We start from the raw sequence: 60,948 nt of genomic DNA, 5'->3' as shown, positions 1-60,948 counted from the left end.
CCCGGCAGCCTCCCGCCGCCCCGATGCCACCAACTTCTCCTCAGCCGCCACTCCCGCTCTCTCTGCCCCCCCGCAGGCCTCAGGCCGCCGGGCTCCGGACCGAACCAGCCGGGAGGCGGCCGAGGAGTGTCCGGCGCGGGAGGGACGGCCCGGCCGCTCTTTCCCCGCCGCCCCCCCCCGGCGCGGTGAGGAACGATGACGCGGTTCGAGCGGGGCGTTAGGACCGAGCCTCCAGCCCCGCCCCGCCCAACCGTTAACGCCCCTGACGCGCGCCGCCTCCCCTCAGCACCCCCGCGCCGGTGGGGCCGCCGCTCCGCCCTTCCCACGTTTTTGTCCCCAGGCGGGCGCCGTAGCGCGTGCGGCGGCAGCGCGGGGCCCCTCCTCTCTGCGGCTCGCGCCGCCGCGCGATTGTGCGGGTGAGCAAGGGCTGAGGGGAGGGAGGAGCGCGGTCGCGCGCACGGGCCGCGCGCACGCCCCCGCCGCCGTTGCCGCCGCCGCGCGCGCCCGGCCCCGCTCAGCGACTCGCAGGCGCCATGGCGGCCGCTCGCAGCGACATGGCGGAGCCGGAGGGGCTGCTCCCCGGCGAGGAGGAGGCGGGGGGGGCCGCCGCGGCCGAGGAGGAAGAGGCCGGGGCTGGATCCTCGTCGTCGCCTTCGTCCTCGGCGGCCGCGGCGGAGACAGAGTCGCTGCTGCTGCTGAACGGCGAGGCAGAGAGCATGTCGGAGCCGAGCCCGGAGAGCGCCAGCCAGGCCGGGGACGGGGAGGACGAGGAGGAGGAAGAGGAGGAGGAGGAGGAGGAGGAGGGCGGCGAGGAGGAGGAGAGCAGCCTGGTGGGCAGCAGCAGCACGAGCAGCGGCTGCTGCAGCGACGAGACCCGCTCGCTCAGCCCCGGCGGCAGCAGCGAGGCCGACGCCAAGGAGGAGCCCAAGGGCCCCCGGGGCAGCCAGGAGGACGGGCTGGGCCGCGGAGGCGGCGGCGGCGGGGGGAGCAGCTCCAGCAGCGTGTCCAGCGGTGGCGACGAGGGCTACGGCACCGGCGGAGGCGGCGGCGGCGGCAGCAGCGCCACGTCGGGGGGCCGGCGGGGCAGCCTGGAGATGTCCTCGGACGGGGAGCCCCTCAGCCGCATGGATTCGGAGGACAGGTCAGTGCGCGCCCCGTCCCCCCCCGCCGCCGGCCGCCGCCTGAGCCCTGCCCCACCCCGGGGAGCGGGGGGTCCCCTCGGGTCCCCGGGCGCCATGTCCGGCCCCTTCCCCGCCTCGCAGCGCCGGGGGGGGGGGGGGGGGGCCGCCGCGGCGGGGAAGGGGCCGCTCTCCCGCGGCGGGGGCTGTCGGGGTGGGGGGCAGCCACAGGTTTCTCCGGCCAACTTGTGCCGGGCGGGGCGGCGGCCTGCGGGCCCTCCGCCCCGGCCTCCGCTCCTCCCGGCCCCCCGCCTTCGGAGCAGCCTGCCCGCTGCTTCGGGGAGGGGGGGCTCGGCAACGGAGCCGCAGCCCCTCCCCCCCCAACCCCCGTTAGGCGCTTCATGGAGAGCCCCGGTGCCGTCTGAGCACGGGGCGCTGGCTGTTTGGTTGCCGCTGTCCTCGGAACCCCCTGGGTTGTCCTTTTTTTTTTTATGTTGTATTTTTCAGATGGTGCTTTTGGGATTCTTTGGGGTTGTATCTTGCGCTGGTACGCTAGGTGGGGTGCACCGAAGGTTCGGGGTGGGGAAATCGTCCGTGGGTGTGCTTTTACCTGCGCCTGCATCGGGGTCTCCACGCTAGAAGCCGAAAGCTGAGCGATTCCTCTTAAAGCATAAGGGGAAACGAATAGTCTAGCTCACTAAAATAAAAAGGAGACCAGCGTTTCCCGGTTGGCTATGCACAAGTAATAAGCATGCACGGTATTAAACGAGGCTCCAGTAATTTGTGTCTCGGAGTCATCTTCAGATGAGTTCTGTAGCAGTAAACGTAGCAATTGTTTCTTTGGTTTTTGTATGTTAAAGATACACATCTCATTTTACGGAGGCTTCAGCTTGATCCTTGTGGAAAAGGCACAGCCGATTTCTCACACATGGTTGAATTCTACCTTTTGGGTCTGGTTTAGCCTACAAAGTCAAACACTTCAAAGAACACGGCTTATGTAGTAGCTTTCTCGGATGTTGTCTGCAATGGTTTAATTGACAAACTGAAAATAAGATGAAAAACGGACACAAAATAATGTAGATCCCTTTGTAATTAGTCCTTTCAAATAGTTTAAGAAACTTGTGCTGGTTTTTTGATTTCAGTTTAGCACTAAAAAGTATCAGACTTCCCTGTTGAGAGTTACAGTTCAGTAACAATTACAGTTGTGTTTGTACTTTCTTAAGATAGTTTTGTTGTTAAGTATGAAGAATTATGTGGTTTGATCCAGAAATTTACTTTGAATACATATTTGATCAAACTCTGTGTAACTATACAAATACCCATATTTCAGAAGTGGGGCATCGCTAGATCTAACCTCAAGTGTTAAAAGCAAACAAACAAAACCCCGATGAGTCAGTTCCCTAAAACCTTGTTAATTGGCCAAAAAGTCTTAAGAGGAAAAAAATTCAGTTCCTTGGTTTCCATCTGACTTTTGAGACTCATAGGAGTCATGTTTTCTTTCTTCCAAACTTGTGCAAGATGAAAAGTGGGGATGGGTGTTGGGGTTTTGTTTGTTTCGTTTGCTTTGGTTTTTCAAAAGCTGAGATTTCATGTGAAATCGCAGAAGTATGGGAGTGGACTTTTGGAAGAATAACAGGTACAGAATGGAGTTTTAAGATGATAGTTTATTGTTTTTTCATTGAGCTAAAATCTAAATCTAATCCTGATCTTGTCTGAGTGCATGTCAGTTTGTGGGTTGAGGAAATAACAGAAATAATTTTCAGGGGTTTTCTGGAAGTACAGCATCATTATGTCTTGCTTGCGCACTCCAAGGCTAGTGTGCTACTTTCTTTGTCACTGTTCTCACAGTTCTCTTGCTATAGTCACACAGTTAAATCTGTGTGTGTACTCATCGTAGCTCCTTTCCAGTACTGTTGGTACAGACTCAGTTGCAGGAGTGGGACTCTGCATTTAGTGGTTTAAATAAGGACTGCGCCGTGTTTTTAATCGTTGCAAAGTTTTGTCTTGAACTGCTAGGGTGAAAACTTTGGATGCTGAGAGGGAATTTTGAGCTGTAATTTCGAAGCCTGCTTGTGGAGTTGAGTAGGGAAAGAGCAATGCTAGCAAGAGTGCCATTTGTTATTCGTGGAGGTCGAAAATTTCATTTTGTGTGAGCTCCTTGCTGCAGCATGGTAGAATGCTTAATTATTTTTGCTACATGTAGTCCAGCAAGTCACTTGCTTGACTTGGTGATCTAAATGATTGCTGCTGCTTGGAAGCCAGCCACAGCATAAACTTGTGCCTTTTAGATGATCAGACAGAGAAGCAGAGTGTTGCCAAAGGTAGGGGATGTGCCGAAGTGCTTTTAAAGAGTATGTGAGGTGGGATGGTGAAATACCAGGGAAGAGTTTAGGTTTACAGGTGGAGGTACAGGTTTATGATAATGTATTAAAACCCTTAAAGACTTAACCATTCATTGTTTTGGTCACCTCTGCATTAAAATGCAAGTTCTGTAACTATTAGCGAATGGTGTTCTATCTACTAAGTGATGTTTTATATGTAATAGCATATTGTACAGTACTTCATGACCTTTGACTGCCTGTGTCTCTGAAGTTCTAAGGAACTTGGTGTCTCGTCTCACAGTGTGTTGTAGAGTAAGATTACCTGGGGGAGGGAAGAGAGGGAAAAAGTAAGAGAGAGGTTGAACTAACAGGCTTGAATTTACAGTCCCTGGGTTGAGTGAGAGGAAGCCGGTAGAAGGATATACTTGGTAAAGATTATTCTACTGTAGGCAGGTTTGGTAACATTCAGATCATGCCCCTAGGCTTGGGATTTTTTTTTCTTGTTTCCTCTTTAGAAAATTTGAATAAGTAAGAGGGTGTGGTGAGAGGGCCTGAATTCCATGAGTGATCAAATTCCGGTTTCACTGTGTACTGTCTTTATCATTCTCCACAATTATCAATGTACTATCTTTTGGATTTTTGACTTAGTGATATCAAAGATAAAATAAGCTATAAATATAACAGCTGAACAGGAAAATCTTGCATATGATCAAAATAGAACCACTGTTCAGCAGCTTCTATTGCTAACATTTTGAGTGTATTTTGAGAATATCTGCTAACAGAATAAATAATTTGGGGTGTTACTGTAGGAAATATGTTAGTATGTATAACAACACGAGAAACAAATACAATGTTGAATATTCTCTGAAACTTAAGGTGACTTTTAAACAGTTGTTGCTATGCATGTGGATAGATTTTGTGCTTTGTTAAAACAGATTTGTCTTCCCCCACAAAAAAAAACCCAGAAACCGAAAAGCAAAACCTAAATTGATACCTGGGATAACAAGGTGGCATTTTCAACTCGGTGGTATTAGTAATGGGAGTTGGCTGCAATAACTCTGGGACTGGTAGGTGTCTCAATCTGTAATCATTCCAGGTTTTTCGTGGGAATTGTGCTAAGTTCCCACCACTGCGCTGAAGTTTATCTATGACTTTTGAGCGAGCTTGGATCAGCTGGCTCAATAATAATAGGCTGCATTCAAGTCTAGTTATCCTCTAGATTTACAGTTAGAACAAAGACTATTGTCAGCATGTGAATGCTGGTAATTTTCTCGTGCCTTTCCCAAATTTCAGACATGTGCTGAAATGATGGATGTGTTTCTCCAGAGTTCTCTGGAGCAGTCAGTCTTGTTGCAGTGCTGAGAAACATTGATATGACTTTAAGAGAAAAAATAATGGCTCAGTTAACTATAAACACAGTAAACGAGTTTTAGTGTCGGGCCATAGGTACTGCAGCTAGACCTAAGCAGATGCGTGGATTTGGGTATAAATCAGCTGATCTGAATGCAGTGAGGATGCCTCTGCAGCTCACTGATCTATTATTGTTAAACAACAATATTTACATACAAATGCTTAGTGTTAGATTACTGAAATAATTTAAATATTGTTTACTGGAAAGTTTATTATGGAAGTATATTTAAATCTGAAATAGTTTAATTATCAGATTTTGTTTGGTTTATAGAGCAGTGGTAGATCTTGCAATTGTAACAAGATGTTTAGCAGAAATATAAGTAGTAAAGCTAAGTGAAAGACTGATTTTTTTACCCTGGTGAATTTGTCTTGTGTCTTTGTACTCTCACCTAGAAGTTACCCCCTAGTCTTCTGTTCTTACATCATCTTTACTCATCTTTACCAGTGTGTCCTTTGCTCCCTCGTCTTACTGACTGGGCAAGAAGCACTGAAAAAAATATGTTTTAGCTGGAGGTATCAGCGGTTTTGCTGACTGGTGTAGAAGTGCTGACTGACTAGCTCGTAGGCCAAATGTAACAGGTTGTTGTTGGACCTATGTAGTGGTCTTTCCCTCAGGCACAGCACTAATTAATGTCCATCTTTTTCAACAGAGCGGGCAATTTTCATGTAACATCTAAGGCTTTTTTTTTTTTTTTGGAGCCCTTTCACGTTTACTGTTATTCACCAACAGAATTGGTTGTTAGGAGGGACTGACTCAAGGAATACTCAGTAATATGCAAGGCTTAGCTATCTTAACTGTGTTAGACTTGTAGAATATTTCTAGAAATGTTCTTCTGTTCCTGTGTAATAGGCGAGCAGTTTTGAAAACAGGCATTTCAGAAAAGTTTTTCAATAATAAACCTTTTTGTGCTTCATATTGTTAAGTTTGTTAGTTTTATGAAGTGAAATGAGGCAGTGTGAAACTAAAAGGTTGAAAGATCAAAGATTTAGACATGAAAAATCCAGGATCTAGGCTGAGTTTTTTTAATCTCATTTAAAGTGAAGGCCTTCTAAACCATTAACATATATGCTGATTTTAAAATGTTAGTTATTTAAAGGGTTAAATACAGTCTTTATCTAGTTTTTAAACTCTTAGAAGTGAAGAATTTTCAAGACTGACTAGGCAGTGACATGTGAATTATACGAGTCATGTTTATGAAGGCAGAATAGTAAATTTTAAATATAATCAGGAAGGCATATGGTACTAATAGGTATGCTTCACGTATCCATGTGATCAGATTAAAAAGTGCTTCAGGCCTCTCTCTGCAGCATAGTCTCACTTGTTCCTATCCAGGAAATGAAGAATCATTCATTAGCACTTAAGGCAAGGTGGTTAAGTCGTTAAATTTTTTTTAGTGTGTGTGTAATATTGATGTGTCAGAGTGGGCTATATAGAACATTACCTGAGTTTCCGAAATTCTGCTGAAAATTATATTTTCAGAGTTTGACTGCATTTATTATTGCTGCTGTTTGCTTTCAAGTTGCAAAATAAAACCCTTGTTTCTATAATGGTTATGTTCAGGCCTTTCTGGTGCTGAAGAAAATAGCTTTCGATGGGAAGACAAAACAGCCCAGGTATTTTTTATGGCGAGTATGTTCATTACTAAAGCTGTTGGTTGGTATAATAGAGTGGTTAACATGAGGTCTTTTTGTGAACTAGATGAAAGAGCTTGTTATAATAAGCTGTTGTAGTAAGATGTAAATATACTTCACAGAATTTGAGAAAAACATTTTCCTATTCAGTGCAAGAGATAAGTGGTGTTGGTTTTATGTTGGATTTGTAAATCCACACAAGTCTATGTGTGTTTTGTTTAAGTTTGTGATGCCTTTAAGTCTGGTAACTTCTGAATATGAGGTTTGTTTGGTGAGTTGTTTCAGGGAATTTCCTAGGCAGTAGCGGAAAGAACTGTCTTAGTCTTTTTTTTTTTTTTTCTTTCCCACTTTCCAGTTAAGTTAAACTGGGTGTTACATGCAGCCTGAACATCCATTTGGCAGAGTTACAACACTTCTGGAGTTGGTCACAGATAAAACTAACTTTTTTGGATGATGCAGTAAAAATGTTATACCATAGCTAGTCTTACTCAGATCTGCACAGTTTTTCAATAGCTTTAATATATTTACATATTTTTTGGAAAACATTATCCAGTTAGGGAGTAATGCTGGGAGAATGAGCAGTATGCAGAGCTAGCACAGAAGACAGCAATATGGAAGTACACCTAGAACCCATTGCATTGGGGTAGTTGTAGAACAATCTATTACTGGGTAGAAAAGTGGGGACATGGCGTAGAAGGGAGCAGATGGAGCATTTGAGATGGGAATAGTGGTTTTCTGGCAAGGGAGAGATGCGGGATACACACAGAAAACTTTTGGTATGGTAGGGAATGAGATATGTCCAATAGCCTGAGGAAAGAGCGAGATCTTAACCCAAAGGAAGCGAAAAATTGGTCTCTGCTGTAAAGGAGCCAAGTAATTGGAGTGAATCCTTGAAACAGGTGGGAATGTAATCTGCAGTTAACTTGTGCAGGAGAAGGCAACAGAAGAGAGTAAGGAATTCCTTTGTGTGAACAGTGAGTTTTACCCACTCTCCCAGTTGCCATTAAAAAAATACAGTAGCATGACTTGCAAAAAACCAAAAGTGGTAGTTTTGGAAGATTCTTTGAGGTAGAGATTTCTTTGTTTTGTTATCTATTTTATGTTATATGGTTCCTTTTTATAACTTTATATGCATTCTGTCTGGAGTTGTTTGTGTTTAGGATATGAATGTGTTCAAATAAACTTGTTTTAGAAAATTAAATAGAACTATTCCATGTTGTGCCTGCTATTTATCATTGGCTTTGCGATGTGCTAAGATAGTGTTTACAGTTCTCAGATTGTGATCTTGCAAAGCTAATAAACAACAGATAATTGGGGAGAAAATTTGAAGCATCTCACTTAAAATACTGGTGTACTTTTTTCCCTTCTTAGTGGTAAAATGCAAAAAAAAAAAAAAAGGTGTGGGATTTCTTTTCCCATATCTAATTTTCTTCTCAATACTGGAATTTAAGATCTTAAATATGTTTTGCTAAACATTAGTTGCTAACGTTTAATGGATACTTTCTTTAATAGGGGGTTACTTAAGGTATATGCAAATATATTTGATAATGGTAGAAAAGCAACAGATTTATTATGATCTTGAAAGTGCTGTTGTCATCCTGATGCACCACAGAAGAGTGCTGCAATTCAGATAGCGGGTGTGGTGTCAGAGGGAGTGAAACGAACCGAAATTGTTTGAGTGGAGAGACTTGTAAAAGAAGATTATCGGCACACACAGTGGTAGTATTATTTATTAAAAATACTGAAATAAGAATATAGTGTAAAGAAGCTCCACATATTATTATTCTTGATGTTGTTCCATGCAGCACCTTGTACAAATTAGGAGTTCCCCTGTAAAATTGCAGTAAAGTCCTTATTTTGATCATTGTAGTTTATTGTGCTGTAGTCATCTTAGATTCCAAATATAAAGAAATCTTAAAGGTGCAAAGAAAATATTTTCATTAGATACCCAGTAAATAGAGGAAACAAACTTTTTTTTTTTCATTTGAAATAAAACTCGTTTTGGCAGGTCTTTAAGTAGAGTTCCTTACACTAACTTCATGCCAAGTTGTAGATTAGACACTTTGTACAAGTAGTGGTTGATTCAGTGTCCAGCAGAACAGGAATGAGACCTTAATTTATGGCCTTTCTATTATTAATTGAGTCTATTAGTGGAGTTTGCTGGTTTCTCTGCTTTTGGAGCCTGCTTAATACTTGAAGTAGCAACCATTTACTGAGGTATTCTCTATGAAATTGAACGTAATGTGGCAGTAGCTGAAACTGGAGGGATTTTTTTAGGTCTCTACTAGGAGTTTTGCATCTTTCTGTGGTCATTTTGTCTTCTGCTAGTTTGAGTTTTGTGTACTGGGGATGGGGGTGAGAGAAAGTATCTTGAGGATGGGAGAATGGGAGGGTAATAGTTACAGTGGGTGCAGTTTCTTTGACACCATGTCTGAAGGCTGTTAACTCCCAGTGCCGATTAGGCTACTTTATGTTGATTATGGTTCTTGGGATGGAAAGCACAGTTCAAAAATAAATAAAATTAATTCTGGCTGTTCTTTAATGACTGAATGTGTTTCTTCTGTGCTTCTCTTAGGCCGTGCTAGTAAACATACTGTTTTATCAGTAAAGATTGAAGATTATGAACCACTTGTTGCTGTTCCCTGACTTTCCAGGGAGATTATCAAGCTGAAGTTAATGTGGTTCCCAGAAATTAAAGTCAGTTTTATTTGTGTCTTCAAGGCAGAACCACTTACAGTTTCTTGATTTGTGTAATCCTTTTGCATATGTGGTCTGTGTGCTGTCATATCGCAAAGCATACATGTTGAACCTACGCTGCTCTCTCACTGCTTTTTTGATATTTTTGCATTCCAAGTTTTTTTAGTGTTACCTTTTCCTCTATGCTATAAATTGGGTGATAACCTGGGTTTGTCTTATGTAAATATGATGAGCCCAAATATTCTAGGGCTAACAATCTAAATAATCAAAGTGAATGATCCAGGAGAGTGGAAACAGCTCTAGAGAGGTGTTGATTCATAACACACTTTCTCAGTCTTGTTTTGTTTCCTGTGCATGTTTATTATTTTAAGTTCCTTCAATTTCTCTATCTTGAAGAGTTTTCTGTCTTCCCCTGTTTTTTTTATTATCAGTCTGAAGTATTTGCCATGTTGCTCCCTTTTCTAGGTGTTTATACCTAATCTAGATATAGCTTTACTCTGAAATTAGCTGCACTTCAAAAAGAATTTCAAAACAAGTTTTTTAATGTTATCACTTGTCACACTGTATAAAGCTCTCTCCCTTGACTGTTTTATTTTCCACTGCATTGATTTCTTAGTCATATAACTACATAGCTATTCAATAGTTCTGCAGACTTGTTTTTAAGATTGATTTAAGAATACTTTTTGAGTCTTGTTCACTTTGAGAAGATTTAGTTGGAGTAACTTAATCTGTGTAAGGCATAGGTTTGATTAAAAAAAAAAAGCATAAGTGTTTCAGAAGGACAAGTGCTTCCACGTGGGTGGGTGCTCTCTTAAATCATGCAGTCCTGGAATTCATGGTCTTTTTGCTTTATCTAGAAGTTGCCTTAATGTTGCTTTCACTTATTTAAAGGTATCGAGAACCTGAAGGTGCTTCTGGAAAGCAAACACTATTTCTTTTGCTATCCCTCTTAACTTTTTAGTATTATATTTATGACTTTCACAAAGTAACTTTGCTGACATACACAGTTTTTGCCTATCCTATTTTTCCTCCCTTGCCTCTGAAGAGCTATGGAGTCAGTTGTGTTGTCTGGTAGCAGGTGTCTTTGTGGATAGGAGCTCAAAGAGCAGCTGTGAACAGAAGGTACTTCCTTTAAAATACAGTGGTGGACTTGCACTTCATGAAGTTCTGGCTTACTGTTTTGATCCAGGTATTCTAATTTCTTGTTGCCATTGAATTATCTTTCTCTTTGGCAGCCATTTGGTGTTGTTCAATCTGTTCTTGTTCTGTTTTTGTTTTGATAGTGGTTTGTCCATATACGCTATTTTTTTTTCTTATTGATGGTAGATTTTCCTGAATTCAGTAACTGATCATTGTCAGTCATGAAATTATTTTGGATACTTTCTATTTAAATGAAATGGTTTGCTTGGGACAATAGTCAAAAAAACGTCTTAGAAAGGCAGGTAGGTGAAGTTATTTTCTGTCGACTTTGAAGGTACTATCTGGGTTACTTGCTGGGTAGATGAAAAGAAACTGTAGAAGCTCTAAAGAGTTATGACATTTCTATGCCACAGTCAAACTACATCCATTTAAATAAGGCAAACTGTTTTGTTTGTGCAACATAAATGTTTGATTTGGGGAACTAAATTGATAAATCATGGAAATCTAGTGGTAGGAGTATATGTGTTACCAGTGGATACCTCGTGAAACACTAAATTCACCAAAAGTGGGGAGAGGAGCAAAAAAGATCAGGCAAACTTTTCTGCTGTGTTGCTGGCTCATAGTGATTGCTCATGTTTTGTGAACTCTTCATTTTTCTTAGGATCTGTTTTAATCTCACTTTTAAATTGTCATGACCATTTGGAGAGCAGAAAGCAAAAAAATTAATTTAAATCTGCTTGGACACCTGTGTATAGTTGCCTTGAGTACTGCATTTTACTGCATGCTGGTACCCTGATGCAGATGTTTTGATAGTAATTTCATAAAGAGGTTGTCATTAAAGTTTGCTTAATATTCATGGGAGATCAGCAAAAGTTAAATCTTAGTACAAAAACGTACAATTTTATTCTTCCTCTGTGTTCATTTAGGAGCCAGTGTAGCAATTTCTGTTAATAATCAGTTGTATCAAGTTCACTTGTACCATTGAAGTTGTTAGCTCTTAGAAACGATGTTTGTCCTACTTCATTTTTTTTTTTTTAACAGCCTTGATCTGCGGTTCATATCGCTGAGTGGAATGTAAAAAAGTAACAGTTAATCATGTAATGCTTCTTGGAGGAGATACAGTAGCTCTCATGTTTGGAAGTGATGGAGATTTTATAAACAAGAAATAAAATTCATATGACAGATGGAGGAGCTTTCTATCACTGATGGGAGCTCAGGGTTGATGATATGATTATTTTCAAGCTCTGTGAGGATTTATCTTCACTTGACCATTGATTGCCTTTGGAAGTATTGAGTGTAAATCACTTTGAATTTGGTGGCCACAAAAAAAAATTAAAACTGTTGGGTGGTCTGTTGTTTTTATGGAACTAGTCCATTGGCCAGAGCTGTACACGTTTTCCACTCACTTGTCTTACAAGATAATACAGTAATGGGGAAACTGGTGGAGTTTTTGTTTTCGCTCTGGACTTCCCCTAGTGAGATGAAAATAATGAGATGCTGGGGTGTGTCACTAGGCATGTCACTTTTTTGTTTTTCTTTCAATTTTTGTTCTGTTTTGACTTGGCATTTGTAGTTGAATGACTGTGATGCTGTTTGTTTTCTTTTGGGATTAGTACCTACTTGTGATTTAGTATTCCATGTGGTCAAAGCTTTTCTGTTGGATTCTAGGTTTTAACCCTTGAGGTTGCTGTAAGAAATGGCTGTCATTCAGTGTTTCCATTAATCAAAGTTTGTTTTATCTGGGTGTTACAGTTCATTTTTCTTTCTTAGGCTTATTTCATATGGATTGGAACAATGTAGCTGAAGCTCCATGGGGAAATGATAGTATTTCACTGACTAGTAAAAGCTTAAAGAAACTACCAGGGTGGGTTTTTTTTTTCTGTATCTTTAAAATGTTCACCTACTTCCAGTGAGGTTTGTAGTATTTGGATTTTTGGATGTTAGTTATGCTTTTCATCTAGTTGGAGGCAATCTTCTGTGGATTTGGTGCTTTGACTGGATTATCGCTGTGTACTTTAGAAGAAACTGTTTCTGAAGATTCCTTACTTTAATTAGTGTAGTGTGCAGCTTGATGGCTGCTCAGTAGTGCTGGTTTTAGCAGCCCTGCAATGTGTATTCACTGAAATCTCTGCTCATTTTTAATGTGATGCTTTACAAGTTGAGGTTATTTATTATAGGATCTGTCACAGTTGTTTCCCTTGGTGTTAGCTGAAATCAGCTGGGTCTTTTGCTTACCTACTGAACATCTGGGGACTGGAAGCTAAGCATTCTCGATGGAGGTACTGTAACTCTGAAATGAGCTCCTGTTGATCAGACTGAAGTAGAGCTTGTTGACCCTCAAGGGCATGGTATAAGGCCCATCTGTTAGGTCTGAATTTTGCCTGAGGGAGGGTTACTTCAGTTAAGGTCTAGAGGGAGTATGGTTAGCAGACATTAAAAGTATAATAGCAAATTGATTGGGCTTTAGTGCTAGTGTTTGGTGCCTAGCTCTAATATTACTTCAAGTGGATAGTTGCTAATGGAGGTTCATGGAAAGAAAGAAATTATGCTGTTGTTCTTTTGTTTTTGTTGATACTCCTTCTAGACTCCTACTGTCTGTTGTTCTGAAAGACTAACAGGAAAAAAAGGAAAGAAAAAATTTTGGGCATTCCATTCATTGAATTCAATGGAAGGGATTACTTGCAGTAGTGAGGAAATTGATCTCCTTGGAGAGCCAAGCGTGTGTTAGGAATGATGTACAATGTACCATTTTCTTTAATGTGTTAAATCACTGGCTCGTTATATTTTCATTCACATTTAATTGTACATAACAATTAGTGTCCAAATGTGCATGTGGTAAAATAAGTGGTTTGAAATTTGTCCATTTTAAGTTGGGAATAATTTGGAAATATTTTTTCCCTTATAGAAAATATTTGTATTTACGTGACTCCCAACAATGGCTTCGTTTTGCTCTGATCCTTAAAGGAAAAGAATAATCCAGGATTTAAAATGCTTGAAGAACTCTTTTTGTTCTCTATAAAATTAAAATGACTTGAAACTTCATATAATTCTTTTAGCTATATTTTTTTTTGTTTGTTTCAGTTTCAGGATTGTTTTTAAATACAGTTTGGACTGGATTTAATCAGCTGGACACATTTGGTTCACATGCGCATACAAATTGTGTACATACTAACCTTTTAACATCAAAGTGATGCTAAAAAAATCTTAATAATCTTGATTATGAAGATACATTATTTCTAGCTACAGTAGAGTAGATACAGGTAAAAATAAGTACTAAACAGTGGCTTTGAGGTAATGATTCCCCTATTTAAGCTTGCGTTAATGTTGCTTGATGAGCACACTGTAAATGTCAGTATCATTTCAAAGGTGTTAATCTCTTGGTAGAAGGCAAATTGCTGGAGGAGGGAGAAAGGTCTGGCTCTTCTGAGAAGATTCTGTGTTTTCAGTTGTACCTTCCTGCGTTTGGAAGGCACTGTTTGCCAGTATTTGCAGGCTTGGTGAAATGAGATGTGGGTTTAGTAAGGTATTTTAGAAAGGCATTCGGTTCTTGCCTATAGAGCTGTGATTTTTACTTCAAATTAATTCTGGTACTGGGATTAGGATGCAAGTAGGGATAACACAGGCTCGAAGACTGTGTTGTGCTTGCTGTAACAGTTTTAAATTTTAGTAATTAGTCAGTCTTTTGAATGGTGCTTCTTAAAAACAGCTATTGTATATGCAGGCTCTCTCCAGCAGTGACTGTTTTTGATGCTCTATTGTTTGGGATGACCCCTGAGTTGAACTCTCTGAAACTCAAATGTCTAATGTTCTTCATCAGGCTATGGTCTATAGATCCGTTACAATGGAGCTGGAGCCTGCTTACAGCTTGGGAGCAAACCCAGACCTGTCTGTCACTAGCAATAGGGGAATGCCACAAGCGCTTAAGTTCTACTTGTGTCATTCTGCTTTGATAGTGGCAGTCAGGATTTAAACAGATCTCCCAGCTGGGGAAAAAGGGGTTAGAAAAAGGCAGAAAAAATTGCTTTAACTTATTTAGCTAAAAACTTATTTCAAGATCTTTTGTTTTGTTACCAGGAGTTTGCCAGAATGTCTGTTTTCCTTACTGTGTTCTGTTTTCTCCTCTTTGATACACATTATTACTTTCCCACTTAGCGGGCTTGTGGATTTCAGATGACAAAGCAGAAGGATGTAATTTCCATTACTACCTTCCCTTTGTTAAGGAGCTTTTCGCTCTCTTGGATCATCCCAAGCAGATACTGAAAGTCAAACTGGAGTGAAAATCCCCATTCATAGATTGAAAGATACACAGACACTATTTTAGTAGTCCAGCCCAGTTTGGGCTGAATTGATGTGCTTCCACTCTTTTGGTCAGGAAAAGACTTGAGTGGGCTGAATAAGATAAGATAGAGGAGCGTGTGCATGCGTCTTACCTATGTATGTCCTGCCATCACATCCTTTCTGAAATCCCAAGAAACAAAAATGTGGGTGAATCGGCAGATCTAACAAACAGTGCTGCAGTTAAGCCTTTGCAGACTTGGTAGCAGCCACAGCTCTGGCTATGAAACTTGCCACTGTCTTGCTGCTTCGTCTTGAAATAGCTGGTCAAGGGCAAGAGACCTCCCAAGCCCATGTCTTCTCTGATGCTATATATATTACAAACTTTTCTCTGAAAAGCTCCCTGACATTTTCTCAGTGTATGGAAGACTTAGAGAAAACACACCCGTGCTTGAGCTGTACAGGGCACTATGTGACAGAGAGGAAGGATGTTGCTGGTCTTTCACAGATTTGCTTAGCAGCCTTTAGCTCTTTCCTGGGTGACCCAGAACTTGCGAATTGAGAAAGACAGAAACAAATTCTAGGCTCTCAGTACTGTGAGGTGCCTGATCACCTAAAATGTGTTGGTTCTGGAGGCACATAAAAATGTAAAATGCATTTTTTTGTTGTTTTCTCTTATTTAATGGGTTATTTCTAGAGAAGGACTGTGTCAGGGCAGCGAGTTTCTTGCATTTTGGCCGAGCCAATCGAGAGAACCGTAAGAAAACAGTCATCTCTTGTTGTGTGACTTCCAGCCATTTGATTTTGTAAGCAGTTTAGCTCTTTCTCTAGTAGGTCTTTTACAGCAATATTTGTCTGTACTCTTTAATGTCTTACACAAAGTTCTTCAAGCTAGAAGAAAGGAAGGTGTTCCTTCTTAAAATACTGATCAGTTATCACTCAACTGGATGTGAATCACTTTTTTTTTTCCCCGTTTTTATACTACTATGTCTTGAATACATTATAGAATCAGAGTCCAATGTAGCACTTTGTCCCCAATTTCTGAGAAATTCTATATGCTACTACTGAAAATCTATGGGCAACAGTTTTTTATTCCAGTTCCTCTGATACTACATTTTGATATTGTGTATGCAACTCTGATCTGTTAGCCCTTAGCAAACACTTAGGAAACTAAACCAAGCAAACATTTAAACTATTATAACTAAATCAGCTTTCTAAGAGTTACTGGTTTCTCATGTCATTAATAACCCTACTTATCACAATATCTTCTGCTCGATCAGTATTCCTAGTTGACTTTTACATATTTTCCTCCAAAACCAAGAGTAATTTTCTACAGGTAGCTTAGCATATTTAAAAAAAAAAAGAATGTAAGTATTAGCATTCCTTGGGCTGTAAAATTAGAGACCTGTGATTTTGTATCATAAGGTGGTCAAGTTATGTTGCATTTGCACTATAAAATACTCTCATGCTACAGGTTCATCAGTTTGAGGCTTTTTCATCTCTGCGTAGAGAAATTAACCAGATTGTATGCCTGTGAACCGGAGAAACCACACACCTGCATAAATGCGCACTTCTTTCTTCCTCCCTACGCCTTATTTTGCAGAACTTGTTCTGGGTTACGTTTTCTCATTGCCTTCCCACTTAAGACCAGGCTGTAAAAACAGGGAACCCTTGAGAGAACTATGCTAAATACCCGGTCATAGCCTGTCCTTGTGGTCACCAGCACCGTATGTCATCTTAGTCAGAAGTTTGCTTATGCCTGTTTGGGGTTTTTGAGAATGGCACTAGTGCTGTCAGTGGATGTAGAAACTCAGACTGACTGTAAACAACTTAGAAGTTTGAGCTCCTACTTAAAGTATTTATAAAGTACTGTACTTTGGTACCTTTCAACTGTGAGGAAGTTAGAGTTACCTATCCACACGAAATTGTTTGAGGCAGCCGTTGCCCGAGTGCTGTGTCTGCAGTGCTTTGCCATCCTTGGTTAAACAGCTTCCTGTTGGAACCGCTGGTCTGTGTAACGTTACTGTATGCGACAGAAGTGGGCAGGTGATGTGCCGTCTTGTATGCATTCAGACCTACTTCTCGGTACTGATTTTGAGAAAACTGTATTTGGATAACTCAGGTGTGTGGAGGTCACATTTTATTATATAGTCAGTTTTCCTATCATCCTGTTTGTAAACTCTGCTTTCATAACACACTTCTGCAGATTTTACTTTTGGGGATAATTTTTGGCTTAGGCATCAGCTGAGGAAGGAAGGGATGTCAGTCCCTTAGTTGCATCTGTTGTGGGCCTGGCATGGTGGAAAAATTGGGATTGCTTATAACATATTTGGCACTTAAAGCTTCTGACATTTTTCTAGAGATCCTAAACTGCTATTACCAGTAGCTGTAGTTAGTGGCTGTTAATGCTGCTGAGACTGGTAGCTTCAGCTCAGTGCTAGTTGCGTGGGTTTTTTTTGAAGTTTCTCGTGAATATAAAACAAGTTTTCTGGGAACGGCAGCAATATGGAACAGAATTAAAACCGTATCTCTAGGCTTCTATTGGCCACCTTTTCTCTGTTTCCTGGTTGCAGACTGTGAGCATGTATATTGTGAAAGGAACCAAGAGTACTTGGACTGGGAGGTGGGGAGGGGTCATGGAAAGCTGTATGTATTCAGGGTATAGAAAAGGGAAGAAAATAAAAATAGTGGGCACATGGAGAAATGCTGTGTAGCAGCCAAGAGCCGGTATGATTTTGATGGATAGGAGTCATGCCTTGTAAATTGTTAGATCTTTTTCTGAAATTGGGAAGAAAAAAAAGGCGTGTGGTATTTGTACAGCATTTAGGAAGTATATATTTGATATACTTTTATTAAAGCAAAAAAACTGTTGAAAAGGTTTCTTGGACTTTCTTTTTAGCTTGGAAAACAAAGGCCTAAGAATAATTTGTCAGTTTTAATAATAGGAGGAGACTAATGGGTTGGAAGAAGATTTTTAAAGGATCTGTGCTTGGGATGTGGTAGCCAACATTTTCATAAATGCTACCTTGCTGGTATCTCTTAGATCAGAGTTTGCTCATGAAACCGTATTACTCTGGGTAGTTAAAACTAAAGCTTAACTGGAAAGCATTGCTAAAGGGAATCTGTTATTTTCACTAAGGCAAGACATTTTTTATTGATAAATGCAGGGGAATCCACATGGTGGGTGGGTGGGGGAAATCTGAACAAGGCAAATATCTATGATGATTTCAGAATCTACTGTGCTAGCGGTTTTTTCCTGTGACAGTGATTAAGAAAGGTATAGATAATGTGACAAATTGCTAGTAAAAGATTTTAGAGCAAAAGAGCAAACATGCTAATGATACCTTCAGATTTTGAATAATCGTGTAGTTTTTGTTTCATCCATCTCAAAACGTGTAATAGGATAATAATGGATATGTAAACAGTGATGGTCGAAAATATGGAACAGCACCTATACCTTTAAAAGCAGAATGCTTTAACATAGAAATTATGCGCAAGAGGTGTGGGAGAGAGAAAAGGGATATGAGAAGTTTTAAAATTATAAATATTATGTAGAGCTGAACAGGAAATTATCATTTTCTTTCTTTAAAGTAATGTAATTGGATTTTTTTTTTTCCTTGCACTCTGCTCAGAAGAATATGTAAAGACACCTGTGTAAAAATCACTCCTGCATACTGGGCTGTATTAGCAAAAGTGTATCTATGTGGTCAATAGAAGTGATTCTTCACCTCTACTTCACACAGTTAAGGCTATGTCTGGATTACTGTGTGCAGTTTGGGACTCATCCCAGATGCATACTGGAAAGGATCTGGTGGAGGGTCTCCAAGACAGGTAGAAGGCTGAAGCAAATGCTGTACATATGGAGAGGCTGAAAGACTGGGTTTCTTCAGTTTTAGGATAAGAAGAGCAGGGTTATTGCGGTTTCCAGTGACCTGATAGGGAGGTTTAGCAAAGAAGGAGCTAGAGTCACCTCAACTGTACAGTTGTCAAGGATGAGAGGCAACAGACAGAAGTTGCAACACTGGAAATTCTGATGAGATGTTGGGAAATTTTCCCCCTCCTCACGAGATTAATCAGATATTGGGACAGTTGTTCAGAAAGGCGGCAGAAGCTCCAGCCTTTGAAAATACCCATCAGCAACTGGACTGTACAAGACTACAAGCAGTCTCATCTCACATGCTGCTGTTTGAGCAGGAGATTTGACCACCTGACCTTCTGAGGCCTTTTCAAAGAGGATCTGTTCTGTAACGCTGTATCTTTGTAGAAGACAAAAACATAGAGGTCCTAAAAGGCAGTGAACAGGTTCACAAGGTAAAAAAAGGTATATCAGTAGCTATTTAATGTTTATCCAGGATGAACACCTATCTGTCTCATACTTTTTGCTTATAGATGGAAAGAGCACACTCTGCAATTTTTTTCTGGTCCAGTTTGATTCTTGACTCTGTATCTGCCAAGAAGCAGACCAGAACTGCTGATGAAAATAACCCGATGGCCATGTGTTCTCACTGCTGCTGCCAGCTTCGCTGGAAAGTTTTAAAAAAACAGAACCAAAAGCATTAGCTTAGACCATGCATGTGATGGACACTGTGCTGGGGCAAGTGTTGTAATACCTTAAACCTACTGTAGAACTGCAACAACTTCCGTGCTGTATTCTTTTTAAGGACCTAGTGTTAGCGGTCGTTGCTGGGCTAGCTACATCTCCAGACCCAGCAGACCTTTTTTTTTTTTTCCTTTTTCCTTTTATTCTTTCCTGGGAAATGAAAACTAACAAATGGCTGTTTAATGTAGCTAAAAAATGACTTTGTTAATCACATGAGAGTTAATTTTCTGACAAGTCAGTGAATGGGAGAATTTTCCAAACCTCCATGTTGTTGTCAGTGTCAAGAAGTTATACTGTCGAGTAATAGTAGCTATTTCCTGACTGTACGTTTGTTATAGTTAGTGATGAACCACAACAAATAGTAAGCGTGTAAGATTTTCTTTTCAACCTGTCTAAATATATCTGAAAGAAAACGCTAAAGAGCTACGATTTTTACTTGCTCTGTTAACATGCAACCAATACGGAGTTTCTCTTTTTCTTTTTTTTTGTCTTAACAGCATAAGCAGCACTATTATGGACATAGACAGCACAATTTCCAGTGGGCGTTCCACTCCGGTTATGATGAATGGACAAGGAGTTCCTGCCTCCTCTGCAAAAAGCATTGCTTATAACTGTTGTTGGGACCACTGCCATGCTTGCTTCAGCTCCAGCCCAGATTTGGCAGATCACATTCGCTCCATACATGTGGATGGTCAACGAGGAGGGGTTAGTGTTACTTTTTGTTTTCTTCCTCTTTCTTTCTTTATTAGTTGTCAGTATTTTATTCTTAAAAACAGAAAATTTGCTACTGTCATTAAAGTATCAGTTCTGTAAGTAGTGGCAACTAAGGTTGGGCCTGCAGCAGTCTGGTATTAGGCATTCAGCTGTTGCGTAGTTCACTTTATTTCGTGTTCTGTGTTTTTTAATTGAATGCCTAACTTTAAGAATGTAGTAAGTTCTTTTTAATAAATGATTTGAGGATATCAGGTTTGTGATAGATGTGCTAACTTCTCAACATCCTGAAGCTGTTGGTATATCTTTAAGTGCTTATACTTGGAATTCATTTGCTTAAAACTATTAGTGTACGTGTTACTGCAGGTGAACTCAGGTGAAGTCATATCTTGATTATGAATAGAGTCTCACTAGAAGTAAAATATGTGCAGAATGTAGAATAGCGAAGATGTAAGACTTACTGACTTAAGAGTACAAAGGCTTACCAAAACAGCTGTCTGTAGTACTGACAGCAGGTATACCTTCAATATAATTGCAGCTAGTGTTTTGTTTTTGGTTTTTTTTTTAATTGAGGTGCATAAGTAATCATGTGTATTTCAGTCTAATCCCTGGTCAAATGATGCAATTTCTGTTGTTCTCACAATTTTAATGTTTCAAAACATTTTCCAGCAGAGTAATTTCGACTCTGTACTTAACTACCTGTCCCTCCCCAACCTCCTAAATTACCTTTAATATCTGGAATATGTCATGTGAACTACCTTTACATCAAACACAAGCAACCTGCCTGCTTTCGGTGCTGTGTGTTGCAATTCTTTAATTTCTTGGAGAGCTGATATCAAACCTTAACCTAGATTAATCACTATATTTTGACTTTTTGTCCTGTCACGTCTCCAGAATTAAAATGTTAGGCATTTACACTTTCTCTTGAGTGAATGAGAGACTTAAATAAAATGCTAATTTGCATTACTTTATTATGTAATAGTGTCACTACGACAGCCGTGGCTCTGGTTGTATTTAGCTAATGTTTTTTTGTATGACTGAACTTTCAGCTTGATATTTGGTGACTTTTTTTCAGTCCAACCTCTAAGTATAATCGTGAGTCGGCTTTTTAGCCACCCATGAGGCGATCTCTGTAGTTCTATTCATAGGTTTATAAAAGTGTTACATGATCCTGGATAAAACAGTGAAATGGATGAGATGTATCGCTATCCTGTGGGCTTTCACATAACTGCATCTTTGGGGATCTTTATTATCCCGTCCATGATCTATTTTAGTTTCTTAAAAAGGGACTGGAAGATTTTTCAGGGTTTGTTTGGAGTTTTTGTTGTTACTTTTTATTTTACTTCTGTTCATTTACATTGCACGTGACATGATTTGTGGGTACTTTTATTTGGAAAATATTAGACTGTATTTGTCTTTCTGAAAGAGGAGGTTGTGGGAAGCACCAAGTGTCTCATAACTATTGCATTCAATGCACACTTTTTATCCCCCTGCTGGAGGTGGTTTATTTTTTGAAAAGTTCTTCAACTTGATGCTATGGAAGGGGACCGATGCTGGCTGTTTTGTTTCAAGGATTTGTCTGCCACCTGCTGGTGAGGTGTTTAAGTGGTGTTAGAAATTCTATTCTTGTAGGTCTGACTGGATTTCAGGTACTACTTAACTAGAATGACTATAGATTTGAAGAAAAGTGGGGGTAGTAACTGCTTATTGAAAATTTAAAAGCAATGTGACAAGCATCCTTGAATTGTAAAATGTATGTTTTCAAGCTAATACTGAGATAATGGCTCCAAACTAAACCAGGTAGGTCGATGAAGAGCCTGGGAAACTCTTTGACAAAATAGTTGTACTGCCCAAAAATTTGTTTTCAGAAATATTTTAAGTTCAGCCTTTTGACAGGGGTTCCCGAGAATCCTTGCGTGGACATGTGGTGGATTGTTATAAAACCAAGTGCTTTTGTCCCTGGAGGGATTGCATGTCCACAATCTGTAACTCTGTAGTAATACTCCTTTCCTGAGTGCCATGCAGTCTGCAGATGCTGAGGGAAATATTGGGACAGTTACGGAGCTGTTGCACAGCCAGTCCACTCGGAAATTCCAATTCTGTGGCTTCAGGGGGATCTCAGAACTGAGGAGCAGCAGATACCAAAGGTTTAGGGGTTGGACCTCATGTGTCAAGAGGTCTGGATAAGTCATACAGACGTGCGGGGTTTTCCAGCTTTGTATTAGTAAGGAGGGTTATCTAAGTAGATATACAGTGGGTACATACCACTCCTGTGGCGGCTCTTTTGTTTTGAAAATACAATCTTTTGAAGATTGAGGTTTTTTAATCTCCGAAAGAGAACAAGAAACTCAAATCCAATTAGTTTGCTGTGGTTCTGAAAACCTGTATTATGGACAGTGCTATTCCTGGAGACTGTATCTTGCTGCTACAAGTTAGGGCTATACCTACCTTCACACGCCGACCTGTTGAGGAAATTCTAATGAAAAGCAAGTTCATCAAGCTTTTCTGTTCTCTCAGTTATAGATAGACATAATTGAGAGAAGAGAAAGAAGCATGAGTAAGTTCTAGTCCCCTTAATGTACTGTTGTGCACATGACTATCTGTACACTGGAATCGCAAAACACCCATAGATTTTGAATCCTGTGAGAAATTGTAACTTTCTTTATTAGGATTTGAGTACAAGGCCCTAACTAGAGGTATCCAGTATTCCGTAATATAAGCTCCGGTATTTAAACAACTGTATTGTAATTGAGTTTTTACTTTTTGTATTCTCAGAAAATAAAAGTATGAATTGCTTTTGAGTGTAAATGATTTTCTTTCTGTATCTGCTATCCAGAAAATGTAAATTTGTCTTGTATAAATGCTGTGTTTCAGTACATGGTGGATACAGATATTGAAACAATATCAAACACAAACTCTTTACAGTGGATGCTGTGGCTCTCAATTGTGTTTATCTGCAGAGGCATCTGGTTTTTTTGAGATTTTATTCCAGTGACCTGCTTTTTTGAATGCTTGTGGTTGTAATTATTTTTTCCATGGTGAGATATGAGAAGTGCGTTGCAAAATTAGTGGTTATTGTTCAAAATTTTTTGATGTACTTTGTATTGTGAAAACAGGCCTCTTTGCTAATATGGGTGTTTGGTTTTTTTTTTTTGTACTGTTTGACTTCTGTAAACTTACCGCATTTTTACTCTATTAGGTGTTTGTTTGCTTGTGGAAAGGTTGCAAAGTATATAATACACCTTCAACAAGTCAAAGTTGGTTGCAGAGGCATATGCTGACACACAGTGGGGACAAACCTTTCAAGGTAAGGTTCACTGTAAGATACATCATCCCTTATTTTATGAGTGATCCTATTTATTTTTCCTGATACAATATATTAATTGAAAAATGTTATCACAGGAGGATTTCTTAAAATGTATCCAGTGAGCTGAGCCTTCGTCTTTGCAATAATAGTGCCCAAAGGTCCTGTTCTGTTCTGAAAACAGGTGAAGATACTGTTATTGCTTCTCTATCCCTGTTTCTTTTAATCTATAAATGATAGGGGAGTGTTAAACTAAATAGTACTGAAGTTTGGGTTTTTCGTGAATTTTCCAGTTGAGCTGCTTACATTGTAACAGTGAGATATTTTGCCTCATGCTTTACACTTCCACATTAAACTTTGGATCATGCCTGATGGTGCATATTCTGTGCTTGAAAGAGCTGGTTTTGTTAACAAAATTCAGTTGAAGCACAGTCAGTGACTATTTATGGTTAACCTCTCTGAGAATAATAAGGAAGTCAGGAATGCAGGACCGTTGAGCTGACTGTGTTTCCTGCGTAGTATTTTCTAACTTTCTCTTTCTTTCTCCCCCTAATCTGTACCTGCAATTCTAGGTATAGTAGTGTTTATCATTCCCATATCCACCAATCCGTTATTAATGAGTTGCTTCATCCTCTTATGGATACACTTGGGGCAGTTCATAGCTGTCAGTCCTGGATCACTTGATGGTAAGTCCCACCCACGCTACTTCAGACTGAAGTTCTCCTTCCATTTAGGATATGAAAATTAATTAGGGTTTTTTTAAGTTTAGGTAGCATTTTTATGCCTTCTTCTCCCACAACCCCACCAGTTTTAGTCACTGTTTCTCCACTTCCTTCTCTTTCTTCTCAGGTAAAATCTTCTGTGTTTTTTTTTTAAGGCAACTTTATTACTAAAAAATACTTTTCTGGTACAGTGATGTCTTCTAGAAGTTACTACTTCTGCATAGCTTATAACAGTAGTTATGACAGAAAACAAAACTAAACTCAAAACCTAGAGAGTAAAAATAGTGCATTGCATGTGAAAAAGTTTTTTAATAAGGGTTAGACTTTTTTCCCCTATAGAGCTGTGTAGTTTAGTCTGCAAACTTCTGACTGAAAGAGTGAATAACAACAGGAAACTTGCTCTTGAGCTTATCCTACCCTTTTGTTCAAATGAATAAGGTTGGCATGTTTTTGGAAGTATAGCATAAGGTTCATAGATATCCCTCAAAGTTGACAGATGTGATTGTTCCAGCAACTGATCTAATCTTCAGTGCTAATGCCTGAGTAAAAGAAAAAAAACACCAGTCATCAGAGGAAACTTGTACCTTAGGTCTTCTCATTTTGGAATTAAATATTTTGTATTCCTTAAATTATAATGGCAAGCTTTGGTCTTAAAGGAAAGCCTTTCAGTAGGGTAATTTCTATATTTACTTGGTCTAGATCAAAGAAACTCAATTTTAGATACATTGCGTTTCAGAGGTGGGCATGGCTCTGAAATACCAGTAGTACTTTTGAGTCTGTCAGAATTACCTAGCTAAGTCAGTAAAAGTTGGTATCCCAGGTTTTTTCCTAGGCTGGTTACAGCTAGAGCCCTAAAATTTAAAACAATTGGTTCTGATGATAATCATCGTGTGTTAAATACGTGTCATTTCACCAGCTGATTTTCTGTACTTTTTGGTCATACTAAGGGAATGAACAAAACCCAGTCTAGGATGGCAGTAGTTAATCATCATGGCTGAATGCGTGTCACTTCAACATTTTTTCCTGCTGTTGTCTTTAGTCCCTCTGTTTGTTTTTTATCTCTGTATTTCTCAGTCTCTTCCTAGGGGCTATGAATGGAGGATAATTTTGGTAACATCTTTTGTTCCCCTGTCGTTTATGCTGAATATAGGCTTCAGGGCTCACAAGAGGTAGCAAAGTATGTAAGTGTCTGTGATAGTAACCTATTAATTAACTAGTCCTTTCCTTGCTTGCTTCTTTTCTTTTACAAGCTTTTGAAATCTACCGTCTGACACAAAAACACTTGCAGTGTTGGATGTTAGTCTTGATCAGTCCAAGAAGAGCCATTGCTAATTGTTTTACAGCAGTCATTCAGAAATAGAGCAAAGTTTTTCGTTTGGTGTGTCTAGCTGTTCTTACAAATCTTAATTGCTCACCTTTTGGGAAAAGTCAGATTTTTTTCAAGTCAGAGTTAGATTAAGGACCTCTTGTACTTGATGATTGATGCAGACCAAATATCTCCCAAAACCTAAACTACAAATGAAATTTCTGTTGCCTCATGATAATATACTTGAGTTCTAGCATAAAAGGAAGGAATCTGTCATTTCAGAGAACTTGCTGAAAATACCTAGTCATTCAGTGTTTTATTTAAAAAATAAATTAATGTCAGGATTTTTGAGTAAAGCTGTAAAAGGCAGTAATGGGAATAGTATAGCTGTATGATGTTGTGTGAAGAACTGCTGTTCAGGATGTTTTTAAGAAAAGCAAAGAATGTTAGCTAGGAAAGTGACAATTAGAAGCATGGAAAATTTACTTTTGTAAAGGTAAAAGAACACTATAATCGTGTGATGACCAGAGGAGATTAATAAACATACGACAGGTTGCTATAGTCTTATATTTCTAGTCAAAAAAAGAGACAAAAGTATTTTCTTAAGTTGAAAGGCAGTTGGGGACTGTCTCACGCATAAAGCTGTCCTTTGCATTAGAACTGTTCTGTTGAATGATATGTCCCTGTCCTGTCACCCTTTTGCTTGCAAGTGGGCTCATTTTGTGTAGTTGCCCATTTTGGGTTTAATTATCTATTTTTGTGATACTCATGGTGTTCTCCTTTGAGTAAAAGCTGTATCCAGCTGTAAATGAGCTGTTGTGCTTTCATGGTAAAAGATACTTGTGGGTTTACTTGCCTTTTCTGTGCATTCATATAAAGTGTGTGACTGTATAGTTCATTTGTCACAGAAATGAACCCACTTCTAAATTACAAAGGCAAAATGTTTCATATTTTCATAAGTTTCTGCTGGTTTTTTTTGTTTGTATGGTTTAGTGTGTCCCGCTCAGCATTAATATTGCAGTACCTGTGTCACAGAAAAGGGAAATTTCCTTATGAATACATGTTTTTGAGACCGTTGTTATGCTAGCTCCATTTTTGTATGGGGCAGTTTCTGGGTAGTGTATGTCAAGCTCATAACGAGGAGACATTTTATGTCTTGAGTCATCTGCTGAACGAAGGAAAAAAAGAGATACCCTAGATCTTTGGACAGAATTTAGGACCTCAGTTCCCCTTTAGTCATCATATTGCTTTTCTGTTTTTTCCCTCCCCCCCCCCTTTTTTTTTTCCCTAAGTGTTTTTAACTCTGATGACCTTGGGTTTCATGTGGGACACATGGATGGATTTTTTGCTTGGTTTTTTTTTGATGTCATCATCACTAAGTTTTGTTACTGATAAAGTGTCTTTTCCTATGGAATCCACCAATCCCTCCACCAAAGAAAAAGTGTCCATTAAATGAGTCATAGTTAGCATTGCATGTTTCTGATTAAGAATTTACTGGCCTTCTTTGGCCCACTGTTAAATATTTTTGAAGTTATGCTGCTCCTCTGATACCTGAAGTTCATTGCTCTTGTGCTGCTGGAAGTTTTCTCTTTGCTTATTGCAGTCTGATTCTAGCCATCCTTTCATCTTTTTTTCTTTTTATTTTGGTCATTATAGACATTCATTTAGTATAGGTATTCTCAGAGCATGTAATTGTTTCTCTGAAGATGTTTAGTACCTTCATGTTTGTGTATAATTTTTACATTCAGAGTTGAGAGAGAAAAACTGAAACATTATTCTTTTTTAGTTCTGTTATTACATAATTTTTTACAGCTTTTTAGAAACTGTTGGAATGTTGTGGAGTGTCATCAACATGTAGTGGTGATCCTGTTGAGGACTGAGCAACTGAAAAACTTTCAGGCTTTCAGAACATGTAGACAGGTGGACCTAAAGGAATCATCTGCTGAGTTAGAAAACTGATGCTTGTAACTGTCTTTGGCAAGCTGAGAAAAAGTGAATGAAGAAATTCTATCTTACTTGTGCTAAACCTGGCTGTTACAGATAATAAGTGTTTGAATAGTTAATGTGCTGTAACAACCTGCATTTTTAAAAAAGTTGAGCAAAGTACTATTTGCCATGCCTTGTTGCTGTACGAGGCATTGAAAGTTAAAGACCTATAAAATGAACTCTTAAAATCTAGTCTAGGTGACCAAATACAAGATGTTAGGCACAATGAAAGGACAAATGGTAGAGTGAGCACAAAACAGTGAGAGATTTTATGCAAAAGAACTGCATATAGCAGTCTTCAGTAAGTATAAGACTACATGTGGGTATGCTACCAGCTGCTTTCCCATACTGATTCCAGTGGGTATGCTCTTAATGGTTAAGATCAGTCATGCAAGGTTTGCTTGTGTGGGGTAGATGCTTTCAATAACAAGTGACAGAACACAGGTTCATTGGAGGCTTTCATCCTGTGTTTAAAAGGGAGGAAGAAAGTAATAACGAAATTTGGTGCTCATTCTACCACCTGTGACTTCCAGAATTCATTAAGGGGTGACTGCATTTGGTAAGACTCTGAGTAGAGTAACACTTCTTGACATCTAGAAAATGCAGCCAAGTGGCTTCAGTCCTCATTTGGAATTCATGTCTGTTATGCTTTTGGCAGAATATCTTCTATCCATTAGAGCATTGCAGATGGGGATAGAAAATATAAAGGCATTCTGCCCAGACACTTAGGTGTTGAGACAATAACAAGGTTTATCCAGATGTCTAAAAGATTACTATTAGATTTATTGGAAAAATTACACATTGAATGTTCTAAAAAGGAGGTTTGGTTATTTTGAATTTAGAACCCCCCCCCGTATTGCTAGATATGTTCATATCCTGTTTATTAAAGTCACTGGTCATTACTGCCCATTAATAATGGTGGGTATGGGTACACTGGAGAAATTAAACTTCTTACATGTTGACTTATTTTCTCTTGAAGTAACATATCCACCAATCCGGACCCAATCTATCGTATTTAAAATTGAATGCAAAATTTTAAGATTTAGGTTTTAGGGGAAAAATGAAGAGGTTGGTTTAAAGTTGTGCATAATAGTTGAGTTTGATTTATTAGAAGCCCTCTAGATCTGTATAATTATCTGGTGGGAAGCTGATTTGGTGTGACTTACCGTCCAGAGATCCTGAAGTGACAGCCTGAACTGCTCCTTTATCTTTGGAGAGAAGAGACTTTACCCATTAGTAACGGATTGCTGGATATATTATTTTAGAGAAAAAAAAAAAGAAAAAAACAGGTAAGATTTTTCTCCTCTTCTACTATTTTCTGTCTACTACAGAGGCATTCTCTGTCATCTTTGATATATCACCTGTTGATTATTTGATGACATGGTCAGGTAGTCTCAAACTACAAAATACCTGAATGTAATGATTTCTGCAAATATTTCATACTGTGGCTCAATAGTATAAATAGGCTTTCTGGAAAAAGATAATTGCTACTTGCAAGTTGCATATGTTGAGGTTTTAAGGATGCTGGTTTGGGGCTTTTGGAAGTAGCACTTGGGTAAAACAAGAGAAGTAAGTAGTAGCCTCTGCGGATAATCTGTATAGAGTATCAGTGATTTGTTTTCTTTGTACATGACTAGACAAAAGTCAGGTTATAACATTATGAGTCAAACTGCAGTTTGTAATAAAACAGTGTTTCCCATCTGACAGACACAAATAAATCTTATGAACTTGTGTTTTAAAAAGTTTTAGAAATGCGACTGACACAAAGTTTGTGTTATTTTCAGAAAATACTGCCTTTTGATATTATACTTTAATAAACTTGGAATATGGTAATGCATGCACTGTACCAAGACTTTAGGTTATTTTTGACCCCTAGCAGGTTGTCGGCAAGACTGAAATTTTAATTTCTCGATGTGAATGAAATCAGAGTATGGGTGTGTTTTTTGGTTGTGTGTTGTTTTTTTTTTTTTGTTCTTTTTTTTTCAGTCTTTTTTTTTTCCTGCCAGTGTTTGTAGGGACAAGGAGCTATAAGCTGAAGTCAGGAGCACCTTAATGAGTTAGTTTAGTTTTTTAGCTTAGTTTCATGAAACTGCTTTTTTGGGCAAGACAGCAGTTTCAGGGTCTTAAAAACCAGAGAATAAAAATTTATTTGCACTACTGCACACATGTATTTTACCTGTATCTGTTGATTGTGAGTCTGATCATCTTTAATACAACTAAATGGGTCAGGTTCAAGGTCAGGTTGAGCAACCTTATCTAGCAGATGATGTCTCTACCCATGGTAGTGGGATTAGAGCTGGATCATTGTAAAGGTCCGTTCCAACCCAAACCATCCTGTGATTCCATAAGTGTGAATTTTAATCATCAGTATTAATTGGAAGTAATAAATACTTCATTGAGGTTACCGTAGCGTAAATGAGATCAGAATCTGTAGTGTTTTGAATTTCATAGATGTGCTGGGATGTCTTGCATTGTAAGTCACTACAATATAAGTATACCATATTGCCATTGTTGGAACATGGGGAATTATAGGGCAAGGTAAAAAGGTGTAGGTGGGTTTTTGGTAAAAATCTTCACAATTCCTAAGATACTTATTAGTGGGGGAGACGGGGAGGAACAAATACAGTGTGAAGGATCCTGATCTTTTTGTCAGGGAATTGTATGTTTGTAGGTAGCTCAGTACTTAGAAAACTTTACTTAACTTCCTCTAAGGATTTTTTTTTTCCCCCCTTAAAAAGAAAACGCAAATAAATATGTGAAAAATGTTACCCTATTATTTCTTTTGTCTGTTACTGTCTTGAAATATATACATATTTTAGTCCTATAGCAAGTTTTAAGTCCTTGGGGATAACACAGGTTTTTCTCTTCATGGATATGTTATGTTTTTATGATGATCATTTGCTAGGTCTGAGGCAGAAATAGACTTTTCAATTCTGCAGCCACAGTTGGAAAACGACACAGTTGGATTTTAGGGACAAAACATGCTGAGTGATGTTCTACTGCTGTTTTCTTGTCTTTCAATCAAATTTGCCAGCTTGGGGGAGGTTACTGTAAGAGCTTTCAAATTCACCCTTAGTCTTCAGAGAAAACTTACCACTATGTACATGGTTGCAGCGTGACTTCTGTTCTTACTTCTGAACTCCTGTTGGAGCTGCCTCATCAGTTTGTTGGGGAGGGAAGTGCTAGAGCAGAGAGGTACACGTGAAGGAGCTGGGAAGGAGGGGGAGGAGCAAGGCAGATGTGGAAGGAGAACTTTCCAGTGGTTTAGAGTGGTGATGGGTCTTTTGCTACTTGCCCTACCGCTGTTACCTGGATCAGAAGAAAAATTGAGCATGTGAATACACAGTTCATTGTAGCCAGTGATGGAATGCATATCTTAAAATCACTTTTCTATTACCCTTGTAAGTTCAGAGCACAAGAGGAAAGGTTTGTGCCTCCTTCCCCAGCAGTATCATTTAAATACTCATTTTGCAGATGAAATAATTGTAAATATAAATAAAATACTTATAAAAATACCAATAATTATTGTAGCCAATACTAGCTTATTTGCATGCATCTTGCAATTTCTGTGTTTCTGCTTAATTATTGTTGGATCTTCTCTCATCTTTCTGTTTGAGAAAGAGAGGCCATTTTCTTTAAATAAGAACATTCTTAAATATTTCTGAAGTAATAGTAGCATCCCAAAATAAATGTGTAGATAATTGTTAATGCAACTTTCAAGTTACTGAAGTTCAAGTTTTAGACAGGACTGTATGGTAACTGCTTATTGACTTTATATAGCATTTACAAAAAGTCTTCAGCTGTTTCAAATTCAGTGTGGATAAGGATGTATTTTTTTTATTTCTGCCTTGGAAGAAAAGAGGATGTTGGAGAACGTTACTGTTATCGAATGCAGAAGATTGGAGAGCTGTTGAGAAATACAGAATAACAGTGCAGTATTTTGAAAGACAGTGGGCTTGTTGGTCTGTGAAAGGGAAGTTCTTCAGAAGCATTTATCTTCTGTGGGAAGATTTTGTCAGTGCGTTGTTAGAGATTGGTTTTATGCTATACAATATTATAGAATATAATGTAGTATAGAAAAAATTTAGTTTACCATGGACTAATTATTGAGGGTTGCAAAGTTCAGATAGAAATTTATTTTAGGTGACGTTTCTGTTTTTAAGAATTGCATGGTCTCTAAGAATTTGTCTTCCTTTTAGTGTGTTGGAGGTTGAGCCAGAAAAGTCAAACTGAGAGATCTGTCAAACTCCTGTGAGTGCAATATAGCATGCTGACATAGGTGTTGTTTTTTTTGTCATTAGTGTGTAGTTGGTGGGTGCAATGCCAGCTTTGCATCTCAAGGAGGACTTGCCCGTCATGTGCCCACACACTTCAGCCAGCAGAACTCTTCAAAAGTTGCCAGCCAGCCAAAGGCCAAAGAGGAATCTCCATCTAAAGCTGGAATGAATAAAAGAAGAAAGTTAAAGAACAAGAGACGACGATCATTACGTAAGTGTTTCTAGAAGTAGAAGTTCTTGAAAGTTCTGTCTTAGATAGGAAGTTCCCCTTCAGTGTGGTGGTTTCTTTGCAGAAGTGGGTCTGGTAGGGTTGGTGATCTTTAGCATTACAGTGTTGGCATCCCTTGTGATGGGAGAAAAACAGTTCCAGGATCTGTCTGTGTTTCTTTTTAGACTAAAGCATGTATGTGTTCAGTAGAAAAGATCAGTTTTCTGTGAGCAACAGTTTGAGTTTGCAACTTAAAGATGCCTTTCATTTTAGAGTTGCTTTCTAACTATGTAACTGTTGGAAAATGTTCTGTTTTGTGATGATGAAATCTGAAGTTCCATACGGCAGATACAGATTGCAGATTAATATAAATTGGAGATAAATGCATATTATGTAAGCTCTCTTCTGATCACAACATTTTATTAGCTTAATAGGAGTTTTACGCATATGACCAAAGTCTAATTTTGGGCAGATTTGACTTGCTATGTTTTTTTAATCTTTCTCCACTCAGTTGCTGTTTGTTAAGTTTATATGAACCAATGTGCTGAGAAGTGTGATTTTTTTTCATTTAAACTGAGAATTCTTTCCTCTAGCAAGTAATAATCACTTACCCAGTACCTTTTCTAGTCCCTTTTGATCCATTTGTTTGATTCCTGAGTTGTCCTAACATCAGACTAATAAACATGTCAAATTTATTTAGAGATTCTAATGTGCAGAAATGGTTAGGAAAGTCTAGGCAATTGTTAAAAAATTTGTTTTATAATTGCTTTGGATGCAACTCTCCAGTACTGAACTGATTATTTATTATTTTAAAACTGTTACTGTGATAGTTGCATTTTAGAATAGAGACAAGTAAAACCCATTTAGATTTTTTCCTGCTGGTATGTCAACAGCTGAAGAAAAGAATTCCATTAATTTTTACCTGTGGTGTAAAGTCAACCTTACAGTATTGGAGAGAAGCACAAGGTACCTTTTTAGTGAACCGCTGGACCTGTTATACTGTCCACAGAAATGGAGCTCTGTTCATAAGCAGGCAATTATTTCAGTCCTGTCTCCTGGATGGTGGTAGGATTTTAGTGATGGTGTGCCCGAGAACTTATGTTATTTTGCTGGGTCAGAAATGACAGTCTTATTTAACTCTGCTGTGGCAGAACACTTCGCTGTATTGATCTTTCTGTTCCTGTGAAGAAATACAGTTACCAGTTATTCAAATAGTACTGCAACAGTGGATGCACATACTAGTAGTCTTAAGTGATTACTCTGTATCACATGATTGTGATTATTCTTATCTTAATACCTTATCTGTGTTTTAAGCAACTGAAGTCCATGAAGCAGTGGTCATTTTTCTGCCTTGAATGCAAAGAAACCTGTCCTGGAAAGTTACAGTATCACCTAGAATTCTGAAGTTTATTTCCTGTGTCTGTCTTCTACACTGTGTGACAACGATGCAGTTTGATGCTCGAAGAGCCACTGTAACTGTAGCTGTGGTGATTTTTCTTCTTTTGGCTTTTTCTTTTTTTTGGGGGGAGGGAAATGTTTGGGTGTTCTTAAAATATATGTGAACAAATTATATCATTAAACACATCTTGAAAGTGTAAACTTCCAAGAATTCCTCTAATTTTGACACTGATTCAACATTCAAAGAAGGAAGAAAGCTATTTCTGTTCAGAATTTGACTTTCGAAGAGCTTTCCCTTTTACTCTAGCTAATCTATGTACATGGGAAGGTTCAAGAAGGGAAGGCTGATCAGTGAACAGTTATGTGGTCGCTTTGCAGTATCCTTGTAGTTTATCTTAGATGTAATGAAAGAGAGACTTACTTGAAATAGTTGCAGGTTCCTAAAGGATTATCTTGGTTTGTTGACTGTGTTACTAAGACTGGTCACTTCAAAATTTTCACTTTCAGAGATTCCTGAGTTGCGTCTGAGCTTGCTTCTCCATATTGATCTTGTTAGGTGGCTGATTTAATACATCTCTATTCAATTTCCACCCCCCACTCCCCGCCCCCCCCCCCCGTATATGCAGAAGTAGTTTTTCAGGTTGACATTTTATTAGTGATTGATGAATATTATTGACTTAGAAGTTTCAAATCAGAGCTTCATAGATAAAACTTCAATGTTCTAGTCATAATAAGAATTTACTGCAGAATTCTTGAATTAATCTATGGCAAAAAAATATAATTACCAAATATTATGGGAATGTTAAAGACCAGACTGTCGTACTTGAATGGTCTGCTGTCTTGATCGTTGTGCAGGAAGAAAAATGACAGCTGCTTGAGCAATTTTTTGTCGTGTTGCCTCTTGAGACAAATGCGGTGCTGGCTGTAGAGTTTTGCCTAAAGGCAAAACTCATCTCTGAGTTGGGAACTGACTACTGTAATGTATTTCTCCAGAGGGTATGTGACCCAGAAATGTATCCAAAGTTGATGGCATTTTCTGAAAATGCTAAGTATTGGTAGCTTTTCTTTAAAACTTTTGTGTGGATTATTGTTGATTAGGTGAACTTGACAAAGGGCTGATATAATTTTGCTTGTCTTTCTGTTTCTTAGCTTAGTTTTGCTTTTAGTTAAAGAATGAAGTGTTCAAGTTCTTATATCTTGTCTTCACAAGAATTACAGAATAGTTTGGGTTCGAAAGGGACCTTTAAAGGTTATCTAGTACAACCCCCCAAAAAGAATGGAGGAGGGCAAGGGCCCATAACTAAGAAGCCAAAATAACAGCATTAAGTATTTTCAGTCAGAGTATATAAAGCTAGGAACATAGATTTATATTTAGATATTTTAAAAGTGTGCAAAAGGAGAGGTGCTGGAACATATGTACCAGGTTCTTTGCAAGTTCGGTTACGAGAAGTTACGACAAATGGGTGTAAAGCAAGATGCTGTTTGATAGTGTACAGTCTGTTTGAATCACAAGTAATCATTTGACAAAAAATTAGTTTTGCATCACACAATAATTTTTCTCCTGAAAAAATATTGTCAACATGTTCTTTCTACCTCCTCATGGTTTGATTAGACCTGGGCTTTTTTTGCAAGGAGTTGAGTAGCTTATTAAATTTTTATTGGCGATTGATCGAAGCATCCTTGTGTATAAATTCTTAGCAGTTTAAATACAGCAGATTAATAAATTTGGTTCCTCTGTGTTTTATATCTGAAGGTTAACACCCTTCTGAGACATTAATGGATAAATTAAAAAAGGATGCTTTACTGTGGCTTTATATGAGATGAGAACATGATCTTGTAACTTGAACTATGAACAGAATTCTTACTGTTACTTGAATTCTTTCAAAACATCTTGCCATTCTTTTGCATTTCTTTTTTCCTGTCTGTAAACAGTGTGTGTTCTTTTAAGTTTGGAAATTAGTACTTTTATGATGAAAGCATGTTTTAGTATGGACACTTATAGCTGGTTACATGAGTGGTGCTATAGAGACCATCTGATTTGTCCTATAAATTTTGACGTTGCAGAATAATTCGGAATTACAGTCGGTAACTTGCTTTCTCTTCTGGATAGCCTTATACACATTCACTGCTCCATGTAGTTTGCCATTTAGAGGTACAGAGCCAAATATATTGAAAGTGTGTATCTCCAAAATAGGTGATAATATTGCTGTTCTGAAACTACCTCAAATAATTTTGCAGAACCTGAGGTTATATTTGCAATATTGTCACTTGCTTTTCCAATATAAAAAATGATGTGATAGTTATTATCAAGCATGATAATTGAGTTCGCTGGAGAAATGTAAGCAAGATAAGGAAACTTTCTGTTCACAGAGTTTATAGTAAGACTATGTTAGTTACGTAAGACTTGGAATTTCATTTAGTAGGCTACTGGCATGAAGATTTTATTTGACTTAAGTAATTCATGTGTACTTAGAACTTGTATTAAGCAGGAAGGGAGATCCCTTACTCTGAAAATAAATTTGAGGGAATCGATTTAAGATACATGGAAGATACAACATTGACACTTAATAAGGAGTAGATATAACTATTTACATGCCTTTGACAAACTGTATCCTTTCTTCTGCATCTGTTGAATGTTATCTGATGGTAAATCCTGAAGAAATTTGCTGTATGAAACCAAAAGCAAAAATTTGGGGTTGTCTTTTCCATTCCACCCTTCCTCCTTCATATTTATTTATCAAATATTTATACGCTTGCATCACTGACCACCTGCAGCATGAGCTGCGGTTCTGTTGCCACTTAGAGTGAAAAAACATTTCAGTGAGATGATTGCCTAATTGGCGGTATCCAACTGAGATAGACTGAGGACAGAACATAATGTACAGATGAATGCTTAACAACAGTTAGTCCCAGGAGTGTAGGAAATAGTAGCTTTAACTGGAATTTGTAGTTTGTTTTGAAGCAATGGATAGATAATCTTGGTGAAAAGGAATATACAAGTTGATTTAAATGAAGACAACAGAACTTTGACTTGCTGTTTTTGTAGTTTACAGGATGATGTGTAGTTGATAATGTAATGTCAACTCCTATACTTAGTTTCATTGTAGTGTGTTATCTGGAGAATTACTGTTCTCAAATAAGGGTTAAAAAATCTGAATACTTTCATTCATACTTTTATTTACTCCTGCAATTTTACTACTGTATTACATACCATATTTGTAAAAATTTGTGAAGCATTTCTAACAGTATGCAGTTATATATCCCTAGTAGCAGTTATTTTTCAAATAAGGTACTTTTAGTGTAGAATTGATCGACCTTCTTTACACTTCAAATCAGAATTCAATAATTTCTGTATTGTTCAAGAAACACTTACCTATAAAAGTCCTTTTCTAAAAGGGAAAATGTTGTATTAGTGCCTACTGGTTTTTACTTGTAAAATATCAGGTGAATGTTAATTGCACTTGTTATAAATTGAAGTGTAGTGTGTGATGCAGTTGGTGCTTCTTGGCTAGAAAATATTCTTTTTACTAATAATCAAAGAACATGGAATGACAACTTGTACATAGAAAGAAAAATGTCTAGCAGTGTGGAGTTTTCCCCATGACTATTCAGCATTATTACTCCTTGGAGATAAAAAATTTCTTGACAAGCTAGTATTTTCTGTATGTTCATGATAATTCTTAATGAATCCTTTGCTTTGTGTTCCACTGCAGTACCAAGCTGTTTTGTTTTCAGTGCCGTTGTTGATCTCTGTGACATCGTAGTATTTGCTGAATATATCTGTTTTTTTCAGTGATTATAAATTAGAGCAGGTTGTTTTTACTAAAAGTTAAGAATTAAGGTATAATTCTGCTTTTAAGATGTTGGTTGTTTGCACTGTCATGTTTTGAAGTAATTTAATGCTATTCTTTTAAAAAGTCACAGCTAATATTGGAACTGTTGACTCTGCTGTAAGGGTGACTTGGCCATTTAGTTTCCCATAAACGTCACAAACTAACTGAGCTGGATTTGCATTAAATCAGAACTTATACTTACTAAAGAGTTTTGGGGTTAGTTTCTTTGTGCTGAGATTTCTTATTTTTTTTTTTTCCCCAAGAGATTATAACAATGGACATTGCCAGAGGTACTCAGCAAAATTCATGAATTCTTAATTTTGAAGATTAAGAAAGAATAGAATTCACTTGAAACTTAAAAAAAGAATGAGTATAATTCTGTCAAAATAGCTGTTTCATCTACAACAACTGTTTTGACGAGACTTAAATGAATTGTTCCCCTCTTGGAGTAATTTCTTCCTCTCGGTTAAATTAATGCTTGCAATTCTTTGACAGGGTAGTGCTATTGTTGTAATGATAAATGATTTACTAATGACACTTCAGACTTATTTATGTGCTTGAATGTGTTTGAATGCTTTCAATGTGTTGAACACTAAGGATCATTTTTCCTTTTTCGCTAGCAAGACCTCATGACTTCTTTGATGCACAAACACTGGATGCTATAAGACATCGAGCCATCTGCTTTAACCTCTCGGCACATATAGAAAGTTTAGGAAAAGGCCACAGCGTTGTATTTCATAGTACCGTAAGTATATATATTATGCATTCTGTTTGTTTAGCTATGTGTCTGAAAAATCTAATGCTTCAGAAAGATTTCTGTTTTCCTCTAACTGCTGTAGGCATTTAATCAGAAATAAGTAATAGTGGGTATTTCACATTGTTGATTTGTCCATTTCTATTAGTTTATTGACTTTAAAAGTGGTGTTAGTAGTTGTTCTAGCTCACAAATTTAATAGCTTGCAACATTTCCTGCCTGATATTCTTGGGGAACTATCTAACAGCAAGTATGTGTTGCAGAAAAATTTGGTTAAATATTCTAAATAAGAATGCAATTTAGATGGCATTTCCATAGTCTGAAATTGGTGGGGTTTTTTTTTTGGTTTAAAATATATAATCCTGAATAAGTGTATTTGTCCCCCTTTTTTCTTTTTCTTTTAATAAACTTGCTACCAAAATGTCGGTGAATCGCTAGGCGGAGACAAGTACCAGGTGGGGAACTGGCCTTTAGTCCTGTTTCCATAGCCTATTTTGTTAATTTCACTTGTGTTTGGGTAGGATAGACATCAGTATTAATTTAGAAAAGTTCAAAACAGGGGAAAAAAAGTACTGTATTAGGGTATAGGGATCAGAAGTTCAATAAGCTATATAACCTCACATTTTCTTAACCAAATTGGGAGATACGGGCATGTAAAAGGTAGAGATTCAGCTGATGAAAACAATTAAGAGATGGGACAAAAAGAGGGAGGTGTACTTTGTAAATTGGCAGACTAGTGCAAGATGAACTGCAGTCCAAGGAAGGAATGTCGACTGCTGTGTCTTCAGCTATGGCTTAGTTGTAACGCATGATTCCAACTATTGAACTGTCAGTCTCTTTTCATAAATAAAAGATGGTTTTATATGCATGAAACTTATTTTGCCCAGTTGAAGACTGAGGATTGTTATAAATATCTGTGGCTTGTATTAGAAATTTTTCCCAAGTGATTACTCCTGAACTTTTCTGTGCATTGAGCACCAGCTGCAGAGCGAGATTTGCAGGTGGCTTAGCTGTTTCTGTATGTAAATCTCATTCTAGTTTTCTTGGCCAACATGGATTTTACAGTGCTGTGAGAAAAGCAGATTCTCGTCTAATTCACAGCTTGCTTTAATCTGAAAGGTTATCCAGACAGACTACTAGGTTGTGGAAGCTCACCTCTGGCTGGTGGAATAATTCATAAGGAGATGGAATTAGAGGGGGAAATGTGCTCTAAAACTGCTGCGAATTAACTTGGGGGAAGTGATGAAAATCCTTTTAGCTTATCCATGCGTGCATCATTTCAGATGGTAGGGGGCTGATTAGATGTGAAATTGCTTAGACCTCAGTTGTGGGAGAGGTGGTACCAGTGGGAGAACTCTTCTAAGACTTCAGCCCTATGCTGCACTTTGCTACCCGGCTTCAGTGTGCTTGCTACAGTTGTGTGGGTTTGTGCTGGTCATCAGCTATATTGATGAGACAGCCTAAAATCTGCTTTAAAAAGAACAGGTAGAATAGAAGGAGACTTGAGGATGTACGCTGTTATATTGAGCTAATGGTCACCTTGGATGCAAACACATTTTGCATAATTTACAAGCATTAGGACCTTGAATTTTAATGGTGATTGGGTAAATAGTGTAATACGGTTTATGATATCCACCTTCAGATGAAGAAAAAATGTGTAATTATCGGGGCATTAATTTGAAATGTGAAAAATATGAAGATATAATTGATCTGCTGTCTGAAAACTGAGGTAAATGATGTAGGCTTGGGGTTTTTTTGCAGCATAAGCATAATGTCAGCACAATACCGTATTTTCCAGGATGGATGTTCTAGTGAAAAATTATTAATGTGAAGAAATTCTAAGTAGTCACTGTAGATACCTATGAAAAGGCACTCTTTATTTTTTTTATATATATATATTTAAACCCATTCTGTTCTTTATAGATATGGAAAGCTGTAGAATGCAGTCATCAGTAAAGACTTTCTGAAGAAATCTTTTTGCTCTCCAAAGTTCACCTTTGACTTCATTATGAGTTTTTTCTACTTATTTTTTTTTTTATTGGAGTCAAATTCTTGGTACTTTGATTCTCTGAATTTTTCAGATGGAAGAAGTTAAACGTTTCCATTTAACCTAAAGAACAGATATGACACTGATTAAAAAATGCATCTTACAGGTTACCCTGTCCTCCCCACCTCCAGCTTTTTGAAATGGCTAGAATTAATCCTCCAAAATATTTGAATACTCAACTGTTCTTCACTGGTTTTAGCTTTCTTAGATATTTCAGTTCAGCAATCACGTGTATTGATATTGGCTACATGTGTTTTGAAATCTTAAAACTTTGAAACATAGTAAGTGAATGAAAGTAAGATGCATGCCCATTTATAGGGTGAATTTTTTTTCTTTTTCCAGAAGAGGTCAGCAGAACTCCATTTCTGATTTGAGACAGCTTTTGATGCACGTTACCTTCACAGAGATAAATTCAAGTTGAATATACCTCTTGTTTCCAGGACAGTGCGTGAAATTTAGAGAATATAGTAAGAGTTTTTTCATGTAAAGCTGTACTGAGCATGCATCTACTGGCTGAATTATATTTTTAAATTAAAAATTTAAATGGTCTTTAGTCTTTTACAGAAGTATTTTAAGCCTTCAGAGCATCAATACTGCAGACATGCTAGATTTCTTCTGTTTCAAATGTAACTTTTGCAGGCTTGACCATAATATTCTGATCATTAGTGTCAAAATAGCAAATAATTTTTTCAGTTGCTATTTTGAAAAATTTTTGCAGTTTTGCATTTGTCTGCATCACAGCTGTGTTTCTGACTCTAGCCTGCCTAGGATATGCTAAAATTTTCATTGCACTAATAATGATAAAAGGGGATAGTTTTTATACCTTTTATAAAAACTTTAAATTTGACAATTTCAAAATACAGGTAGGAAAAAATAATGGCACCTATAGATGCAACATTTCTGTTGTCTCCTAACAGAAAGCTAACATACTACTTTAATATTAAACAAAAAAAGGCTTGTTGTGTGTATCAAGAGAGGATCTGTTATCTCAGTCGAAACCAAGTAAATTACTCAGATTTTGCATATTGATTGTGTGATAGGGACAAGATAATGATAATGGGGAAAAAGTCTGCAAGTTCACATTGGATACAAGTATATTTCTCTGTGCAAAAGCATCCTAGCTATAACTTTCATAGCTTTCATGTATTATATATGATTAGCTCTTTTGTTATGAATTTTTTTTTATTTACTACTTCTAGAAGTGACTTTCTGCTCCTATTAAATTTTTGTGTGCGTGAAAGCTGGTTCAAGCCCTTAGTTTAGCACTGATTGCTTGAAGACATTACTAGGACTCCAGAATAAGAGAATGATACTTGCAGTGGTATAATTCAGGCAGTACTTGAATTGCCCTAAATTTTGTACCCTGAAATCTCTTTTACAAAGTAGTGTTTCATTTTTCGAGTTTTTACAAACATCTCTTTTTTCAGTGTGGTAATGGTAAGACAGCAGAGTCCTAAATTTTGTACTGCAGTTTCTTGAAAATGAGATTGTTAATGTCAGAGTTTGTACTTCTTTATTTGCTGCTGGAGAATGCAGGCTATAGTGTTGGGTGGTTCTCACAGATCTATGAGGTTCTGGAATCACCATGTCTTATACTGTAAATCCCTGTAGGAGCTGCAGTTACTATTGGTCACGTGATAGAGGGACAGCAACCCCAGCTTTAACTAGGACTTAGATGTGATATGTGTCTGTGACTTCTGTATTTTGTGTGGTTTCCTAGTTCATACTCTGCAAGTTTTAGATAGGATCAAGAACAATTTGTCGAGAATAACTTCTGCCTTCTAACTCAGGTATAGCTAGTTTACTGTGACTGAATGCTAACATTTTAAAATGTTACCCATAAACTTTTCAGTATGCGCCATCCATGATGCTTGCATTACATGAGAGAACATGTGTCCGCTAAAAACTGGAACGTTAATTTGAGAATGAATTGGACTGTACAAGAAAATGTATGATTTTGGAAGGGAAACCGGCGAGAACTAGTTTAATTTGCCCTGTAAAGTGAGCTTTGACTTATTTTCACCTGGTTCCAGGCTCAGGTGCTCCAGTCTACAATGAAGAAACTGAGTTTGCAGAAGCGGTAGCTGGGTTCTGGGCAAAGGGTAAAACTTAAAGATGGAAGGGATTGGAGGAGTGCTTTCTAAGTCTTTATTTAAAAAGTAGTCAGGGTTTTCATCCTTGCTCCAAATTTAGCAAAAGGATGTATTCCGTTGTAGGTATGGCTACATGCAATGTTTTGCATGCCTAAATTAAAGAACCTTATAGTATTCTTTGATACAAGAGTCAGTTAAACTTTGTCTAATTGGCAAATATTACTAAGTAAAGAATTTCTGCTGTCATTTATCTACAGCATTCCACTATGACATCCTATTGCATTTCTTGCAGGGAGCATTCCTTTAATTTATATTGAATTACCTGATATCAAAAGCAGATTTTCTAACTCAGCCTTCCAGTCCCATTTCCAGATGAATTATGAATGTACATTAAATGAGAGATCCTAAAACTAGGGCTAACTTATGGGAACCTCCTTCTTTTGGAAGAACTGTGGATTACTGTGCTTTGTTTATTGCTTCTCTAACCTTAAGCCATTGGATGGCCTTCTCCATACCTCATGATGGTTTAAAACTTTTTAGTGTGAGACTTAAACATTTTTTTTTAGAAACTCAGTATCTCAACATGGTGGTGGGTTGACCCTGGCTGGATGCCAGGTGCCCACTAAAGCCACTCTGTAACTCTCCCCTCCCCCTCAGCTGGAAAGGGGAGAGAAAATACAGCAGAAGGCTTATGGGTTGGGATAAGGACAGCAAGAGATTGCTCACCAGTTACTGTCATGGGCAAAAGAGACTTGACTTGGGGAAGTTCATTTATTGCCAATCCAGAGTAGGATAACGAGAAATAAAAACTAAACCTTATAACGCCTTCCCCCCACCTCTCCCTTCTTCCTGGGCTCAACTGCACTCACAAGTTCTCTGTCTCCTCCTCCCAAAGCAGCACAGGGGGATGGGGAATGGGGATTGCAGTCAGTTCATCACATGTCAGTCTCTGATGCTCCTTCCTCCTCAGGAGGAGGACTCCTCACTCTCTTTCCCTGCTCCAACGTAGGGTCCCACCCACAGGAGAGTCCTTCCCATGGGCTGCAGTTCTTCACAAACTGCTCCAGCATGGGTCACAGAATCACAGAATCACAGAATAGTAGGGGTTGGAAGGGACCTCTGTGGGTCATCTAGTCCAACCCCCCCGCCGAAGCAGGGTCACCTACAGCAGGCTGCACAGGACCTTGTCCAGGCGGGTCTTGAATATCTCCAGAGAAGGAGACTCCACAACCTCCCTGGGCAGCCTGTTCCAGTGCTCCGTCACCCTCAGAGGGAAGAAGTTCCTCCTCATGTTCAGACGGAACTTCCTGTGCCTCAGTTTGTGCCCATTGCCCCTTGTCCTGTCACTGGGCACCACTGAAAAGAGCTTGGCCCCATCCTCCTGACACCCACCCTTCAGATATTTGTAGGCATTTATAAGGTCCCCTCGCAGCCTTCTCTTCTTCAGGCTGAACAAGCCCAGTTCCCTCAACCTCTCCTCGTAGGGGAGATGCTCCAGTCCCCTCACCATCCTTGTAGCCCTCCGCTGGACTCTCTCCAGTAGCTCTTCATCCTTCTTGAACTGGGGAGCCCAGAACTGGACACAGTACTCCAGATGAGGCCTCACCAGGGCAGTGTAGAGGGGAAGGAGAACCTCCCTTGTCCTGCTGGCCACACTCTTTTTGATGCACCCCAGGATCCCATTGGCCTTCTTGGCAGCCAGGGCACACTGCTGGCTCATAGTTAACCTGTCGTCCACCAGGACACCCAGGTCCCTCTCCGCAGAGCTGCTCTCCAGCAGGTCCACCCCAAGCCTGTACTGGTGCATGAGGTTGTTCCTCCCCAGGTGCAGGACCCTGCACTTGCCCTTGTTGAACCTCATCAGGTTCCTCTCTGCCCAGCTCTCCAGCCTATCCAGGTCACGCTGAATGGCAGCACAGCCTTCTGGTGTATCTACCACACCTCCCAGTTTGGTGTCGTCAGCAAACTTGCTGAGGGTACATTCTAACTCTTCATCCAGGTCGTTGATGAAGAAGTTAAACAAGACTGGGCCCAGTACTGACCCCTGAGGGACACCACTTGTCACCAGCCTCCAACTAGACTCAGCGCCGCTGATGACAACCCTCTGAGTTCTGCCATTCAGCCAGTTCTCTATCCACTTCACTGACCACTCATCCAGCCCACACTTCCTCAGCTTCCCCAGGAGGATATCATGGGAGACTGTGTCGAAAGCCTTGCTGAAGTCAAGGTAGATAACATCCACAGCTCTCCCTTCGTCTACCCAGCCAGTCATGTCATCGTAGAAAGCTATCAGATTGGTCAGGCATGATTTCCCCTTGGTGAATGCATGCTGACTACTCCTGATAACCTTCTTTTCTTCCACTTGCTTCATGATGGCCTCCAGGATAAGCTGCTCCATCACCTTTCCCGGGATGGAGGTGAGGCTGACCGGCCTGTAGTTCCCTGGGTCCTCCTTCTTGCCCTTTTTGAAGATTGGAGTGACATTGGCCTTTCTCCAGTCCTCGGGCACCTCTCCTGTCTTCCAGGACCTCTCAAAGATGATGGAGAGTGGCTCAGCAATGACATCCGCCAGCTCCCTCAGCACTCGTGGGTGCATTCCATCGGGGCCCATGGATTTGTGGACATCCAGATCGCTTAAGCGATCCCTCACACAGTCCTCCTCGACCAAGGGAAAGTCGTCCTCTCTGTAGGCTTCCTCTCTTACCTCCGGGGCCTGGGATTCCTGAGGGCCAGTCTTAGCACTGAAGACTGAAGCAAAGAAGGCATTCATTAGCTCTGCCTTCTCCGCATCCTCCGTCACCAGGACACCCGCCTCATTCAGCAGCGGCCCCACATTGTCCCTAGCCTTCCTTTTGCTGCTGATGTAGTTGAAGAAGCCCTTCTTGTTGTTTTTGACATCCCTTGCCAGCTTCAATTCCAGGTGAGCCTTGGCCTTCCTCGTCGCATCCCTGCGTGCTCTCACTACGTTTCTGTACTCTTCCCAAGTGGCCTGTCCCTCTTTCCACATGCCATGCACCTTTCTCTTCTGCCTGATCTCCGCTAGAAGCTCCTTGTTTAACCATTCAGGTCTCCTTCCTCCTTTGCTAAATTTCTTTCTCAGGGGGATGCATTGCTCCTGTGCATGGAAGAAGTGTTGTTTAAAAAGCGACCAGCACTCATGGACCCCCCTGCCTTCGAGAGCCCTGGCCCACGGGATTCCTCCCAGTAGCTCCTTGAAGAGGCCAAAGTCAGCCCTCCTGAGGTCCAGGGTTTTGATCCTGCTTATCGCCCTGCTTCCTCCACGCAGGATCCTGAACTCGACCATTTCATGGTCACTGCAGCCGAGTCTACCTCCAACCTTCACGTCCTCCACCAGTCCCTCCTTGTTTGTTAACACAAGGTCCAGCAGCGCGCCTTTCCTTGTTGGTTCCTCCACCACTTGCATCAGAAAGTTATCATTGATGCTCTGTAGGAACCTCCTGGATTGCACCTGCCTAGCTGTATGGTCTTCCCAGCTGATGTCAGGGTGGTTGAAGTCCCCCATGGGGTGCAGTCCTTCAGAAACAGACTGCTTCAGCATGGGTTCCCTGCGGGCTCACAAGCCCTGCCAGCAAACCTGCTCCAGCGTGGGCTCCTCTCTCCCCATGGGTCCACAGGTCTTGCCAGAAGCCTGCTGCAGCATGGGCCTCCCACAGCGTCACAGCCTCCTTCGGGCACATCCACCTGCTCCGGCGTGGGGTTTCTTCCATGGGCTGCAGGTGGATATCTGCTGCACTGTGAACCTCCATGGGCTGCAGTGGGACAGCCTGCCTCACCATGGTCTTCATCACAGGCTGCAGGGGAATCTCTGCTCCGGCACCTGGAGCACCTCTTCCCTCTTCTTCACTGACCTTGGTGTCTGCAGAGTTGTTGCTCTCACATATTCTCACTCCTCTCTCCAGCTGCAGTTGCGCAGGTTTTTTTCCCCCCTTCTTCAATACGTTGACACAGAGGCACTACCACTGTCGCTGATGGGCTCGACCTTGGCCAGCGGTGGGTCCGTCTTGGAGCTGGCTGGCATTGGCTCTGTCATTCGTGGGGGAAGCTTCTCGTGGATTCTCACAGAAGCCGCCCTGTAGCCCCCCTGCTACCAAAACCTTGCTGCACAAACCCAATATTCCAGTTCTCATCTAGAAGCAGACTGATACCTTCAGATATTTCCAATATATCTGTTTTAATGATCTGGCTGTTAAATGGAATGACACTTCTCTCTGCATAATTTTTTAGAGGATCACTGCATAGATGTAAAAATAGAACTTAAAACAAATTTGTGAATTCCTTGAAACATCATGGCTGAATTTAATTTAGCATGATAGTCAGTTGTGGGAAATTGCTTTGGTTGATGCAGATTATGGACTTCAGTGTTCAAGTTCTGTATGCTACATGTTAGTTTAGCCTTTTTCACAAAGGTGACTTGCCACCCTTCTGTATTTCTGTGCTTTAAAGGTATTCTAGTAAATTTTTGAGTTCATATGCAGCCATTGCAGATGCTGTAGAATCTTTCAAAGATTTGATAAGCAGTTTGTGTGCAGAGGTGCAGAAGGTGGGAAAATTGGTGTTTGAAGCAAATAGGAAAATGTGCATGAAGTATTGTGATGTGTAGTAAAGGAGAAGCTGAGGGTAAATCAGTAGAAAAGGAAGCAAATGGCTCTCCTCTGTTTTTCTGGATACTCTAAGTTTTGGGGATGCCTTTTGAATGCTGATGTTAAAGAATGTATTTGTACCTGAATGAACAGATCTGTATTTTATACTTTCACTGTGTGTATTTGTAACTTTGTCTTGGCTAAAGGTAGGAGTCTAGTTTCAGGGACCTGCACCTTAAAACTGTTTTCTCTGTGAGAGTATCTTATGTTCTGGTCTGCTGTAAGCTAGAATGAGAAACTATGAGAAAGGAGTTCTCACCTCTTGTCTGGGACCTTACCGGTGGAGTACGTATGTTCTTCTTTATCAGTTGTTGAGAGGTCTCTGACATGTCAATTGATTTGTCATTCATGTAACAATAGTAGCAAGTGTATTCTCTACAGTGTTAAGGAACCCCATTGTGTATGCATTAAACAGTCTCTGTAAGCCTGTGAGTTCTTCCAAGTAGCCTTTGCCATTGCCTCATTCAGTTCTTGGTTTGAGTATCAAAAAGGAACGAGTCAGGGTCACCTAGGAAGTTATACATACAATGTGTCCAGATGTCCAGCCTTTCAGTACCTGAAGGGGACCTATAGGAAGGATGGGGAAAATCTTTTTAGCAAGGACTAGAAGAAATTTTTTACAATGAGGATGGTGAAACACTGGCACAGGTTGCCCAGAGAGATGGGAGATGCCCCATCCCTGGAAACTTTCAAGGCCAGGTTGGATGGAGCTCTGAGCAGCCTGGTCTGGTTGAAGATGTCCCTGCTCACTGCAGGGCGGTTGGGCTACATGACCCCTAAAGGTCCCTTCCAACCCAAGGCATTCTATGATTCTACATCAAAGCATTTGTGAGGGAATGTTTTGTTCTTATGCCATGCTATAATTAAAATATAAGCTGCATGAGTTTCTCTCATCTTCTATAGACGTCTTGTGGAATGACATGAACATATTTATAGAGGAATGTATGTTCTTCAGAGCTTTTGGAGTAGCTACTTAAAAATTTGAACTATTTTAAAAGAAAGTAGAGTACTTATAGGATGACTTTTTTTCTTTTCTTCAGGGACTACTCAGTAGACAAATGGTAAAGGAAAATACTAAACCTTGCCAAGAATGGCTTGAGTAGTTATGTACATTCTACCTATGTATAGAATTAATAGAACTTGAAAAGAGTAAAACAGTTTGCCTTTAATGAATGTCCAGTTGAACATGAACAACAACAGTTTTTGAGGAAAAAAAATCTGCAGATTTTATTTTAATGATGATTTATGTAATTGTCAGGTAATAGCTAAAAGAAAAGAAGATTCTGGAAAAATAAAACTCTTGCTTCATTGGACACCAGAGGACATGTGAGTATATTGTTAGTGATATGTTATAGAATTTAAATGGGGAAGGAGTTACAGTGGGATAAATAAAATGTCACTAAATTACATTATGCCTTTGAATATTTAAATTGAAATTCACGTTTTAAAAAATGCTTTTTAAGTAGTAATTTAGAAGTTTAAAAAATAATAAGCAATGCTTTAATTGATTTTTACTTTAGCTTTCAGGTCTTTAGACTCTGATACCAGTTCAGGTAAATTTGAAGCTGGTTTTGATGCATTTCGCCACTGTGGGTATTAGTAACAAGGCCCTCTGTTGTATGGGGAGTTCAGGTTGATTTTGCCAGCCATATACATAAGGAAGTTTATCCCTGGGACAACTTTGTTTTACCCACTGATTCATCATGATCCTAAAATACAGTTAGGTACTGAAAAATGTACCATCATCATTGTATCAGTAGAACTACAAGAATCTTTGCCTAGGTGCCACAATTTAACAGTATAATAACCACACATGGCCCCCTTAGATTCTCGCAGTGAAGCCTGGAATAGTGTTCCAGCATGCCTGGTTGCTTTTTTCTCTTGGTTTTTCAAAGTTCCGCATTGTTCCAAATGAGTAACCTCGTGTGTAATGCAGGACGAAGGTGCTGCCCTTGGGTAGCGTTGGGGCATATGAAGTAGTAAGTGTACTTAAGAAGTAATTTATCTACTTTGGAGTAGCTGAGATCTCAGATCTTTCTTCTGACACAGTAAAGAATTTATATGTATATATTTTGATCTTAATTATGGAAAAGTAGATTAAATGTTTGGTTTCCATTATGCTGTAGGAAAGCAGTAGGCAGAGTAATTTTAGGGGAGGCAGTAGCTGTATATTCCATGTTTTCCACAAGTTTCAAGGTGATTAACTCCATTTCCTTTTAAAGGTAAGAATAATTATAATAGAATTTATTTCTTGGATCCATACTCCTGCATACCGATTCCTGCATCCATAGTCCTGCATACAGATCAATTTGCTGGTATATTTAATTCACATTAAGATGGAAGTTACTGAGACACTTAGTTCACACTGAGATGAGTAGCTGCATAATTAGGTAGGACATGATGTTTTAGAGGCCCTTTCCTAAAAGGAACTTCAATTTTACCAGGAAGATATCTCTAAATTGGTAGAATTCATTAGGTAAGCATATCTTAGTTTCATAAGTAGTATCTAAGTAGTCATAGTTCATGCAATTAACTCTTAGAACAAGGAGATCTTTTGGATTCAGTGCTGCGTTTAAGTAATTGAGTGCGATGGTGATGCAAAGCCCTAGCATAACAGACATTTACCTTTACTTTGAAGTGGTTTAAATTACTCAGTTTTGTAGTGTCCCAAATTAGTCATGCGTTGTGGTAGTGTGAACTTGGCAGTGTGAATCTATTATAATTTATTTGCAGGGGGCTAGGATTGCTGACAAGTTATCTGTGGCAATGTTTGGCATTTTGGTGCAATTTTAAAGTGTCTGTAGCTTTTGCTGATCATTGCAGCACCTGTAGACTGCAAGTTTCAATTTAACTTGGGAGAGAACAACTAAAATATTCTAGTAAAAAGTATAGTTTAGCTTCCTTTTGGGACAGCAGGTGATACTATATGTAACAGCATTCTGAAATTATTCTTGCTAAAATACTACAGATAAAGACAATTAATTGCATTTTAGGATGTAAAGCATTAAAAAAGCATCTAACACTGGGAACATGAAAAGCAAATAAAAAAAATCAGAGTACTTTTTTTCTAATAGACGAATGACTTTTTGCTCATGCAGATAAATACAATATTAAAATCTCTGCATTGGAGAAGATGGGTTACTCAGTAGTGTTAAGACATCCTGAACGAAATGTAGATTTGGTTGGTCAGGTCAAAGGAATGAAGTGTTTTATACTGATATTTCTTGTATCTTTGTTGGGTTAGGTAGACGGTATATTTCCTGCACTGAATGATGTAGTTGTGAATTATGGAGTATTCAGTAGTTTCAATTGAATCTTGGTTGTTACAGTGAAGAACAGCGAATGCAAAGTGTCATGGCTCATGTCATCCGTCTGTCTTACACAGTGAATGTAATCACATGTTGAAAATCACTTCCTGTTGTGCTAAGCTGTTCATCAGCCTTTCAGATGGAGTTAGTAATAATGTTTTAACTTTTTCTACTCATGAGTCATCTTGAGAAACTGTTAAACGGCTCCAGGTTATCTGTACATTAAGTATTTATTTTCAGGAAAAGTAAATACTAGTCTTTAGCCTACTTCCTATACAAGAGGGAAATAACTTTTAAAATTTTATTTTAGAGCAGGAATCTATTCTTTGCGCCAGTATTTCTTAGCTTACCAAGTTGTTGTCTTTATATTTCAAATAGTGTTTGTGTGTGAAAAGTTTTCTTTTTTGTGGTTAGTATTCTTTTGCATCTTCAGCATATAGCTTCTACTAAAAATGTCTTCCAAATGTTGCTTGTTACAAAAAAAAAATTAGGCTTTTTTTTTTTATAAAAAAAGTCTTACAATGTTTTTTCACCTTTCATGATCCATATTAAACCTTAATAGATATGTGGATTGCCTTCTAGGTGGTTCATTCCACCACCGACCCCTCCACCCCCCCCCCCCCCCCCCCCTTTTTCTTTTTTTTCCGCCTTCGTCTGGAAAGAGGAAAGTATCATTGGAGAAACTCCTTTGCCTATTGGGGAAGAAGTGCTCTGTTTAATTTCTTTTTTTTTTGGATGGCCGCCCCAAAAAATTGAATTTGAGTTATAGCTAACTTTCAAAGCTGAAAAATAGAGATTCAGTTTAATAATTTGCAAATGTCTGTAAAATTGTCTGTACCTTTTGTTGGAGAAAGAACTATTTCATTTAGATAGTCTTACATGTTGGGTTTCTCAATTTGAGACTTATTTCAAAACGTTAAAATTCTTAGTTACAAACTTAAAGTTTTTTCCCCAACCTGAAATTAATTTTCGGCTTCTAGGTTATGTTTTTGTTTTTTTTAAAAAGGACTTTGTGGGCTGAAAATAATCTCAGGAGGTTGGTTTTTTTTGGTGGGGTTGTTTTATTACTTTTTTTTTTTTACAGTAGTGGAAGCAAAATGGATCACTTGTTTTTTGCGCACAGCCTTAGTCAATGCTAACTTTTGGAAGGAGGCAGAAAAGCAGGTTTTCAGTAAGATACTGACGACCTCTGCAGCCCAGTACCTCTCTTAACAATGTGTTACCTGAAAACCTCATCAGGGCCTTGAAAACCCAATGTGCTTTCAGTAAAAGAAGCAATAATGCAATAAGCCACTGTAAAGTAGGCATACTTGGTTTCAAAAAATTGAAGTACAAAACGTAGATCGATCATGTATGTTATCTCTTCCCCAAATTTCACTGCAAATGACACCGAAGCAGCAGTTCCCTTTTACGTGTTAAGACCAAGTTTTATTCCATCTCGCAATGAGAACTGTTACATAGCCAGAGTATTTTGTGGTGATTGCCTGGATTTCCTCAGAAGATAATCAAACGATTAACTTGAGCAAAGTTTGGAGCATTTTGACATCGAAAGCTTTGAACTTGGAGCAAGCAAATTAGTGTAATTCAAAGCTCAGTGCCTGCCGTATATTCTGACCTTTACTTACTTTTTTTTGACAGCATCAAAGAATTTTATGCCCAGTAAAATTAAGTGTTTTCAAAGATCTGGGTTTTTTCCTGCTACCCATTTTCACATTAGATTGTTAAAATGGCGAATGTAGTGCATTATCATTGTATGTTTAGTTTATTATTCTTCTGGAATAATCTAAATTCTGTTTAGTATTTTTTTCACACTGAGAACTTGAATAACTTTGAAATGTGATGTGTAAAGATTAGCTGTCTTTTCCTCACTCCAGTGAAGATGCCTTTTAACAAGTGAAATGTGAAGATTACTTTAAAAAACTTCATATGTACTAGTTTACCACGTAATTTTATGGTAAGAAAAAGATTGATCTTTTTTGAATATTTTTATTTTATTTATTTATTCATAGTCTGCCTGATGTGTGGGTAAATGAAAGTGAGCGACATCAGTTAAAAACTAAAGTAGTTCATTTATCAAAACTACCAAAAGATACTGCCTTGCTTCTGGACCCAAACATATACAGGTAATGTCCTAATTTTGAAATTTTCCTTACTTAGAGATAGTCTTAAGCCTCACTTAACTTTTTGACGTTGGAAAATCAGGATTGCTAATGCATTATACATCAGACTAGGGAGCCTCCATCCTGTCAGCGTCCAAGAGTTAAGTTCTGAGGTCTTAACTTGTTTCAGAATTACTTAACTTCTTGAACTGAACTCTAGTTACAGAGAAACGGGGAATGTGTGTATTTACCAAGTGTATTTTACTTTTTTGTGCTTGGTGTACAGAAATTCTAGTAAAGGAGGTACATACAGTGGAATCCTGAAAGATCACTTCTGTTAAGATCACATACTGGTTTGTATACCAATTTTTTTAAAGTCCAAATTTATCTTTACATATTTTATATTCAATTGTAATACATGCAGTATTACCTTGAAATCTGTACTTGTATACAAGTACTGTTATTTTTTAATACAAGATTCTTTAGAGGGGGATGGAAGGGGACAGCACATGTTAGTTGTCTTTAAGGTGCATTCACATTTGTGTTTTTAGGACTTCAGATTGGCTTCTGATCCATTTTGTTTCTAATAATTTCCTGATTTCCCCCCCCAACCCCCCTTATTAGTGTGCTCACATAATTGTCAGTACCCACGGTTCTGTGTGTGTACAGTTTTTAAAGGTAATCTGAAATGCTTGATTCACTTTTTAAAGTTTTTGAACGTCCAAAAATACGTATTTAAAATTATATTAAAAATTTATGAAAGTGGGTTGGGGAAAAAAAGGGTCTTTCTACCATAACAGAAGTTCAGTGTTCCTGTGTTTCTTCCTTAACACCCAGTGACCTAGTGTCTAAAGGAGTAACTAGGACACTAATCTGAGGTCTTGATATGCGATAAGCCTTTCAGTTCACCTTTACTATTGGGTGTATTTTACTAATCAAATTAATAAAAACTTGAATTACAATATGAAAATAAATAATCATACTATATTTGTTATTTTTGTAAATTTAAGTATTTAAAATACTTTAGTATTTGAATTACTGATGTTAACAGTAAATCATAAAAATATTACAAGGAAATTGGATTGTGTGTTTTAAAAACTGTTTAACACAATGACTCTTTTATAATCTAATTTAGGTGTTAATCATCTTTATATTGATTACCTTGCAAAGCTTGATAGGTTAGTTTGATTTGAAAAGGAAAAAATTAACCTTTTAAAATAAAAATGTAATGATCTTTGGGGATTAAGTCCTTAGAGAAAAATTACAACCCTTTTTCTCTCTCCCAAATAAAATGAAGATCCCCTCACATAATGTTGTATTAGATTTTTGGCAGTATATATCAGTGTGTGATTAAAAAGTCTTGAGACCAGCTGTGAGAGATCAAAAAATAAAGATGAAGACCAAAGTGTTGCAAGGGAAAAAAGGGGTTAAGGGAATTCAGTGACAGCTATTAATATCACCCTAGGATGATGACTCCAATAGAAAGTTTGAAATAATTATCTGATATTTATGCTACTATGGTATCATCTAAAATGACTTTCAGTCTTAATCAAGTAGATTTTACATAGTCATGGTTTGATAGTATGCTCTGGCTCGTTCAAAGTTACATCTCATGGTCTTTACATAAAGCTGTACTGTCTTCTTTTACAGAACAATGCCCCAGAAGAGGTTGAAGAGGTAAAAACCAAGCAAGTGGGGACACCTGCAGTCTTAGTCACTGACAATGGATTTAGAAATAAAGTTGCACATTAGTCAAATCCCATCCTTTTTTTTTTTTCTAGATAAGTATTTATGCTTAGTGTAAACATTCTGTGAATGAAGTTGATGCTTCTGTGGAATATATTAATATATTACTGTATATCCACATTTTCATGGAATGGTACAGTGGGAGACTGAGCAAACACTCTTCTGGCAACTTAGTGGAACAACTAAAAGGCTTTGCATGCTTGCTTCTTTAAGCTGCTTTTTTCTTAGTGAATACAGTGGTTTATATTTGATGAAAAGAAAAAGTGACCATCACCATTTACTCACAATTTCCAGGAGAACTGTTAACAAGCTGTTAGGCTTCTTGTCAGTGTTAACTTAAATAAAACACGTGCCAGAAAATATAACAGCTACCAAGGATTATCCTGTTGCCTTCTGAGTATGGTGGATAGTAATCATTCGTCATTTGTAATCTTGTGTTCTTTTGCAGATCCCTAAAAGATGTTGGATTATAATGTTTAAACAAATGTTGATGGAATGCTTGTCTTTTCCAGTCAACTATGAATACATATAGTACGGTTTAAAGGTGTTGAGAGTGTTGCAGTATGTCTGACCCCCTTTTCAGGAGTAGTATAGTATGTTAATGAGATCTGCTTTTGTGTGACCTGTATCAATGGATGGTTTTTGAAAAACCTCTACTTAAGCAGTTAGTGTTCTTGGTGTTCTGTTTTACTTTTTTGACCCCTTAGGATCCCCGTTCACTTATAAAGTATACTGTTTTTTATTTGGCCTAATGTTTTCTAGATGTAAAGAAAATGGTATTTTTAAAAAAAAAATAATCTAGAAATTCAATCCTTTATGCACCAAAGTTGGCTTTGAAAAGGAAAGTAAAATCATTTTCTTGCTTAATAAGCAAGAAGCCATGGATTTTTTTAACTGACAAATAGAGATGTGTCTAACCTGTTAGTCTTTGTATGGAGACAAAAATGTTGCATATAGATATTAGGACATTGCTTGTAAATATTTCAGCAGATTTGTAATATATTTTTATATTATGAAATGTACTGTAGATGTTTTTCTAGAGGCATGAAAGTTAAAATGTATATATTACGGTAGAAATAATATTGAAGGATATTGTAATTCACTAGTGCTGCCAGAAGAATTGTTTAAAAAAAAGCACCTTCCTTAACAATAAAAAAACCTTCTTATACATACCTAAGGGACTATATACTACTGTTAATATCTGTTGTAAGAACAAAAATACATTGAACATCCTTCCCAGAAATCTTAGAGGGATGAATAGTACCCATAATTAATTCATGGCACTCCTTTCTAATAGTGAACATGAAATTAGTTTTTTCCTTACTATTGGAAGGAACTAATGTGTAAAATTTGTATGGATATATGCAGTCAAACTGCAGAGTTAGTCCTCCTTATTAGGGAGGAATTTACTACAGTGAAACTAATAACCAGCAGTTTTTACACTAAATTTTTATTAAATAGAATAAAACTTAGTAACCCTTTGGTTGCAGAAGTGAGCATAGCCTAATATAGTACAAATGCATTCTGCATTGGTACTGACACGAGAGTCTTGCTAAGCTCCAGTGGGTTAAAAATGTTACTTATATACACACACAAAAGAAGAATCTTATCAAACGAAATGAAGTGCAGATTAAAAGCACCACTAATATAAGATGTTCTGGAATGGTTGTTTAATAAGGGTATTATTCATAAAATCTGTAGTGATGTGACTTTATTTTTGAAAAAAATGCAGTGTTTTGATTTATTTTTTTGCTTGAGCACTTCACCTACTGCTTTTTCTGTACCTATAAAGTAATCTGTAATCTTTGTTTCTTTTTTTGAATTTGTTATAAAATTGCCAAATAGAAGTGTTTCAGATATAGTTTGTATTTGTATTTTTTTAATTTTATTGCTTCATGAGTTTCTTGTAAGTCATTTATAATTGACAGATGATTGTAGACCTTGCCTGAGTATTTTTTCTAATAAAACAAAGCAAACAAACCTCACTAGCTTCAAAATTGTAAGATTTCAATGACGTTTTCAAAGATTATATGTTACAATCTCTTTATCTCCTCTGTAAGTGGTAACACGCATACCTTTACAAAATGGGGAATTAATGGATTCAAGTCATGTGTTGTTCATGTGTGACTTTCTCTTCTTGGGTTTGGGAAGAGTATTGTCTGATCTTCTCATGGTACAGCTTCTGCCTTGGTAGAAAAATACTAGTTTAAATTCAAAACATCTGTGAACAAATGGATACATTAGAATTAATTAAACTTTCCATAGTAGTCAAAAGGTAAGTGGACTTTTGGCTGTTTTTTACCTTGGTGTTATCAAAATGTATTGCTAGAACTACTTATGCTTGGAAGTTGTTTGTATTCTACAAATTATGTAATTATTTGGTGGTGTTTGATGTTTCAGGTGACAGTGCTGTGTCTCTAAAGCTCTGCTTCAGTTTTTGTGTGTCCCTCCAGATGAATTTCAGTTTTGTTAGAGTACCAGAGACGTGGAACTGGCACAGCATGCTGGGAGGCATTGATCACTTTGTTCTGAAAAAAAAAAAAAATCTTACTGCTCTTAGTTATGCTTGAAAAGTGTTAATGAAATAGTTGACCTCTCCCCTTCTGAGTAGTTTCATGTGCTTTCGTTTGGGATGTAACATACAGGAGTTTACTTCTGTCTTTCTCAAGAACATTTTTTTAGAATAGCTTTTCCAAATATCTACAAATGCATTCTCTCCTCACCGGAGTGTTTATTTTCTTTGTAGATAAGTGTCACCAAGACAAACCTGTAGTTGCTTTACCCTTTGCTGCAGTCTGGAGTTTTCCATGAAGAGAGGCTGAGGGAGCTGGAGAAGTTCAGTCTGGAAAGAAGAAGGATTTGGAGGAATCTAGCAGCAGCCTTCTAGTACCTAAGAAGTTAACAAGAAGGTGGAGCCAAGCTCCCTTAAAACTGCATGGTAGGAGGGTGAGAGTCAGTGGTCATACACTGAAATGGGGGATTTTTTTTTTTTTTTTTTACCATAATGATAGTCAAGCATTGGAACAGATTGCTCCCAGAGATCCCAGAATCTCTGTCCTTGATGGTTTAAAAGATCCAGACAAAGCCCTGAGCAACCTGGTCTGGATTCAGTGTTAGCGTTGCACTGAGCAGGACATTGGACCAGATGCTCCTCTAGAGGTCCCTCCCAACAAGAATTATTCTGTTTCTTTGATGTGGAGCTAAGTGGGCTTTCTCTTCCAGCCCACGTGCTCAGAAAGACATCAGCTGTGTGTAGATCAGGTTAGCAAGCTGTGCATATGTTCATAGCATGGCTAGGGTTGGAGCTGTTTGAACTGAAAACCAGTCGGCTGTGGTGGTAGCCTGGGTCTGGGGCTTTAGTCTGCATTTGTTTTGGCCTGCTGTGTGATTGAACTACACTGGGCACTGTCGTCTTGAGGTAGATGCTGATGCTTGAGGATGTGGATCAGAAAAGGGCACAGGATGGAATGCTTACTCCTTCGCTGTCAGTTGACACCCATAAGGGTTTTCAGAAATCTCAAATGCATTTGTGGGTGTCTTGGGTTATCTCACTTCTCGAATGCCTTTAAAGAGAAAGTGCTGAATCAAGCTCTTTGAAAGTCGCACTTTTCGGGAGTTGCAGTGCACCCAGACAGCTGTGCCTAAAATAGCCAGTCCTTTTGGAATGTGTTGGCTGGAATTTTACAGTTCTCTGAAGCTGAGTAACATGATTTTTGAGTGAGGAGTGCTACTTTGGGAGTGAAGAACATGTCTGCCTTTTGCTGAAGTGGATGGAAATTCTTGTCTGGGAAGACTTCCTAGCATTTGGGCATAGCGTACAGCTGATTGTTTGATACTAATCTCATTCTATCTGCTAAAGCACTGCAGTAGATGGAGCAGACACACTTAAGTTCTTTTCTAATACTTAATTGCATATAAGTTTCTCTGAAGTTACTGTGATTTTTCAGATTTTGGGCAAATTGCATAGTATGCAACATTGTAGATTTTTCTAGACGTATATTCTATGAAGTAATTATATCAGTAGGTTTCCATTTGAAATTATATACTAAATCTGGACTAGCTTTATTTGGGAACAGGCAGGTTAATTATGTTTAAATCTGCATTGTTTTTAATACTAGGAATTTAAGTGGTTGGTTTCTGTTCCTTTCAGCTTTTGAGTGTAGTGTGTGAACTGATTATCGTGGAAAACCAGTCTTATGCAATACTTCAGTCTGAAACCGATGGTATAGCCTCAGTTAATGCTTTCTTGCCTTGACATTTTAAACTTGCGTATGAACCTGTTGTAAGTATTTATCTTGTCACATTAATGTATGACACGTACAACAGAAAAAAAACATCAAGAAAGTTGGCTTTTAAAAAAGCAGCTGAATCTATAGTTTCTTTCAGTCATTTTCTTGGAGTTAAGTAGACATTCTGTGAATGGCTCCTATATGCACATGGCTCTGAGAGTAAAATAAACAGTTTGATCCCTAAACCAAGGCATTCTAAACAAAACATTCCAGCAGCAGAAGATGGTCTTAACATCACATGGATTTTCTTGGTCAAGTGAAGATGCCCTTAGATCCGTTAGTTATCCTGGTGTTGTACTTATTCCAAGCAAAGAATACTCTTTGGTGAGCTATGTTGCTTCAACTTTTAATAAGAATTTCTGAATTAAGTGTTTTTGGGGAAGAGAAGTCCCACCTGAACTACTGTTTTGAGCAATACAGTGGAAAAATATTTTAAAATCAAGAATATCCGTATGTTCATGCCTTTTTCAGTGATCCTTTTTTTCTTAAATTCTGTGTGCTTGCAGTTATGTAAACCAAATTGAGAGTGAAAAGGTGAATACTCATTAATACAGCTGTAGTCTCCAAGTGCTTATAATGAGAAGAATCAAGTGTAAATACAGAGGTGAATCTCTCAAAGTATATATATGAGAAGTATTATTACAGTCCTGAAGGTCTTTACTATTGTGATCTCTATTTTTAGTATTTTTTCTAACGTAGGATGAACTAAAATCTGACCAACAATAAAACCTCATACTCCTGGAAGATTAGGAGGTTTTTTCAATCATCTGCTCTCTTATGTTTCCCTGAATATAGCCGGCAAACTAGAAAAAACAAATAGATTTAGATATGCTGTCAAATTTCAGGTTATATCCTGGAGGGTAGGAAAAAACAGAGCTTAATGGTTTGTGTTTAAAGCAGAACATTGGTTCCAGGAGACAGGAGCTGTGAATTTACGCTTTCCGGGTAAGAAACTGTGGTGATGAGTGTAGACCAGTATTACAGTAGCTGTTCTTACAGTGAAAAATTCTCCCCAAACTGTGTGTCCACGTGTCTTGTCTTACTTTTTTATACCACAGTATACAGTACTCTGTACAGTAATCTATGGATTATGTATGTTTGGGGTTTGATTTAGCTTTATCAAAATCTTCTGTAATCACACCTTTGTATTTTTCTTCATTTTAATGAAATGTATAGTTGGAGTGCTGTTGTTTTCCTCTTAATGCTTTGTCATCCTTAAAATTGCATATATCTTTTCTGTCCAATACTTTTCCATGCTAATCCATTTACACTGCATTATAGCACACAGTCGTGCAGTACAGGGGTGGACCAAAGTAAAGTTCCACACGTACCTGTAATTCTTGCATGCCTGAATTTTTGAAAACTTGTCTTGTAACCTCATCTTAGAGTACTTCTATCTGTGATTTCTTAAATGATTTAAAATTATGTACCAATTCCAGTATATAGCATTTAGCATCGTTTTCAGGGGTGATAGCAGAATAGGGAGCTCTCTGTTGATATCTGCAAGGCTCATTGTGCTGAGCTGTCCTGTTGGAGCTGATAGAGTAACTTGGACCAGTAGTGGATGCAGCCTTTCATGGAGACTTGAAACAAGAAGGGGAGAAGGAGATGCTACTTCTGAATTTGGTAGCCGTTGAAGACTGAGAGTTAGTAATACTGTGCTCAGCTCTAGGCTAGAAGGAACTTTGATCCTAGATATCTCTTCTAAGGTTCTAGCTTGGTTTTTTTTCTTTTCTATTTTCCAGTATTTTAAGGCAAAAAGAAAACCCATGTTTTGGTCTAGCCTGTTGTTCTGGTCCAGTACTATTTTGCTGTCAGCTGTGCATCCAGTTTCTCATGCTTATTTCCCCTTCTCTCTCTCATACATTCTTGCACTTCTATCCAGTTCTTTTCTAGGGGAGAGTTAAAATCAAGATGTCCTTGATGTCACAATGTAACTTACAGCAGAAGAAAGTAAGTTCTAAGTGCAAAGAGAATAAAATTGTGTTAATCGCATACTAAAAGCGGGCTGTTGGTTGACAGCCAGTTACAGGTAAATTCAACTCTTGCCGTTGTTTGTGAAGATTAATATGTTGTGATTTATGCTACATTATTTGGTTTTACTAATTCTAAAAATGGCCCTTTTCACTTGTGTAAATCCTCCTTGGTAGTAGAGTAGTGAATAGTAAGCAATATGATAAATGTGTTTACTTTGTCCCAGAGGAGAGATGATTGCTGATCAGGATACCCGTGGGTTGGCTTGCTCATGGATGATTTGAATACTGTCTGCTGGATGCCGTTCAAAAGTTTGGTCAAACTTTAATGTCCTTTTGTCTTAGTATTTTGCCTGTGTTTGTAGTCTCAGTGGAGTATAGAAGATCCCGTCATCTATTTACTGTGAAGAACTACCTCTGATTTGAGATGGTCAGTAGCCCTTCTGACTAACAAAGGGAAGCAAGTGATGGTTTGTTTGGTGTTTTTTGGTTTGTGTTTGGTAGGGGTTTTTTTTGTGGGCTTTTTTTAATACTTGAAATTATATAGTTGCATTGTATTTGAGGAGAATTTTTACTGTGTTAGGGAGATAGGTGGATCTAAATAGGAATGTTCCTCCTTCTGTAATACTTGCTTGTGAGAATTGCTGCTTTCACCAATACCCAGCAAAAGGCGTGAGAGGTGTTTCACCGTAAGTTCCAAAGGGCTGACGAAATACTGGAATACTGGTAATGCACAACATCTTTAAGTCAAAAGCTATTTCTGTAATAGTACTAAGTTTAATGCCACTGACCAAACTTGGAGATCTCCTTCGTCTGAATGTCATTGCTCAGTCAGGTTTTTTGCCTTCTTCCACCCATGCTATGTCTAAGCTTGCGTAGCTCAGTGAGATTTGTACAGGCATATGGAGTCTGACCAATGCCTTGTTGACTTTAGAAGGACTTAATTACGGGTATTTGACTTGTCTACCTCTGTTCAAACCCATTGTCTGAAACGCAGATTGTGAAATCAGGGGGAATGGAACATGATGTTGCTTATGATT

The 60,948-nt window shown here is 38.5% G+C and overlaps 1 protein-coding gene across 4 annotated transcripts; it reads left to right on the top strand.

The window, feature by feature from the left end:
• Nucleotides 1-498: 498 nt before the first annotated feature.
• AEBP2 (AE binding protein 2) lies at nucleotides 499-55,590 on the top strand. Of its 4 annotated transcripts, XM_075440198.1 has the most exons (9): nucleotides 499-1,141; nucleotides 19,691-19,898; nucleotides 23,104-23,211; nucleotides 31,524-31,710; nucleotides 37,559-37,683; nucleotides 47,752-47,819; nucleotides 51,811-51,924; nucleotides 52,187-52,253; nucleotides 53,551-55,590. In XM_075440198.1, exons 1-8 carry the CDS (start codon nucleotides 534-536, stop codon nucleotides 52,239-52,241), a joined length of 1,473 nt encoding a protein of 490 aa, XP_075296313.1. In that variant the 5' UTR covers nucleotides 499-533; the 3' UTR covers nucleotides 52,242-52,253; nucleotides 53,551-55,590. The 4 variants fall into 4 exon arrangements, with proteins under 4 accessions (XP_075296313.1, XP_075296332.1, XP_075296322.1 ...); XM_075440217.1 differs by lacking the exon at nucleotides 51,811-51,924; XM_075440207.1 differs by lacking the exon at nucleotides 52,187-52,253.
• The last annotated feature ends 5,358 nt before the right edge of the window (nucleotides 55,591-60,948 follow it).

This window comes from Opisthocomus hoazin, chromosome 1 (assembly GCF_030867145.1).
Source record: "Opisthocomus hoazin isolate bOpiHoa1 chromosome 1, bOpiHoa1.hap1, whole genome shotgun sequence".
Classification (NCBI taxonomy): Eukaryota; Metazoa; Chordata; class Aves; order Opisthocomiformes; family Opisthocomidae; genus Opisthocomus; species Opisthocomus hoazin.
The sequence above is the reverse complement of the archived record's forward strand: the minus strand, read 5'-3'. Positions and strand labels throughout refer to the sequence as shown.

What these genes read in the sequence shown, in the direction of transcription:
- AEBP2 (XM_075440198.1), top strand. Translation starts at nt 534, where the DNA reads ATGGCGGCCGCTCGCAGCGACATGGCGGAGCCGGAGGGGCTGCTCCCC. An exon ending in GTGGGGACAAACCTTTCAAG is followed by an intron (nt 23,212 to 31,523) that starts GTAAGGTTCACT and finishes TTTTGTCATTAG; the next exon opens with TGTGTAGTTGGTGGGTGCAA. An exon ending in CATTGGACACCAGAGGACAT is followed by an intron (nt 47,820 to 51,810) that starts GTGAGTATATTG and finishes ATTTATTCATAG; the next exon opens with TCTGCCTGATGTGTGGGTAA.